This window comes from Pelophylax lessonae (assembly GCF_965119305.1).
Source record: "Pelophylax lessonae genome assembly, chromosome: 1".
Lineage (NCBI taxonomy): Eukaryota > Metazoa > Chordata > Amphibia > Anura > Ranidae > Pelophylax > Pelophylax lessonae.
In genome coordinates, this window is record NC_138768.1 from 28,015,079 (window position 1) to 28,087,167 (window position 72,089).

The window sequence follows — 72,089 nt, forward strand, 5'->3', positions numbered from 1 at the left end:
TGGAATACTGCCCTGTGGCCCAGTCTCTGAAGCAAGGGGATCATGCTCTGCTTCAGTATTAGGGATGATCGAACGGTTCGGGTCGACCATCGGTTCGACCCGAACATTGGGTGTTCGAAATCCTGCTGCAAAAAGTTCGGAATTTGGTCACCAGAACCGCCCAAAATGCAATGGGACAGGAAGTGGGCTTTAAAAGTTTCTGATTGGCCCAGAAACATCAGTAAAAGCCAATGAGGGGGAAGGAGTCTGCTAGGAATGTGATTGGAGTGACTATGGGGACCAGAGGCCAATCAGCAGTGAATACGCCACGCAGTATATAACATAGCCCTGCCTAACCTCTAGCACTGTGATACAGAGGCTTTGGAAGAGAGTGGAAGCATTTGTGTTTCTCCTGCTGATACGTGCTTGCTAGTCAGCTATTGTGCAAAATACATTTCAGCGATACACACATCTGCAACTTTGGGTCGCATAGCAGTGTGGGTTTTGCAGGTGAATTTCCCTGCACAGAGTAGCCAAAGCCTCAGTAACAACTATACATAAATTAAAATCCATCACAAAAAAAACTGATTATTTTTCTTAGAATTTCAGTAGCGCAGGGATGGTGTTACCCTCCTTTCATAAAGTGCAAATAAATAAAGTGCATAAATTGCATAAATAATCCAAAACATCCAACTAAGCAAGAACAGAGTCCTTCAAAAGTCTTTGATTAAGTCCACTGCAAAAGGCGTCACACACATCTGCTTTATTAGGAGCAAAAGAAAGGCGCGGTTAAGCAAAAAAGTTATTTTTGAAGGTTTGGCATGCTATAATTCTGGTTCTGGACATGCTACAGAGCCGAAACTTCACAGGTACACTTTTTAGACCACCCAGACACTAAATCCAAAGAAATCTCTTTTTTTTTTCCAATAATTTTTCAATAAATGGCTCTCTATCACCCTAGGCACTTTTTAGGGGTATTTATTAGGTTTTAGGGCTTCAAAATAGTGTTTTTTGATTCCCAAAGTTCGGGTCCCATTGATTTCCGAACCAAACTTTCGGGAAATTCGGGTGTTCTGGTCGAACCGAACTTTTCAAAAGTTCGATCATCCCTATTCAGTATGTCACAGTACATGTTGGCATTCATGGTCTCTCAATGAGCTGTAGCTCCCCAATGCCAGCAGCACTCATGCAGCCCCAGACCATGACACTCCCACCTCCATGATTGACTGTAGGCAAGACACACGTGTCTTTGTACTCCTCACTTGGTTGCCGCCACACACGCTTGACACCATCTGAACCAAATACGTTTATTTTGGTCTCATCAGACCACAGGACATGGTTCCAGTAATCCATGTCCTCAGTCTGCTTGTCTTCAGCAAACTGTTTGCAGGCTTTCTCGTGCATCATCTTTACAAGAGGCTTCCTTCTGGGATGACAGCCATGCAGACCAATTTGATGAAGTGTGCAGCATATGGTCTGAGCACTGACAGGCTGACCCCCCATCCCTTCAATCTCTGCAGCAATGCTGGCAGCAATCATACGTCTATTTCCCAAAGACAATCTCTGTATGTGATGCTGAGCACATGCACTCACCTTCTTTGGTCGGCCATGGAGAGGCCTGTTCTGAGTGGAACATATCCTGTTAAACCTCTGTATGGTCTTAGCCACCGTGCTGCAGCTCAGTGTCAGGATCTTGGCAATCTTCTTATAGCCTAGGCCATCCTTATGTAGAGCAACAATTTTTTTTTCTTCAGATCCTCAGAGAGTTCTTTGCCATGAGGGGCCATGTTGAACTTCCAGTGACCAGTATGAAAGAGTGAGAGCGATAACACCAAATTTAACACACCTGCTCGCCATGCACACCTGAGACCTTGTAACACTAACGGGTCACATGACACCGGGGAGGAAAATTGGCTAATTGGGCCCAATGTTCTCACTTTTGTTGCCATAAGTTTAGACAGTAATGGCTGTGTGTTGAGTTATTTTGAGGGGACAGCAAATGTTACACTGTTATACAAGCTGTACACTCACTACTTTACATTGTAGCAAAGTGTCATTTCTTCAGTGTTGTCACATGAAAAGCTAGAATAAAATATTTACAAAAATGTGAGCAGTGTACTCACTTTTTTAAGATACTGTATTTTTAAAGTTTGACAAGTGAATTTTTTAAAAAAAGTTACAAACGTGGGTCTGTATGCAAGTTGTTAAACAATGCATTTGACAATGGACCAAAATTTGCCCAATATTCTTTGAGCAACTTTCACCCTATAAGATAATCAGAAATCATTGACATCTGCCCAACATTCGCCTGATGAGAATTCGATTTCCTGACATCTCTTCTTCAAGTTACCTTCCCTTCACTGTTGCTCGACATTGCCTAGGCAAGTTTGAAAATAAAAATTGTCAGGTTGAGTTGTCAAATATTTGCATTTCCTTTACTAAAAGGGGGTTGCTGAACCAAATATTAGCAGTGATTTCATAAGGAACATGGAGGAGACACAATTATTTGCTGCATTTCAGCCCTGTATCTGCTGGTTCAATTTTTTTAATTAATTATACACATAATAAAATTTAAAATTTTGTCTGGGAAAAAAACCCTATACAATATATAATGTATGTTCTGAATGCAGTGGTGCAACAATAGGATTAGTGGCAGAGAAAGCTATACAAATCAACTTATAAATAGTTTTTTCCAAAAAAAAAAAAGCCTTACAGTGTAAATCCTTCACCAAACACGTTAGATATGTCAATCATGATGAACAATGGCTGCCAACCTGTTGGAAAAAAGGAAACAAGCCCTGACACGTCCATTCCCAATTATTGCTCATTGCAAATGAAAGCTTTCAGTCCCTTACCTGAATGTAATTAACCAGTTCCCGTCCAGCTTGAAGCAAAATGTGGGCCTGGGTAAATGTCATATGATGTCCTCCCCGATCTGTTTCTGGCTGTGTACATCAGACTCAGCTGATGACTGATGAGTGTACAGACTCGCTGCCGGTACCATGTGATCACTGTGACCAATCACAGGAGATCATGTAACAACTGTAAACAAAGGATGGCATCCTTTCATGCAATCTATTGCTTGACTGTAATCAGGGCACTGATGATCAATGCCCTGATTACCTGTTCTGGTCACCCTTTCAAGGAGGAGCCGCTAATCGGCTCACCTTGCCTCACACTCTGGCAGTTAAAGGTGAGGAGGACCAATAAATGGCACTTCCGCATTTACATGTGACCGACTGTGATTGGACACAGCCTATCACAATAAAAGTGTACAAAGTGAATATAGACACTACATGAGTTCCTTTTATTAAATGTAGATCCATCTTACGCAGCCCACTGCCCCGCCGGACCGGTATAATAGTAATGTTTGGGATCTGGGGCCCCCTTGTTAAAGGGGGCTTGCAAATATGTTAAGCCCCTCATCCACAGACCGCCACAACCACTGACCAGAGTTGTGGGGGAAGAGGCCCTTGTTCCCATCAGCATAGGAATAAGGTGCTTTTGGGGTGGTAGAACCCCCATGGCCCAAAGCACCCCCCATGTTGAGGGCATTTGGCCTGGTATGGTTCAGGGGGGGGGCACTCGCTTATCCCTCCCCCCCTTTCCTGCCCTCCCGGCTGCGTGCTCAGATAAGGGACTGGTATGGATTTTTTTTGTTGGGGGGGGCCACAGTGTTTTTTAAAATATGTTGACGTGGAGTTCCCCTTATAATCCATACCAGATCCAAAGGGCCTGATAGGGATTGGGGGGACCCCATGCAGTTTTTTTTTTTCTATTGCCAGCATTCTTGTGTTTACATTTCAATTGTCACTGGGGAAGCCCGCTGACAGTTGAGGAGTTGTCATTTGATAAGGATGCAGTGGCCCGGCTTCCCGGCCCACTGCTTAACATCCAGCTATTCTTCACACACAATTTGAATCAGTTCATCATTTTTTGACCAAGTCAAATTCAAATTGCTCCTAAGCTGCATTTTTTTCAAGAGTCCTTAACAGATGATGACTCATCAGCCGTCAGCGCCCTTCCCCACTGACAGCTGAAATGTAAACAAAATAATGCCTAAAAAAACAGCATGGGGTTCCACCCATTCCATACCAGGCCCTAGTATCGATTTTAAGGGGAACCCCACGCCAGAATGATGCCAAGCTATATAACCCACATCCACGGCATAAACCTGCAAATTTTAGAATGGACAGAGAAAAGACCATAAGAAACTTCCTTTCTCAAAGCAAACTACCCACATTACCAAAAGACGATATTGAGAACCTAGAACAATAAATCACGGCTGACTAACTCTCCTTCACCATTAAGGAAGTAAAATCAGGTAAAGCCCAGGCCCGGGATGGCTTTACATCACAATATTATAAAACATTTGCCTCCCTAAACACAAACCATAAGTGTCGGTTCACACTATGGCGATCCAACTTCGGGGGCAACCTGTGAAGTTGCGTGCATAATGGCAGTGAATGCAAGTCGCTCCGATGTCGCCCCGAAGTAGTACAGGAACTATTTTCTAAGTCGGAGTGACTTGAGTCGCTCCTATTAGAACGGTTCCTGTAGCACAGAATGGACCGTGACTTGTCTGGCTTACCAGTCGCCTGAGAAGTCGCGGTAGTGTGAATCGGGACTAAACACAAAACATTTATTATTTAACTTTCAATTCGCTAACAAAAAATAAGGATATTGCAAGCTCTTTCCTCATGGCTTATATAACAGTAATACCAAAACCATACAAGGATCACACAGAATTCTCCAACTATAGACCCATATCCCTTCTAAACCTAGATCCAAAACTGTTAGCAAAAATCTATGCCAACAGATTGAGGCCACTACTCATTAAACTAATAGGCCCCGAAAAGGTGGGATTTATGCCAGGCCGTGAAGCCAGCAATAACATCATTAAAGCCTTAAATTTAATTTGCATATCCATGCATCAAAAATTAAAGGCCTTCTACTTTCCACTGATGCAGAAAAGGCCTTTGATAGAGTCACCTGGGATTTTATGGTTACCACCTGCTCATTCATTGGCATGGGAAACAATATGTAGGCAAGGATTGAATCCCTCTATCACAACCCACACGCTATAATTAAAGTTAATAACGACTTTTCAGACCCAATAAATATTTGTAAAAGCACAAGACAGACTGTCGCCTATCCCCTCTCCTTTTCATTCTAAAGGCCCGTACACACGTACCGATCGTCGGCATACAAACGTCGGCGGACGAAAGATCTGCCGATTGTAGGCTTGTTAGTATGGTGCCTCCGACAGCCGTCAGCGCACATTCTGCCGACAAGAGTCTGTCTTGCAAGCATTAAAATTTTTGTATGCCGACACCAGAGCGGCCGATTGTTCGCCAGTCAGTACAGAATTCGGACGACAGACCGCAGATTTGCAAGACTGGGCATGCTCAGAAAAGAAAAAACACAGGGAAAGTTAACCATCACATGACATCACTTCTGCAGTCGGCTGTAGTCGGCGGACAAAATTCTTGTGCAGTCTTTGCACTTTTCAACAGACACCGACAGCCCAGGGACAAAAGACGGCCGATCGTTCGCTGACGATCGGTACATGTGTACGGGCCTTTACTCTATAGCTGGTAATTAGGACAAGTAATCTCCAAAGCGCGATGTATGGCTTTCAATTAGGAAAAAAGGAATATAAATCCTAAAGCCTACACTAATGACCTCTTACTATTTATTTGACAACCACATATTTCAATACCAAATCTTATCCAAACTTTCCACATTTTTGGCTATATATCAAATTTCAAAATACATTTTAACAAATCGGAAGCCCACAACTTAACTCTTACAAATGAACAATTACAATACACACAAATTAATTGCCCATTCAGATAGGAACAAAAGGCCCTAAAATATTTAGGTATTAAGCTAACCCCAGATTTAAACTGTCTTTGATTTTAATTTTAAGCCCGTAATGATCGATATACAAAATGATTTGAAAAGATGAAATTCTAAAGTTCTCCTGGCTTTCACCATTTTGAAAATGGCGATCCTACCAAGGTTACTATATTTCTTTCATGCACTTCCTATCACAATTCCCACAACCTTCTTTAAACGTCTATCTAGTTTACAATGTAACTTAGTATGGGCCAATAAAAAACCCAGGATTAACCCCAATTTACTCACCCACCCTAAAGCTAAGGGAGGAATGGGATTACCGGATTTTAAAAAATATTATTTTGCTACCCATCTTATCAAAGTTATAGATTGGCATTGTCACGCTAACAATAATGATTGGGTAAACTTAGAATATTCAGGCTCTCCCTACCCACTTCAGTTCTTACCATGGACCTTACCCTCAAACCTCCCAGGAACAGTCAAACAATACCCCGTAATTAAGACCACACTCAATATTTTTCCCAAATTAAAAACTACTCATAAAATTTCTACTGTACCTGGCCCCCTTTCACATATTGCAAACAACCCAGACTTCCCTCCGGGCATACAGAACAAAGCAATCCCCACATAGACTGATATATACCTCTTCTTCCCCTTCATTGCTTCCACAAGGGTAAATTAAAATAATTTGAAATCCTAAAAAGGGAACATGAAGAAATCACTCTTAATTACTGGCTTTATGTACAACTACATTATTTCCATCAAAATAACTAATACAAGGAGTCTTTTTTAGGACCTCTTACACCTCTAGAATCCATCTGCTATAACAAATCTCATATTAGTAAAATTACATCTTTATCATAGTCATGGTTTGCACAGGATAGGGACGAATCAAGTGACAAACATAAACAGGCTTGGAAATAAGAATTAAATACACAAATAACAGACTCCCAATGGAAAAAAGCCTGTGTTTTTGCTCACAAGTGTTCCTTAACCACTTCTCCCTGGGTGGACGTCATATGATGTCCGTAAACTTTGCGGGGGTATACCTGGATGATGCCTCTAGTTAGAGGCATCATCCCGGTACCGTGGTTTAGAGCCGACGGTTGGCTTTCCGCGGTAGCCGCTCGATCGTTACCCGGGGGGGCGGGAGGGGACGTCCCCCCCTCCCGCCGCCTTCCGCGGCTTTTACCGGGGCTCCCGTCCCACTGGGAGCCCCGAGCACCCAGCCGGCGCATTCGCCGGCTGGATGGAGTCCCGATCAATGCCGGAAACGGCTTCGATCGGGTCTCCGATGACGTAACCCGAAGGCGGCGTCCATGACGTCACTTCCGGGTTAGTGTGCTGCAAAAGGCGGCAAATTTGAAAAACGGCTGTATGCAAAAACGCAGTTTTCGGCGTTTTGCATACATGGAAGTGCAGTGGAGGGGTTTGGGGTCTTTTAGACCCTCGATCCCTCCATAAAGTGTACCTGTCACTGCATATTGCTGTCACAAGGGATGTTTACATTGCTTGTGACAGCAATAAAAGTGATCAGATTTTTTTTTTTTTAAAAAAACTGTAATAAAGTTAAAAAAATAAATAAAATAAATGTGAAAAAAAATAAAAATTTAGCCGCCCCCGTCACCGTTAGCTCGCGCACAAAAAAAACGTATACGGAAGTCGAGCCGCAAATGAAATCGCTGTTCAAACCACACATGTGAGGTATTGCCGCGATCGCCAGAGCGTGAGCAATAATTTAAAAAAAAGAGCTACTCTCTAACTCTAAAATGGTAACCGTTAAATAAATTTAAAGCATCGCCTATTGAGATCTCTATTGACCGTAGTTTGTCGCCATCCCACGGGGGGCGCAATTTTAAACCGTAACATGTTGGGTATCTATTTACTCGGCGTGACATCATCTTTCACAATATACAAAAAAAATGGGCTAACTTTACTGTTTAGTATTTTTTAAATGCAGTGAAATGTGATTTTTCTAAATTTTTCCCAAAAAAATGGCGTTTTAAAGACCGCTGCGCAAATACCGCGTGACAAAAAATATTGCAATGACCGCCATTTTATTCTTCAGAGTCTTTGATAAAAAAAAAAAATATATATATAATGTTTGGGGGTTCTAAGTAGTTTTCTAGGAAAAAATACTGATTTTAACTTGTAAACAAAAAGTGTCTGAAATAGGCCTAGTGGGTAAGCGGTTAAGCAAATGAATGCAAGTAATCTCATGCAAAATTCTTGTGCAATGGTACCCTACGCCATGTAAAATCAAAAGTTGGTCCCCTTCAGCTTCTGATATATGCTGGCACTGCCATTCAGAGAAAGACACCGCCTTACGTATGTGGTGGACATGCCCTCCAATCTCTAAATTTTGGCACCAGGTCAAAGATGGATTATTCACTGAAACAAAAATTTAACTGAACCCAGCTTCTTGCCTATTACATATAAAGTCTTGTCCATATAAAAAAAAATACAAAACTCACTAACAAGACATTTGCTAAATGCAGCAAAAGGCTTAATGCCCACTCACTGGAAATCTTCATACACCCTGACTATCAAAGACTGGTCAACAAAGGTTAATATTATATACAACATGAAAAAAACACTGGCTATGCAAAAATAATCCACCACTCGATTCCGTAAGACTTGTAGAGATTGGTATTTATTCTCCCCGCTCTGAGGAATATAAAGAACTCACAGGTTGATGATCCATCTTAACCTCCATGACGGTATGATTGTTTCAGATTTTAGGTGCTGAAAGCGGTACCATTATTTTGCATGTAATTCTTAACCACTTAAGCCCCGGAGGATTTGGCTGCTAAACGACCAGAGGGTATTTTGCGATTCGGCACTGCGTGACTTTAACGGACAATTGCACGGTCGTGCGACGCTGTACCTAAACGAATTTGGCGTCCTTTTTTTCCCACAAACAGAGCTTTCTTTTGGCGGTATTTGATCACCTGTGCGATTTTTTGATCACGCGCTATAAACAAAAAAAGAGCGTAAATTTTGCAAAAATAGCAATATTTTTCCCTTTTTTTTATATGAAATTCCCCCAAAAAAAAATGTAAAAATCAAAATTTTTTAATATTTTCGGCCAATTTGTTTTATGCTACCTATGTTTGGTAAAAAAAATCGCAAAAAGCGTATTTTGATTGGTTTGCGCAAAAGTTATTGCGTTTACTAACAAAGGGAAAGATTTTTGTCATTTTTGTTGTTTTTTTTTTTAACGCGTAATGGCGGCGATCTGCGATTTTTTTTGCGGTACTGCGACATTGCGGCGGAAAGATCGGACCCTTGACTGACATTTTTGACACTTTTGGGGTTACCAGTGACATTTCTACAGTAATCAGTGCTATATATATGCACTGTTACTGTAAAAATACACTGGTAGTGAAGGGGTTAACTTTATTTGAGAGGGAGGGGCTGTGTGTGTCCCTAGGGGCGTGATTCTAACTGTGATTGGCTGTGGCTTCAACTGTATGCAGAGTGATCAATGGATCTACATAGTAGATCCATGTGATCAGCTCTCATACAGAGAGGAGAATGACAGGCAGCTTGTTTACACAAGCTGCCTGACTTTCTCCCTCTCCCCCGCCGATCGCAGAGTGGCCGGCGGCGATCGGGTCCGCCGGTCACACGCGCGGGGGGGTCCGTGACCACGCGGGAGCGGGAGCGCGCCTCCGGCGGCACGCACTCGCTCCCTAAACCCTCACAGGCGAGCGACGTAGACCTACGTCACTTTGCCTGTGAGGGGCTGACCGCCGCCGTAGATAGTCGTGCGGCGGTCGGCAAGTGGTTAAAGATGAGCAGCCCAAACCAACTATTTACATATGATTTTTTTTTTACTGTGCGTTCTTCTTTATAACATCTCGGGTATGATAAAGTTTGAAACACAAAATCATAAATTATAATATAATAAATATCTATAAAAAAGTTAAAGTATATATATATATATATTTACATGTATACATATATTATATATATAATGTACATATATATACATATATATATATATATATATGTGTGTATATATATATATATATATAGTACAGTAAAACTGCAGGCAAGGGCACTGGGGGGCAAACTAATGTCAATGTATTTTATTTAGTAATGTAATCCAATAGGATTACAATATATCAGTGTGTTTGTGTGTTTTACTTTTCAAATTTGCCGCTGGTTCCACCCCCCTGCAACGTGACGCTCACAGGAAACGGAAGTCGGGGCACAGAGCATCAGACAGAAGATCCGGACGCCGTATGCTGCAGGAAAACAATGCGGGATCCCGGGGACAAGGTAAGTAACCTCTTCCAGTATCCAGCGATGCTCCCTGGCGGTACCCCGAGTGTGGCTCGGGGTTACCGCTAATGGCACTGAAATTCCACCCTGAGCCACACTCGGGAATACCGCCAAGGAGGTTAAAGGTCATATGCACAAAACAATACCAACACAACACATCTTCTGAGCTTACTAAAAACATCTTTGTTTCAGCTGCTTTGGTGTTAATGAATGTAACAACAGGTGCACTAGAAGAGAAACAATGAGACAACCTCCAAAACAGGAATGGTTTTACAGGTGGAGGCCACTGAAATTTTGTTTACCCTTCTCATCTTTTCCTACTGATTTTCAATTGTTTTGCATTTGGCTATGATCAGTGTCACTACTGGTAGTATGAGGCAACACCTGGACTCTATAGAGGTTGCACAGGCAGTCAAACTCCTCCAGGATGGCACATCAATACGTGCCATTGTCGGAAGGTTTGCTGTGTCTCCCTGCACAGTCTCAAGAGCATGGAGGAGATTCCAGGAGACCGGAAATTATTCTAGAGGAGCCGGGCAGGGCCATAGAAGGCCCTTAACCCATCAACAGGACTGGTATCTGCTCCTTTGTGTAAGGAGAAACAGGATAAGTGCTCCCGGAGCCCTAAAAAATGACCTTCAGTGGGCCACTTGTGTGAATGTCTCTAACCAAACAATCAGAAACAGACTTCATGAGGGTGGCCTGAGGTCCTGACGTCCTCTAGTGGGCCCTGTGCTCACTGCCCGGCACTGTGGAGCTTGATTGGCATTTGTTATTGAACACCAGAACTGGCAGGTCCACCACTGGCACCCAGTGCTTTTCACAGATGAGTGCAGGTTCACCCTGAGCACATGTGACAGATGTGAAAGGGCCTATAGAAGCCATGGAGAATGTAATGCTGCTTGTAACATTGTTCAGCATGACCAGTTTGGTGGTGGGTCAGTGATGGTCTGGGGAAGCATATCCATGGAGGGACACACAGAACTCTACAGGCTAGACAATGGCACCCTGACTGCCATTAGGTATCAGAATGAAATCCTTGGACCCATTGTCAGACTCTACACTGGTGCAATGGGTCCTGGGTTCCTCCTGGTGCATGACAATGCCTGTCCTAATGAGGCGAGAGTATGCAGTATGTTCCTGGATCATGAAGGAATTGATACCATTGAATGGCCCCAATGCTCGCCTGACCTAAATACAATAGAACACTTCTGGAACATTATGTTTCAGTCCATTCAACACCGCCAGGTTACCCCTCAGTCTGTTCAGGAGCTCAGTGATGCCCTGTTCCAGATCTGGAAGGAAATACCCCAGGACACCATCCGTTGTCTCATTAGGAGCATGCCCCGATGTTGTCAGGCATGCATACAAGCATGTGGGGGGCCATACAAACTACTGAGTACCATTTTAAATTGCTGCAATGAAATTTCAGCAAAGCAGACTAGCCTGCTGCATCATTTTTTCACTTAGATTATTGGGGTGTCTTTGAATTCAGCCGTCTGTAGGTTGATAATTTTTATTTCCATCAAACGATGTGGCATCCTTTTATTCCTAACACATTACCCATTCCATATCAGTATAGATCTCCAGCATGAGATTTTTATCCATTGAGATCTGATGTGTTTTCAAAGTGATCCTTTAATTTTTTTGAGCTGTGTATAAGAAGTCACCCAGCTCTACACCATTACTACATCAACATTTCCTTCTATTTTTATATGCTCATATTATTGTGAATTCATGCCCAGAAAAGCAACTCTTCAGCTATATGTTCAGGACTATGACATCAGAAGGGGACGGTGCCACCGGGTGACATAGCTGGGTGGCCCTGCCTCCTTCTAACATCACGTGATTGACAATGGATTTACATCGAGGGACACTATTTTTAAATTTTTCTTTTTTTGTTAAAGGACTTGTCAAAAACTGTTTCTTTTGGTTATTACTCTTTGACACTTTTTTGGTGAATACCCGATACCCATTCACATAGGGGGGGGGGATCTGGGGGCCACCATGTTAAAGAGGGCTTTCAGATTCCAATAAGCCTCCCGCCCGCAGACCCAGACAACTACAGGCCAGGGTTATCAGGAAGAGGCCCTTGTCCCAATCAACATGGGGACAAGGTGCTTTGAGGTGGGGCCCCCTCTGCCCCAAAGCACCCCCCCCCATATTGAGGGCATGTGACCTGGTATGGATCAGGAGGGGGGTGCTGGCTCGTCCCCTCCCCTTTCCTGACCTGCTGGCTGCATGCTCAGATAAGGGGCTGGTATGGATTTTGGGGGGACTCTACGCCGTTTTTATTTTAAATTTTTCAATAGCAAGGTCCCGGCAATTGTAACCATGAGCCATTTTAAATGGGATTAGACTCTTTTTTTTCTTTCGAAATTAAATTTTTGCTGTAGCATGTTTTATGTATGCTACAGATGCAGCACATTAAAGGTACCCCCCAGGCACTATATTTCAAGGAATTTTTTATTTTTATTGTTGCACTTTAAGCATAATTAAATCACTGCTCCTGAAATTTTATATATATATATATATATATATATATATATATATATATATATATATATATATATATTGTGGGGATTTGCTCTGGTAGGTAGGATTTGCGGGTGCAGTATAGAGGCAAAACAGATGGTTCTTCAAAGTAAATCAGGAGTGTTTTATTTACACTTCAGGAACACAAAAGTAACAGTCTTTCTTGGTGTTTACTCACACCCAACAAAAAGGAAAACTGACAGTCTTTTAAGGCAGGTTTAAGCACAGCAACAAGTCCATTCACCTGTGTCTCTTTGGTGCTGTTCACACACAGCAATGGGTCAGTTCATCTGCTTGTAAGCTTTCCAGCCTCAACACTCACTTCCACAGCCTTCTGGTGCCTGGAGACAAATCTCAAACACCTGTTAGGCTGTCTGCCTTATAAACCCCAGGCAAGACCTGGCCTGGAGCGTGGGGAGCAGCCACCCACCCATACCTTAACTGCTCCCAATAAGAGCCGGCCCGGATTCGGCTTTGCAGCCACACTAAAATAGAAAAATGTCAAACAGCACTAGCTGCTGCTGACACAGAATTACCGGCTCTTATCTCACCGAGGCCAGGAATCTCGGTGACACGTATCTTCCGTCGACCACGGATCCATGTGCCCTGCCACATACCTCCCCCCTTTGTTCAACCCTCAGGGGGTGAACACATGTCATACAGTGTGCGCGAGACAGGGCATCCGCATTTCCCTGTAGGCGGCCTGCCCTGTGTTCCACTGAGAACTTGAAGTTCTGAAGGGACAGGAACCATCTGGTGACCCGAGCATTTCTCTCCTTGGCCTGGCTCATCCATTGGAGAGGGGAATGGTCGGTCACCAGACGAAATTTCCTCCCCAACAGATAATAGCGAAGAGACTCGAGTGCCCATTTGATAGCCAGACACTCTCTCTCCACTATACTGTATCGGGTCTCTGCTGGGGTGAGCTTCCGGCTGAGGTACACGACAGGATGCTCCTCCCCATTGACCTCCTGTGATAGTACAGCCCCTAGACCTACTTCCGAAGCATCGGTCTGTACTATAAATCCCTTCTTGAAGTCTGGGGTGACCAAGACTGGGGACCCACATAGTGCCGACTTCAAAGCGGAAAAGGCCTCTTCCGCCTTATCATTCCAGTGAACCATGACGGACTTTCGTCCTTTTAGTAGCCCTGTCAGTGGAGCAGCTAAGGTGGCAAAATGGGGAATGAACCTCATATAATATCCCAGCATTCCCAGGAATGATCTGACCTGCTTAGTGGTGACTGGTCGGGGCCAACTACGTATGGCTTCTATTTCGTTTATTTGGGGTTTGATGACTCCTCGCCCAACCACATACCCCAGGTATTTAGTCTCTTCTAATCCTATTGAACACTTTTTTGGATTAGCGGTCAGCCCGGCCTTCCTAAGGGCATCCACTACCGCCTGCACTTTGGGCAGATGACTTTCCCAATCCCGGCTGTGGATGACGACATCGTCCAGGTAAGCTGAGGCGTACTGACGATGAGGTCGCAACACTATGTCCATTAGTCTTTGGAAGGTGGCAGGGGCGCCATGCAGGCCAAAGGGTAACACCTTATAATGATATAGGCCCTGAGGAGTAACAAAAGCCGTTTTTTCCTTGGCAGACTCCGTTAAGGGTACTTGCCAGTACCCTTTGGTGAGGTCTAGCACTGAAAAATATCGGGCTTGGCCTAATTTCTCAATCAGCTCGTCTACTCGGGGCATAGGGTACGCGTCAAACTTGGAGACCTCGTTTAGCTTACGAAAATCGTTGCAGAACCGCAACGTCCCGTCTGGTTTGGGTACTAAGACTATAGGACTGGCCCATTCACTTTTAGACTCTTCAATAACATCGAGTTTTAACATGAGTTGTACTTCTTCCTCAATACAATGTCGCCGAGCCTCGGGTACCCGATATGGCTTTACCCGGACCTTGACCCGGGGCTCAGTGACGATATCATGTAGAATTAGAGACGTACGTCCAGGGAGGTCAGAGAACACATCTGTGTTCCTACTAATGAACTCCCTGACTTCCTGGACCTGTTTGGAGGACAGGCTATCTGCAGCTTTTACCGAGGTTACTGCTTCACAGGCTTCAAGAGGAGGGGCTGGACCCTTTTCACCTAGAAACCCTGGCTGGGGGCTGTCGTTCTCAGACAAGTCCCTATCTTTCCACGGCTTTAGTAAATTTACGTGGTACACCTGCTCCGGCTTCCGCCGCCCTGGCTGGTGTACTTTGTAATTTACTTCTCCTATCTTTTCGAGCACCTCATAGGGACCTTGCAACCTAGCTAGGAACTTGCTATCTACTGTTGGTACTAGTACCACTACCTGATCACCCGGGTTAAAGTTCCGGACCCTAGCCTGTCGATTGTAGATCCTACTCTGGGCTCGTTGGGCTGCCTCCATGTGTTCCCGGACCAAGGGCATCACCTTTTCCATCCGTTCCTGCATCTGGGTGACATAGTCAACAACACTTTTGTAGGGGGTGGGTTGTTGTTCCCAAGCCTCTTTGTCTATATCCAACAACCCGCGAGGATGCCTACCATATAACAGTTCGAAGGGCGAGAACCCCGTGGAAGCCTGAGGTACTTCTCGCACTGCAAACATCAGATAGGGTAGAAGCAGGTCCCAGTCCTTACCATCCCTGGAAACTACTCTTTTTAACATGTTTTTTAATGTTTGGTTAAATCTCTCGACCAGGCCATCCGTCTGGGGATGGTAGACGGATGTACGTAATTGTTTTATGTGGAGCAGCTTACAGAGTTCTCTCATAACCTTGGACATAAACGGTGTCCCTTGGTCAGTCAGGAGCTCTTTAGGCAGTCCCACCCGGGAAAACATTTCCATTAACTCCTTAGCTATAAGTTTGGCGGATGTATGTCGCAGGGGTATAGCCTCCGGGTAGCGAGTGGCGTAGTCAAGGATGACTAGAATATGTTGGTGACCCCTGGCAGATTTTGGAACAGGGCCGATTAGATCCATAGCGATTCGTTCAAATGGGACCTCAATTATCGGGAGAGGTATCAGGGGACTACGGAAATGGGGCTGGGGGCTAGTTATCTGACAGACTGGACATGACTTACAATACTCTTCCACTTCTCTGAACACACCGGGCCAATAAAACCTCTGTAGTATGCGGTCCTGTGTTTTCTGCCACCCCAAGTGTCCCCCAAGAACACGTTGGTGGGCAAGCTCCATAACAAGCTTGCGGTACGCTGTGGGCACCACCAACTGTTCAACCAGTTCACCCCGGATCTGATTCACTCGATATAACATTGAACAATAAAACGTGGAAACATCAATTCAGCCCTAGGGTTTTTTGGTTTACCATTAATGATTACAACATTTTCCCAGGCCCTGCTTAGGGACGTATCCCGGTGTTGTGCGGTCCCAAAATTTTCCTTGGAGACATTGAGGTCTGCCAACTCAGGGCCGGATGGCAAGTCCTCCACGTCTCCCACCATTACATTTAGTGGGGTGGTGTCCCCCTCTATCACAGAAGCTGTGGTCACCCCTACCGAGGGCCCTTCGGACTCAGGCTCCCAGGGCTCTGGCCTCACACTGGAACCAGGCCATTCTGCTAGGGTTGTCCCTGTCTCAGGCTTGTCAGACCCTTTAACCGTAGGCCACAGTGCCGGAAAACCTGGAAAGTCCCTTCCGATTATTAGTTCATGTGGCAACTTGGTAGCGACAGCCACCTCATGGGTCCATTTGCCGGCCGCTGTAGACAAAGTTACCAGCATGTGACGGAATCCGGACACCACCGACTGGGTATCTCTGCCAGTAACCTGCTTCCTAAGCTCTGGAACACGGGATCCGTGATTCTGGCTATAGTTACCCCAAGAACTAGACAGTACAAGTTTTGGAGTGAAACCAGAATGAACTGTTTATTAAAACCAACTCACAGACTTTTATACATTGGAGAAGTATGTCATTGGCCAGTCAAATATTTACACAAAATATCACACAATAGCTACGATAACGAGGTAGGGCTGACCATGATATCATTAACATACCAATTAACTGAGCACTTAAATCAGCCTAGGCGGAATGCACAGAATGCTAGCAGGCAAACAATATATGACACAATTAAACACCTGAACATTCAGGAATCTCATTCCAGGCCAGACACACCGGCATCGAGATCCCAAAGAACAATAGACAGCATTAAAGTGTGACACATCCCCATAGCAGACAATGGGCTGCTGTGTGAAAGACAGATGGCTTGAGTTGATGAGACTACCAAAAAGAATTGCTCCACACAGACAGTGGCCAGGAGTCTAGCTTCCTAATTCTGTGACAATACTTCCCCCCTGTTCCATAGTCCGGCAGACCCAGCTAGATCCAATACGGGTCAGCTTGGGGATGTCCGGGAGCCATACTACAATCACAGTCCAGTTTGCAGAGAAAGTCCATCTGCATTGCCATTTTGTCGTCCCGGCCTGTACTGTAGTTTTTGGTCACCCTGTGCCCCTTATAGACACAGGGTGATTTACACATAAGAAGGACTGGGGATGCTGGACAAGGAGTCTCCCACCCTCCCTAAAGCAGTTGGGGTTTCACAAGCCCCCCAACCAAAGTGACTCACGTCACATATCTCCCCTTTCGGCAGGAGACTAACACAGAAGGAGACCCCAAACGGGTTGACTTTGAAGTTAGTCCGTAGTTCCAGTCCCCCAATGTCTGTACCCACACAGCACCCCAAACAAATTGTCCGGAACAGATCATTACTCACCCAGCCAACCTCTGCCTCTCTTGTAGAACACAACCCCTGCTGTGGAGAAGTGTGGACTGGTCCTTCTCCCTGGAGTCCATTTAGCCGCTGGAGAGAAGACAGGGTGACTGGGATCACTCCATCATGCTATTGGGGATCTGGGCCGACTGCCCAGTATCCCTGGGGTATGCAGGTGGAGACTGTAGTCTCATATACTTTTTCTCTATGAAAATCCACCAGTGATTGCACAACAAGGCTGACATCCTCCTGTCCCAATGCCAGACCTTTTTCTGGGGTTGTGTAAGTGGGAACCAAAGTCTCATCCACTACCACAGGGAATCCATCTTCTATTAGTTGGGGGCAGAGGCCAGCAGTAGGGATGATCGAACTTTTGAAAAGTTCGGTTCGACCAGAACACCCGAACTTCACGAAAGTTCGGTTCGGATTTCAGAACCCCATTGAAATCAATGGGACCCGAACTTCTGTAATCAAAAAACACCATTTTTAAGCCCTAAAACCCAATAAATGCCCCTAAAAAGTGCCTAGGGTTCTGGGTCATGCCCCAGGGACTATTAATCACACAAAAAAAAGTTCTTAAAAATTGTCATTTTTGATAAAAAAAGCCAATTATTGAAAAATTAAAAAAAAAAAAAAAAGAGATTTTTTTGATTTTTACTTTGGATTTAGTATCTGGGGGGTCTAAAAGGTGTGCATGTGAAGTTTCAGCTCTGTAGCATGTCCAGAACCATGAAAAAAAAAAGATAATTTTTCAGTAGAACAGGGATGTGGTTCGGGAGCCTCCTTTAACTTTAACACCTATATGATCTTTTTTTCTGGTTCTGGACATGCTACAGAGCTGAAACTTCACAGGTACACCTTTTAGACCCCCCAGACACAAAATCACACAAAAAAAGTTCTTAAAAATTGTCATTTTTGATAAAAAAGCCAATTATTGAAAAATTAAAAAAAAAAAAAAAAAAGAGATTTTTTGATTTTTACTTTGGATTTAGTATCTGGGGGGGTCTAAAAGGTGTGCATGTGAAGTTTCAGGTCTGTAGCATGTCCAGAACCCCCCAAAAATTAGCATTTTCTTATAATTTTTATTAGAACAGGAATACGGCTTCTCTACGGCGCTTTTTCTTGCATTTATCGGGCATTTTTGGAGGCAGGCATGACTTTTTTTGGATTTAGTGTCTGGGGGGTCTAAAAAGTGTACCTGTGAAGTTTCAGCTCTGTAGCATGTCCAGAACCAGAAAAAAAGATAATTTTTCAGTAGAGCAGGGATGGTGGGACCCCTCTTTTACACTTATATGATCTTTTTTTGGGGTTCTGGACATGCTACAGAGCTGAAACTTCACAGGTACACCTTTTAGACCCCCCAGACACAAAATCACACAAAAAAAGTTCTTAAAAATTGTCATTTTTGATAAAAAGCCAATTATTGAAAAATTAAAAAAAAAAAAAAAAAAAAAAAAAAAAAAGAGATTTTTTGATTTTTACTTTGGATTTAGTATCTGGGGGGTCTAAAAGGTGTGCATGTGAAGTTTCAGGTCTGTAGCATGTCCAGAACCAGAAAAAAAAAGATCGTTTGTATTAGAAAACTTTAAGCACAGGAATATGGCTTCTCTGCTGTAACACCTTGCCGGTTTAATAGCAGGCATTTTTTTGGGTTCTTTGCAGTCAGGAAAAACATCTGAACTTGTGTATAGTAGTACTGTGCACAAGTTCTGATGTTTTGCCTGCCTCCAAAATTCCCCAAAAAATGCCAGCAAAAACACACCTGGGCATTTTTTTTTTTGACGCTAGCGTTTTTTTTTGGCATTTTTTGGGGTTCTTTTGAGGCAGGCAAAACATCTGAACATGTGTATAGGGGGGATATATAGACATATATGTCTGAATATATACCCCTAGACATATATAGGTGTGATAGTAGCAGAAATAAATGCTTGCACTAATGAAATCATTTACAGTAATATATTTCTGCTACTATCACACCTATATATGTCTCGGGGTATATATTCAGACATATATGCCTATATATACACCCTATACACATGTTCAGATGTTTTGCCTGCCTCAAAAGAACCCCAAAAAATGCCAAAAAAAACGCTAGCGTCAAAAAAAAAATGCCCAGGTGTGTTTTTGCTGGCATTTTTTGGGGATTTTGGAGGCAGGCAAAACATCAGAACTTGTGCACAGTACCACTATACACAAGTTCAGATGTTTTTCCTGACTGCAAAGAACCCAAAAAAATGCCTGCTATTAAACCGGCAAGGTGTTACAGCAGAGAAGCCATATTCCTGTGCTTAAAGTTTTCTAATACAAACGATCTTTTTTTTCTGGTTCTGGACATGCTACAGAGCTGAAACTTCACATGCACACCTTTTAGACCCCCCAGATACTAAATCCAAAGTAAAAATCAAAAAATCTCTTTTTTTTTTTTTTTAATTTTTCAATAATTGGCTTTTTTATCAAAAATGACAATTTTTAAGAACTTTTTTTGTGTGATTTTGTGTCTGGGGGGTCTAAAAGGTGTACCTGTGAAGTTTCAGCTCTGTAGCATGTCCAGAACCCCAAAAAAAGATCATATAACTGTAAAAGAGGGGTCCCACCATCCCTGCTCTACTGAAAAATTATCTTTTTTTCTGGTTCTGGACATGCTACAGAGCTGAAACTTCACAGGTACACTTTTTAGACCCCCCAGACACTAAATCCAAAAAAAGTCATGCCTGCCTCCAAAAATGCCCGATAAATGCAAGAAAAAGCGCCGTAGAGAAGCCGTATTCCTGTTCTAATAAAAATTATAAGAAAATGCTAATTTTTGGGGGGTTCTGGACATGCTACAGAGCTGAAACTTCACATGTACACTTTTTAGACCCCCCAGATACTAAATCCAAAGTAAAAATCAAAAAATCTCTTTTTTTTTTTTTTTTTTTTTTTAATTTTTCAATAATTGGCTTTTTTATCAAAAATGACAATTTTTAAGAACTTTTTTTTGTGTGATTTTGTGTCTGGGGGGTCTAAAAGGTGTACCTGTGAAGTTTCAGCTCTGTAGCATGTCCAGAACCATAAAAAAAAAGATTGTTTGTATTAGAAAACTTTCAGGACAGGTAGTTGGCTTCTCTGCTGTAACACCTTGCCGGTTTAATAGCAGGCATTTTTTGGGTTCTTTGCAGTCAGGAAAAACATCTGAACTTGTGTATAGTGGTACTGTGCACAAGTTCTGATGTTTTGCCTGCCTCCAAAACCCCCCAAAAAATGCCAGCAAAAACACACCTGGGCATTTTTTTTTTGACGCTAGCGTTTTTTTTGGCATTTTTTGGGGTTCTTTTGAGGCAGGCAAAACATCTGAACTTGTGTATAGTGGTACTGTGCACAAGTTCTGATGTTTTGCCTGCCTCCAAAACCCCCCAAAAAATGCCAGCAAAAACACACCTGGGCATTTTTTTTTTTGACGCTAGCTTTTTTTTGGCATTTTTTGGGGTTCTTTTGAGGCAGGCAAAACATCTGAACTTGTGTATAGTGGTACTGTGCACAAGTTCTGATGTTTTGCCTGCCTCCAAAACCCCCCAAAAAATGCCAGCAAAAACACACCTGGGCATTTTTTTTTTTGACACTAGCGTTTTTTTGGCATTTTTTGGGGTTCTTTTGAGGCAGGCAAAACATCTGAACATGTGTATAGGGGGTATATATAGGCATATATGTCTGAATATATACCCCTAGACATATATAGGTGTGATAGTAGCAGAAATATATTACTGTAAATGATTTCATTAGCGCAAGCATTTATTTCTGCTACTATCACACCTATATATGTCTAGGGGTATATATACAGACATATATGTCTATATATACCCCCTATACACATATTCAGATGTCATGTCTGACATCAAACATGTCCTCAAAAAAGCACTGGCAGTGGCAGTCCCTGCAGCATTAAAAAATGCTTGCTGGTGAGAAGCCACATTCCTGTCCCGAAGCAGAGAAATGATCATTTCTCTATAGCGGTCACCCTGCTATGGAAGGGTTTTGTCACCCTTCCATAGCAGTCACTGTCAGTTAACCCTACACTACACTACGGTCCCCTGACACTTAACACTTTCCCTACAGAAACTAAATTTTTGAAGCTAACTTAAGTGTAAAGGAGCTCTCTAACTACACTACATATCCCTTTCCTCACACTAAAAATAGCTAAATGACACTTTTAAAGTAAAATTAACAGAACTGCTTCCACTCTCTTCCATGTCCAGTATAACAATGCTGGGAATATGGCGGGGGCGATCTTATATACTGGGGGGCGTATTCACTAATGATTGGTCTAGGGACCCCCTAGTCACTCCAATCACATTCCTAGCATTCTTCTGCCCCCTCAATTGGCTTTTGCTAATGGTTCTGGTCCAATCACGGGCTTTTAAAGCCCATTTCCTGAAGCATTGCATTTTGGGCGGTTCTGGTTGCCGAATTCCGAACTTTTTGGGCAAAAAGTTCTAAATTCGGCCGAACCTCGAACACCCAATGTTCGGGCCGAACCGATGGTGGACCCGAACCGTTCGATCATCCCTAGCCAGCAGCGCTCTGCTCTGTTGCCAGCCCTTCTGCTGGGTTGGGGTTGGCGAATACTACCCCCAGAACCTGGTTGGGGGTCTGCTGTAGAGAGGAGGGATCACTTACCTCCTCCTCCTTGTATTCCTGCGGGGTAGGTGGGGGATCTGGACCGGCCGTCCAGCATCCCTGTAGGTCTGGTGCAGAGACCGCGGTCCCATCTGCACCATTGGGGTCAGGTCTGTTGTCTCCCTGTGGTTGGGGAGAAGGATTAGTTGTCTCCTGTCCCTGGAAGGTACACTGCTGTAGCTGGGGACCTTGGCCGGCTGCCCAGCCTCCCTGTAGGGCCGGTAGAGAGACCTCGGTCCCATCTCCACCAGCCATCGGTGGGTCTTCACAGTACCCCCAGTCTGTACTGTCTCCCCAACCAAGGAGAGACTGTTGTGGGCAGAGGCCAGTAGCGTTCTGCCCAGCTTCCAGCTTTTCCACTGTGAAGTAAATTGAAACATCGGTGACCTTGCACACATCCTTCAGGGCCACCGATTGTTGTATACAGGGGTCCACAGCGCCATGCTCTGAAGTGAGCTGTTCTGCAGGAGTCTCACCGGGTTGTTCCTCCTCAATAGAAAAGTCTATTAAATCCCCAGTCTCTGGTGGTGTCTGGGGATCGAGGTTCACCATCTCCTTTCTGTGGAATCCAGAAGATGTTACTGGTGCTGGGCAGAGGCTAGCAGAGCTCTGCCCTGTTGTCAGCACTTTAGCTTTGGGAACAGCAATCTCCGGAGTTTCCACTGCCGACTCATAGGCATGCTGCTGAACGTGTCCTAGCAGTTTCCTGTATGCCCTTTCCAGATGCTGTTCTTTCCTTAGCAAGTGTTCTAGATCAGGTTCAAGCTCTGAGACCCCTGTGAGACGGAGCATAGCCTCTCTGTATTCTTGCAGGTTCTCAAGGGTAGGTTCCCCTTCATCCCCAAACACAAAGACATCTGTAAGGCTCTCCCACAGCAATCCAGGGCCACCAAAGTCATATCCCTCCGGAGAGCATTCTGATGTCTCTCCTAAATATTTCTGCTCTGCGTGCCATTGCAGAGCCCGATATTGATTGTCCAGCTCTATCTCCTGCTGGACCAGCCTGTCCAACTCGGATACCCATTGCTCCTGGGGCCGCTCTCCCAGGAATGCCATCCGCAACTTCCGTTGATCACTGGCCTGTTCCCCTGGGGTTGGAAAGCACTTTCCCTGGTATATACCAGCAAGCTGGAGGGCTCCAAGCCAGAGCCCCACCCGAATCTGCTGCCTGAGCTCCAGGTATTGATCCGCAGATATTGTCCTGGGGTATACAGAAAGGGAAATCCGCAGCACCCCCTCGAACTCTGATGCCAGGTCCATATCTCCGTTGTAGCCACCAAAGTCTGCTATCCCGATCTTGGATCCCGGTGGAGGTTTGGATGTCCCAGACTGCAGGAAGCATCCCACCGCTTGCCACCAATGTGACGGAATCCGGACACCACCGACTGGGTATCTCCGCCAGTAACCTGCTTCCTAAGCTCTGGAACACGGGATCCGTGATTCTGGCTATAGTTACCCCAAGAACTAGACAGTACAAGTTTTGGAGTGAAACCAGAATGAACTGTTTATTAAAACCAACTCACAGACTTTTATACATTGGAGAAGTATGTCATTGGCCAGTCAAATATTTACACAAAATATCACACAATAGCTACGATAACGAGGTAGGGCTGACCATGATATCATTAACATACCAATTAACTGAGCACTTAAATCAGCCTAGGCGGAATGCACAGAATGCTAGCAGGCAAACAATATATGACACAATTAAACACCTGAACATTCAGGAATCTCATTCCAGGCCAGACACACCGGCATCGAGATCCCAAAGAACAATAGACAGCATTAAAGTGTGACACATCCCCATAGCAGACAATGGGCTGCTGTGTGAAAGACAGATGGCTGGAGTTGATGAGACTACAAAAAGAATTGCTCCACACAGACAGTGGCCAGGAGTCTAGCTTCCTAATTCTGTGACAATACTTCCCCCCTGTTCCATAGTCCGGCAGACCCAGCTAGATCCAATACGGGTCAGCTTGGGGATGTCCGGGAGCCATACTACAATCACAGTCCAGTTTGCAGAGAAAGTCCATCTGCATTGCCATTTTGTCGTCCCGGCCTGTACTGTAGTTTTTGGTCACCCTGTGCCCCTTATAGACACAGGGTGACTTACACATAAGAAGGACTGGGGATGCTGGACAAGGAGTCTCCCACCCTCCCTAAAGCAATTGGGGTTTCACAAGCCCCCCAACCAAAGTGACTCACGTCACACCAGCGCTGTGGGATAGTCCTTTAAGTCTCCATGAATACATACGACCCTGACTCTGCGGCCGGTATATTCAGCAGGCCGTATTAACGCCGTTCTCACCAGGGACACCAGACTTCCTGAGTCCAGCAGAGCCACCGCAAAAGTGTCTCCCACTTCCACCTGACACAGATGGTTACTGTCTATCACCTCACCAGTGCCTGTGGCGCATAGCTTTCGTGCATACAACGAGTGGCGGTGTCCATAGTTAGTCTCCATAGGCTCGTCCTGTTGGGGACACTCAGCCCTCACGTGACCTGGCTCCTGACACCACCAGCAGACTATTGGGGTCGGGCGTACAGGAAGTACGTCTTGAGTGTGTCTCATTGCCACCAAGCGTTGGGTCTGTGGCGGAGATTTCCGGGGTTTGACTGGCCCCCTCCCCCCTGTACATCCCTGCAAGTTCTTGGTGGCCTCATAGCGCTCCACCAGGTCAACCATATCCAGAGCATTGTCAGGAGAAGCCTGGCCGATCCAGTGCTGGAGGGGATAAGGCAAGGCCCTCCAAAACATGTCAGCCAATAAGCGGTCCAGCATATCAGTGGGCTTTAACAGATCAGGCTGCAGCCATTTTTGCAGTCTGTGCAGTAAATCGTAATATTGTGGCCTGGCCGGTTTGGCCGCTTTGTAGCCCCACTGATGCACTCGCTGAGCGCGGACTAAGACATTTACGCCCAGTCTCGCCAGGATCTCACCTTTTATGGTCAGGTAGTCGGCAGCTTGGTCATCTGTCAAATCGAAAAACACCTGCTGGGGTCCGGATGCCAGGAACGGAGCGACCACCTCAGCCCACTGGTCACGGGGTAGCTTCTCCCGGACCGCCACTTTTTCAAATATGGCGAGGTACGTCTCGACGTCATCCGTGGGAGCCATCTTGGGTATCGCTGCACGGACCGCTTTCCGGGCATCATGCACTCCCCGAGACACCCCAGACTTTTCCAACGCCAACACATGTTGCAGCAGCCGTTGATTAGTCTCCTGCTGTGCACACATAGCCTCCTCATGTCTTTTCTGCTGTTGCAGGTTAGTCTCCCGCTGTAGCTCTATGGCCTGCTGTTGTCCTAAACTGGCCTGGGTAAGCTGCCTTATCAATTCCTCCATCTTTTCCTGTGGCTGCAGCTTAGCAGGCTTAATATACGACATGTACAGTCACATTCAGCAGAACAAAAATATTTTGGCGTCTTACGCCAGCCTCACTGCGCATGCCTGCGTCCTCCACCAAATGTGGGGATTTGCTCTGGTAGGTAGGATTTGCGGGTGCAGTATAGAGGCAAAACAGATGGTTCTTCAAAGTAAATTAGGAGTGTTTTATTTACACTTCAGGAACACAAAAGTAACAGTCTTTCTTGGTGTTTACTCACACCCAACAAAAAGGAAAACTGACAGTCTTAAAGGCAGGTTTAAGCACAGCAACAAGTCCATTCACCTGTGTCTCTTTGGTGCTGTTCACACACAGCAATGGGTCAGTTCATCTGCTTGTAAGCTTTCCAGCCTCAACACTCACTTCCACAGCCTTCTGGTGCCTGGAGACAAATCTCAAACACCTGTTAGGCTGTCTGCCTTATAAACCCCAGGTAAGACCTGGCCTGGAGCGTGGGGAGCAGCCACCCACCCATACCTTAACTGCTCCCAATAAGAGCCGGCCCGGATTCGGCTTTGCAGCCACACTAAAATAGAAAAATGTCAAACAGCACTAGCTGCTGCTGACACAGAATTACCGGCTCTTATCTCACCGAGGCCAGGAACCTCGGTGACACGTATCTTCCGTCGACCACGGATCCATGTGCCCTGCCACAATATATATATATATATATATTTTTTTTATTATTGTTACTTGTCCCCCAGGGCAGTACCCAGAACCCCATACCCCTTTTATGGCCAATTATTTGTATATAAGCCTTCAAAATGGGCACTATTGATTTTTCCTGTTTGGCTCCCATAGACTTCAGTGGGGTTGGCCATTCAGGTTAGAACGTATCCCCTGTTCGGGAGTTCTGCTGCAAATTGAAAAAGGGGTGCTTAACCCATCCCTAATCAGGACACTAACCTCCATTCCTTTCAAACAATATGTTCCAAGTTTCCAATCCTTCATACTAACTTTTACAAATATTTCTGCCTGAGATACTAAAACCGGGTTAAAAACACCCCTTTGTTGGATTTAGTAAGGTTCTATCTTCAGCCCGGTGCATACCAAAAGGGAATCTCATATTTTCAGGAGGTTGAATAACCCCCAACTCTCAGGGCAAATCTCCACTTATGACCTATTTGGAGGATCTCCTACACTTTACAATTTCCCAAAAACAATGGAACTCAGTGCTGCAGGGCACATTAGGATTCTCTAAATGTATATCTCACTGGAAAACTGTCCAGAAAGTTGTGCATAAAATGTACCTTACCCTGGTTAACCACTTAAGCCCCGGAAGATTTTACCCCCTTCCTGACCAGGGGGTATTTTGCGATTCGGCACTGCGTGCCTTTAACGGACAATTGCGCTGTCGTGCGACGTTATACCTAAACGAATTTCACGTCCTTTTTTTCCCACAAACAGAGCTTTCTTTTGGTGGTATTTGATCACCTGTGCGATTTTTTGATCACGCGCTATAAACAAAAAAAGAGCGACAATTTTGCAAAAATAGCAATATTTTTCACATTTTTTTATATGAAATTCCCCCCCAAAAAAATGTAAAAATCAAAATTTTTTAACATTTTCAGCCAATTTGTTTTATGCTACCTATGTTTGGTAAAAAAAATCACAAAAAGCGTTTTTCGATTGGTTTGCGCAAAAGTTATCGCGTTTACTAACAAAGGGAAAGATTTTTGTCATTTTTGTTGTTTGTTTTTTTAACGCGTAATGGCGGCGATCTGCGATTTTTTTTGCGGTACTGCAACATTGCGGCGGACAGATCGGACCCCTGACTGACATTTGTGACACTTTTGGGGTTACCAGTGACATTACTACAGTAATCAGTGCTATACATATGCACTGTTACTGTAAAAATACACTGGTAGTGAAGGGGTTAACTTTATTCGGGAGGGAGGGGCTGTGTGTGTCCCTAGGGGCGTGCTTTCTACTGTGATTGGCTATGGCTTGAGCTGTAAGGACACTGATCAACGGATCTACATAGTAGATCCGTGTGATCAGTGTCTTTACACCGAGGAGAATGACAGGTGGCTTGTTTACACAAGCTGCCTGACTTTCTCCCTCTCCCCCGCTGATCGCAGAGTGGCCGGCGGACATCGAGTCCGCCGGTCACACGCGCGGGGGGGTCCGTGATCACGCGGGAGCAGGAGCGCGCCTCCGGGGGCGCGCGCTCGCTCCCTAGACCCTCACAAGCAAGCGACGTAGACTTACGTCAGTTTGCCTGTGAGGGGCTGACCGCCGCCGTAGATAGTCAAGGCAAGTGGTTAAGCTAGCTCATATCTATCCTACTCATTCTTCTCAGCTCCTCACCATCACATGTGCATGACTGCCTCCCCTACCCACAACAGTATCTGCTCAATGATGTCTTGTCACCTTACAATAGCAAACCCTTTTTATTATTATTTACAACACATAGCTATTTTCAGGGCTTTTTTTTCTCATACAATAGGTGCAGGAATTCACCACAGGACCTCCATAACCCTCCTCCCACACCCCCACCCCAAACCGCATCAAATAGTGGGTGTGGTCAAACATCACTAACAGTGAGGAGGGTCTTAAAGGGGCATTAAATACCAGGAGTGCATAGTACAGTACATAGTAGGTAGAGAGTGCAGAGTTCAGGGTATGCTGCACACAGAATGCAGAAATTAGCCTTCTTCCACAGCTGCTTACCTCTGCATCCCCCATCCCCATCTCACTTTCACCCCTTTTCTTCTCTAGTACCTCCCCATGCACTGTTGGTTGCTCACTTGCACAAAGGTCTTCCAGTGGGGGTGTCGGCATCCACAATGCACTCAGGGTACCTGCATCTGCCTTGTCCCTATTCCACACTTAGCTGGAGCGGCTCAGGAGACAAGCTGTCATTTATAGACACGGAAGCCAAACCTCTGTGTTTACAAGTGATAGTGGTGAGATGGGAGTAATAAGCCTGAGCCAGAGGTGGTGGAACTGAGTTCCACCAAGTTCCAGCTGAAGAAAAAAGCCTGGCTATTTTACTCATACATCCATGATTATGTAGTCCAGTGTTTCCCAACTCCGGTGTAACGTTAAAAAACCATACCCCGTGGAGAAACCATACCCTCGTCACTTCCGGGCTGAAACAGCTGAGCAGCGCAGCAGTGCGCATGCTCAGAGCCCCGGATACGTGATTGAACATTAAAGAATTAGACAAGTGCGCATGCTCGGTGGGCATGAAATTCTCACGGCACTGTGTCTAATGTAAAACTTGCGGCGCTTACATTAAAACAGCTCATCTGAAACGTAAATCATCTCCGCTCTTCGCCCTGTAACTGCCCTCATCTCCGGTAATAAATATAAAAGCGGCGGCGGGTGTATGAGATGTAAATGTGACGGCGATCGCGGCTCCGTGATCCGCTTTTATATTTATTACCGGAGATGAGGGCAGTGACAGGGCGAAGAGCGGAGATGATTTACGTTTCAGAGGAGCTGTTTTAATGTAAGCGCCGCAAGTTTAACTACCGTGAGAAATCCATACCCTCCGTAGCGGAACCGGAAGTGACGAGGGTATGGTTTTCTCACGGGTATGGATTTTTCACGGAACACCGGTCCTCAGGTCACACTAACAGGCCAGGTTTGCAAGAAAAATGAAATACATCACAGGTGATATCATTTGCTGCTCAGTGATTGCAGTATTCTAGTCTGCATCTCCCCAAGGTAATACTTAAAATCTGGCCTGTTAATGTGCCCTGAGGACCAGAGTTGAGAAACACTGATGTAGTCCATACTGGAAAGCAATGTTCTAATTACATTGAATGGATAATTGTTTAATAACATACTCCTTATATTGCCGTTTCTCTCATGAACAACTTTGTCTTGATGGTGCTTCTTGAACCACTGTTGTTTGCTATCCTAGTTTACCTTTGTAATTTTTAAACCCTCTGAAAAGAAGGTAATGTTATTAAAAAAAAAAAAAAATTAAAGTTAAAATTAAGCTTCTCACCTCCCAGTGCTAAGCCCATCCTTTGTCATTCAAATGTGAAAAGCCAGAGCCTCCAATGCCCACTTAAGTGTTGACATTTGATGACATTGATGGGGCTTAATATTAGGAGAGGTTGGGTTTAATTTTGACTTGAGAAGAAATCTGATATTTACATACAGCCTGTATTCAATTCAATAGATTTCAATAGATTTCAATAGATTTTTAGGAGACATGAGGATTTATTGAAGATTAACACAGGTGTTTGCAAGAAGCATCAAAAGGTACAGCATTGCTACTACTTAACACCTTAGGACAAATCAGGTACATTTAAAAATCCAGATATCCTTCAGCCACAAACTATGCTGCTGTATATTAGTCAACCTAACTTTTCTTTACATGATTGTTAAAAAAAAAGAGATACTATGATTTGACTTTGTCAAAAAAATGTTTTCTGGAATTTTTCTCAGGTTTTCTGATTATTATGTAACATTTAGGAAAAAATATACATCCTAATATTCCAGCACTGGAGGCCAATATGGCGAATATCTCCACAGCCACCATGTATTTCCCTCTGGTGCTCAGATAGGCCGGGATCATGGCAATCCAGACACTGCAGAACACCAGCATGCTGAAGGTGATGTACTTGGCTTCATTAAAACTGTCAGGTAATGTCCTCACCATGAAAGCCAGAACAAAACTCACAGCTGCCAGAAATCCCAAATAACCCAACATAGAGTAGAACCCGATAACTGACCCTTCATTACACTGAATGATGATCTTTCCGGGATAGGAGTGCATGTCAAACTCTTGGTAGGGAGGAGACATTGACAGCCAAATAACACAGATCAGAACTTGGACAGAGGAGCAGATTATGACAACAGAGTCAGAAATCTTCTCTTTCACCCACTTCCTCCAGTAGCTGCCGGGTTTGATTGCTTTGAAGGCAATGAAGACTGTGATCGTTTTGGCCAGAACAGAAGAGACAGCGATGGAGAAGAAGATTCCAAATGACATTTGTCTCAGCATGCAGGTTCTATCCACAGGACGTCCAAGGAATAAGAAGACACAGAGGAAGCTCAGCAAGATGGAGGTCAGGAGGATGAAGCTCACATTCCGGTTATTGGCTTTCACAATTGGAGTGTCCCGAAATGCAATAAACAATGACAGTATATAGAGAGTTAAAGCAGAGCATAATATGGCAATAATTTCAAAGGCCTGGGTCATGATGTCCTTCTCATAAGACAGATAGTCATATATTTTGAGGATACATTTCACTTTTCTTTCATCTGGCCAATGGTCATGAGGACATTTGTGGCAGAAGTCGCTGTCTTCAGGAAGAAAACAGCAGATGTTACAACATTTAATAATGATTAAATTACCCAAAATAATCAATTACATTACACATATTAGACCTTTCTTTCCTAAAGTGGTTTTAAAAGTAGAAGGTTTTTTACCCTAATGCATTCTCTGCAAAAAGGTAAAAAAAACCTTCTGCAAGCCGCCCCCCCCAGTCCCGCCTAAAAACGCACTGGAGCCTGATCTCAATCCAGAGATGTTCACGAGAGTAGAGGCTCTCTCTCTCCTCATAGACTCAGACATGGAAGTGGGAGCTTATGGCTTCTGCTGCTGTCAGTGACAGCCAGTGAGGATGGAGCAGGGTATGGCTAGCCAGAGCTAGGTCGGGAGCGGGCACACATGAGTGCCTCCATAGCAGGATGATAGCTATGGGGGGCAATCAGCAGGGGTGAGGGACCAGGAGCTTTGGCGGGGAACCAGAGAAGAGGAGGATCAGGACTACTCTGTGCAAAACCACAGAGCAGGTAAGTATAACATGTTTGGAATGATCATGTTTTTTTAAAAAAAAGTGAACCTTTAGAATGACTTTAAAGTAGATTTAAAGCGGAGTTCCGGCCACGAAAAAGTTTTTTCAATAAAAATATCCCCGGGACAGTCAGGGCTAGTACATTCCACAATGGATAGCCTCTGTACTGTCCCGGGTCGCACTTACCTTTTAGAAGAAATACTTACCTTGAAAATGTCTTGTCCAGCGCTGCCATCTCAGGTGTGGGCAGCTGAAGCCAGCGCGTCCTCTTCTGCGTCCTCTTCCGTGTCCTTTTCTCCCAGAATGCGCCTGCACCGGCCCTGATCATCACTTCCGGTGCGGGCGCATCATCCCTCCACAGTTTCTGGGCATGCCCAGAAGCTGTTTAGAAGGGAATGATGCGCCCGCACCGGAAGTGACGAGCGGGGCCGGTGAAGGCGCATTGATTCCTGGGAGCGATGACGTTCAGCTCCCAGGAATCAATGCAAAGAGGAAGTGACGGTGCGGGCTGCGGCCGCAGAGGGAGGAAGTGGAAGAAAGGTGAGTATATTTTTCTTCAATAACAAGGTAAGTAAACAAAAAAAAAAAAAATTGTAACTATCCATTTATTTTTCAGGTGACGAAAAGCAAGCGGATGGCCCAAAATTGACTATGTCGATTTTGTGGCCGGAACTCCTCTTTAACTAAACGACACTGGTTTGCTAATGCATTGTGCATTAGGAACGAGGTTTGGGGGTGTGTGGTTAATCTCTGGGATTCAGGAACTTTCTTTGCAAAGAATGGCCTGGTCGTTAAGGGGGGTAAAACCTTCCGGAGCTGAAGGGGTTAAATTAGGAGTTAATAGGAAAATAAATCCGCGCTGTGGATAAACTAACCTGGCTGCAGCCTACCTTCTATATATAACCCCACTAGGGAGGTATATAGAGTGTAATGGAGAAGAGAATAAAGGTATATGGCGCTGCCTAGATGTAAAAGATGTATACAAAATATCTAATGATAATATCGCATCAATAAAAAATGAACAATAAATATTAGATATTAAAGTGCAAAAAAAGGTGTAATAGTGAAATATATAAATCCGTCACTTGAACATAAATGGTATCCAAAAAACCAGAAGTGACACAATGTGACACAAGTGATCATTCAGTATATTCAGGTAGTCAGCTGACCTCATTCTTTGGGCACATGCAATATCTATCCAATAGGATAGTTACTGCATGCTTAAGTGGGGTACACACTAGTAGAAAATCTGCCGAAAATTCCCGTCCGAGGTAAAATCGTACGATTTTCGGCTAGTGTGTACGCAACTTTCAGCAGCCGATGCCGACATTTTCTAATAATATTTTTTATTGAAAAAATTTTCAACATACAAGGATTATAAGAGAAAAAATGTAAAGCAAACTGTAGCCATAGAAACAGGTTACATAATGAACAATAGCAAATAAGAAGAAATGAGGGGAAGGGAAGGGGATGGAGGGGGTGGGGGGAGAATAGGGAGGGGGGGGGAGGAAAGGGGATTGTTCCGACTGCGAGGAAGTCATAGGCACTCAAAACATACAAAAAGTACACGTCAACATCAAAGAACTACATATTTTAGCGCATTACGTCAACAGTAATCAGGACAGAACCAGAGAACCAGTGGAACCTAGTCAACTAGAGATAAGTGAGAGAGGAATAGAGGAAGAAGCCAACATCCCCGTAGCTCCCACTGGGAACATAATTGCCACAGGGGTGCCGCTCCTCCCCCCACTCTCCCACCTACAACATCAGGTTATCAGGAAGAGTATTTCCAGCCTACCCATGCAGACCTAAATTTCGGGTACAATAGGGAGTTAAAAGCTAAGGACTTTTCCATAGTATAGTTGTCATTAACTGTCCTAACCACATCCAAGAAGCCAGGGATATCAAAAGTGTGCCACCGGCGTAAGATCAACACTCTGGAGGCTAGGAGAATATGCAGAACCATTTGTCTATATTGAGCCGGGTATTCATCCAAGCCCAAGTTCAGCAGGGCCAACTCCTTCTTTGGGGGACTTAAAATACCCGTATATTCAGCTATAATGATGCCGACATTTTCAACGAAAAAAAACGGAGGGACATACACCAAAATTTTTATCGTCCGTCCCCAGACTACCAATTTTCGTTTAATGTGTATGCAGTACGTCCACGAAAAAATCGGATAAGAAAGACCGCGCATGATCTGAAGTTGCTGACGACCCGGAAGTCTAGGAACAAATGAATCGGACAATAAATTTTGTGAACATTATGCACTGTCAACTAAAAACGGTTATGACTGCTGAGCATGAGAGAAAAAAATTGGAGGATATTTTCATCAAGTGTGTACGAGCCTTAAGTTTAGTTGGTTGCTTAGTTAATTCCAGGTGCCGACTTTTTATTTAGCCAGGCAGTGTATACAATTTTAGTGGTTGAATACTTATGTGTTGGAATTTATTACCTGTTTCATTGGAGATTTCCCCTCCAGAGCACGGCATACAGTCATAGCAGCAGGCATGGATTCCTCCAGTTGGAACTTTCCTGGATCCCGGAAGACACGGCTCATTGCACCGAGCTTGGGGAAACTGAAAGGAACGTATTTTCAGATGGGACATGATTATGCCTAAAAGCTTTTACATAACTCAAAAAGTAAAGTACCTAACTGACCCTATGCTCTTCCCTATGGATTTTGTCAGCTTTTTCTATCATCTCCCTACAGCAGCTTCAATACATTGACACTGATTTACTAAAGGCAAAAAGGCTGTTCACTTTGCAAATACGAGAAAAAAACATATACATGTAAGCGCTAGAGTCCATCCACATAAATAATAATATGGAATGTCCATGAACAGTCCAATAATTAAGACAATCCAATAGATAAGGTATCCAACTGCACCAAGCAGCTATTCTCAGGAGTGAGGAAAAAACTCTGTAACAGATACAAGAAGAACAGAACAGCGCTCTAAGTGCACTAAGGTATATAAAAACAAATGTAGCAACTCACAGGAAGCCAAGATACAGAGAGGCTGTTGTAACATTAATAATGCAAGACTCCTCCAGGTGGTGCCGTCCATCCACATTTAGAGCAGAACCAAAGAAATCTGTCACAGGAGGGAAGGTCCCGGCTATCTCCTGTGATAGTCCAGGTCCCCAACGGAGCTGTAATGTGGAAGTAGAGTGGAACAACTTCGGCGGCATCACCCGGAAGCTGATGGGCACATGACGTGTTTCTGAGCATGCGCCAAGTTCCAAACGGACAAGCACGCTCTTTCCTCGGGTTCGTCATGTGGATGGACGGCACCACCTGGAGGAGTCTTGCATTATTAATGTTACAACAGCCTCTCTATATCTTAACTTCCTGTGAGTTGTTACATTTGGTTTTTATACACCTTAAGCACTTAAGCCCCGGAATATTTTACCCCCTTCCTGACCAGGCCCTATTTTGCGATTCGGCACTGCATGACTTTAACAGTCAATTGCGCGGTTGTGCGACGCTGTACCCAAATTAATTCGACGCCCTTTTTTTCCCACAAACAGAGCTTTCTTTTGGTGGTATTTGATCACCTGTGCGATTTTTTGATCATGCGCTATAAACAAAAAAGAGCGTCAATTTTGCAAAAATAACAATATTTTTTCACATTTTTTATATGAAATCCCCCACCCAAAAAAAAAAAAATGTAAAAATCAAAATGTTTTAACATTTTAGGCCAATTTCTGCTACATATGTTTGGTAAAAAAAAAATCACAATAAGCGTATTTTGGTTGGTTTGCGCGAAAGTTATTGCGTTTACTGACTACGGGAAAGATTTTTGTCATTTTTATTTATTTATTTTTTTTAATGAGTAATGGCGGCGATCTGCGATTTTTTTTGCGGGACTGCGACATTGCGGTGGACAGATCGGACCCTTGACTGACGTTTTTGACACTTTTGGGGGGACCAATGACATTACTACAGTAATCAGTGCTAAAAATATGCACTGTTACTGTAAAAATGACACTGGCAGGGAAGGGGTTAACTTTATTGGAGTAGGAGGGGTTAAGTGTGTCCCTAGGGGCGTGTTTCTAACTGTGAAGGGATGTGGCTGTTTGTGTAACAGCAGAGAAATATGATCCTGCATAGCAGGACTGTATGATCTCTGCACTTACACAGGGGAGAATGACAGGCGGCTTTGTTTACATTAGCTGCCTGCCTTTCTCCCTCTCCACCCGACGGTTGCGATTGACCGGCGGACATTGGGTCCGCCGGTCACACGTGCGGGGGGGGTCCGTAAACGAGTGGGGGCGGGAGCGTGCCTCTGGCGGCGCGTGATCGCCCCCTAGAGGCTCACTGGCGGGCGACGTAGACCTACGTTGCTTTGCCTGTGAGGGGCTGATTGCCGCAGTAAATATACTGACGGCAGTCGGCAAGTGGTTAATAAATCTGTCTGCACTTAGAGCGCTGTTCTTTTCTTCTTATAACTTTGCAAATACAGCTCTGCTGACTTCCAATATAAAAACAGAAAGAAGGCGACTCTAAGTGCAGTAGATCAGGGTTTAATACAACAAGAATGTTTAAAAACACTCACAAGAATCAAGAGATAAATCGGCTCATCAGTTTCCAAAAGACATGGGGGGGGGGTTTATGGTGCGATACTTTGTCCCCTTAACCAGCAGTGTGGGGTGGAATGTGCAGAATGCAAGAAGGAGCCACCATGCTGTGGGAAGCAGCATGGACTGCAAGCTTCCAGAAGTGACGTCAAGGGAGCGGTGACGCATTTCAGAGCATGCGCAATAGCTCCTTCATCACAACCATGGCCTCTCATATGGAAAGCTGCTGAAATGCATACCAGGTTCTCTGTCCATTGATTTCCTGCCAGTCATTGACTTTTTTTGGATTTCATCATTCAGCTAATTTGCCTAGAGCGCCCTATATACCATTTTTTGATGATCTACTGACTTCCATCATCCAAACGTGCAAAAAAAAAAGTATTTTTAAAAAAAAATGCAATTGCACATAATAGGGTGTTTTTTGTAAAGTGCAATTTCACCGCATTCAATAAGCTCTGAGATAAATTCCCTTGCAGAGAGTGACTTGCAAAGCGAACAGCATATTTGCCTTTGGCAAATTAACCCCTGTGACTGTTCTGAATACTCCCTTTTATAGTATGAGAGTTGGTTCATCCAAAAGCCCCCTTATTGGTCCTTCTAAGCCCATTGGCTATGGTCTGAAGGCTACGCAAAGCATTAGGTCTTCAAAAAATGTACCCTGGGAAATTCATACAAAGATTTGTCAGGATTGCAGATTTAGAACTAACAAGATTCACCACAAAACTGTGTTGTGACAAATTTGAACCTCATCTCTAATGCAATTAAACTTAATTTTGCATGAATGCATTTCCTTTTTCAAAGGAACCTGTCAGGAAAGTTGTTACTAGGGAAGAGTGCAAGCTTTGGTCTAAACACCAAGTTCCCACCACAGTTGGCTGTTTGGTTGTTTGGATGAACACCTAAACATGTATCCATTCTGCGGGAGCCTAACATCTTATAAAATAGTGGTTTTACCTCCGCAGGCACCGATGAGTCTTTAACAACCAGTGACATTACTGGCCGCATTCACTTACATGGCTGGGAATCCCAGGCTATATAAACAAAGAGGAGGGACCTCCCCCAGCAAAGCATCTTGTCCCCATGTTGATAAAGACCAGGGTCTCTTCCCCATAACCCTGGGCCAGTGGTTGTGGAAGTCTGAGGGTGGGCGGGTTATCAGAATCTGGAAGTCACCTTTACAAGTAAGGGGACACCCAGATGCTTCCCCCCATGTGGATGTGTGTAATAAGTCCTCTACTTATTCACGGTGTTTGCACAGCAATTTTTGCATATGCGTTTTTTTTTTTAAACTGTTTTATGTGTTTTTTAAAAAAAATACAAAACAGTAGAGTTAGTGTATTTATTTTGTATAATGTGAAAGATGATGTTATGCTGAGTAAATAGATACCTAATATGTCACGCTTGCGCACACTCGTGGAATGGCGCCAAACTTTGGTACTTAAAAATCTCCATTGGCAATGCTTTCAATTTTTTTTACAGATTACCAGTTTAGAGTTAAAGAGGGGGTCTTGGGTTAGAATCGTTGCTCTCTCTCTAACATTCGTGGTGATACCTGCCATGTATGGATTGAATGCCGTTTACATATGTGGCCACGACGAACATATGCGCTCGCTTCTGCTCGCTTCTGCTCGCTTCTGCGTATGTAAACATCCCTTGACAGGTCCTCTTTATGGAGCGATCTGGGGTCAATAAGACCTCAGATCTCTCCTACAGGCTAGAAAGCCTGAAATAAAAAAAAGAAAACAATCTCGGCTATCCAGCCGAGATCACAGCAGTATTGACAATTGCCAAGCCGGACGTGACGCCATAACGTCACGCCCGGGCCTGTGAGATTCATAGAGACTGTCAGGTACCATCTGGTCCTCAGTGTTCCCTATGGTGTACTTCCACCGCTGGCGGATTCCTTCTCCGACTTGTTGGTCGCACAAGCGAGCTGGTAGAAGCACCGGAGGGCGGCAGGAGGACGTCCCCTCCCGCCACCAGTAAGAGCGATCAACAGGTGCACTAGATCAGCAACAATGAGATGACCTCCAAAACATAATGGTTTTACAGGTGGAGGCCACTGAAATTGTTTTTCCTTACTCATCTTTTCTGACTGTTTTTCATTGGTTTTACATTTGGCTAAGGTCAGTGTCACTACTGGTAGCATGAGGCGATACCTGGACCCTATAAAGGTTGCACAGGCAGTCCATCTCCTCCAGGATGGCACATCAATACGTGCCATTGCCAGAAGGTTTGTTGTGTTTCCCAGGAGACAGGCAGTTACTCTAGAAGAGCTGGACAGGGCCATAGAAGGTCCATGATACATCAGTAGGACCGGGATATGCTCCTTTGTTCAAGAAGGAACAGAATGAGCACTGCCAGAGTCTTACAAAATGACCTCCAGCAGGCCACTGATGTGAATGTCTCTGAACAAACAATCAGAACCATACTTCAAGAGGGTGGCGTGGGGGGGCCAACGTCCTCTAGTGGGCCCTGTTCTCACTGCCTGGCACCATGGAGCTCGATTGGCATTTGCCATTGAACACCAGAATTGACAGGTACACCACTGGCAGCCTGTGCTTTTCATAGATGATAGCAGGTTCGCCCTGAGCACATGTGACAGATCTGTAAGGGTCTGGAGAAGCTGTGTAGAACATTATGCTGCCTGTAACATCATTCAGTATCACCGGTTTGGTGGTGGATCAGTGATGGTCTGATAAGGCATATCCATGGAAGGACGTACAGACCTATACAGACTACATAATGGCACCCTGGCTGTCAATAGGTATCTGGATGAAGTCCTTGGACCCATTCGCCGATCTTACACTGGTGCACAGGGTCCTGGGTTCCTCCTAGTGCCTGACAATGCCCGGCCTCATGTGGTGAGAGTATGCAGCCAGTTCCAAGAGGGTGAAGGAATTGATACCATTGAATGGCCCCCACGCTCGCCTGACCTAAATCAAATAGAACACTTCTGGGACATTATGTTTCGGTCCATCCGATGCCGCCAGGTTGCACTTCAGTCTGTTCAGGAGCTCAGTAATGCCCTGATCCAGATCTGGGAGGAAATACCCCAGGACACCATCCCTCGTCTCATTAGGAGCATGCCGCGATGTTGTCAGGTATGTGGGGGCCATATAAACTACTGAGTTGCTGCAATGAAATTTCAGCAAAATGGACTAACCTGCTGCATTTTTTTTTCCACTTTGATTTTTGGGGTGTCTTTGAATTCAGCCCTCTGTAGGGTGATAATTTTTATTTACAAAGAAAATAATGATGTGTCATCCTTTCATTCCTAACTAGGGTTGAGCGGACACCTAGATGTCCGTGTTCGACGGGTTCGGCCGAACTTTAAAAAAAAGTCCGGGTCCGTGTCCCGGACTTTTACCGAACTTTTCCCGGACACCGAACCCCATTGAAGTCAATGGGGACCCGAACTTTAAGGCACTAAAATGGCTCTAAAACACCAAAGGAAAGGGCTAGAGTGCTGCAAATGGCAGCAAAACGTAATTAAGAGCATGGCAAGTGCTCTGCAAACAAATGTGGATAGGGAAATAACTTAAAACAACAAAAAAAAACAGAAAAATAAAACAATGTTCTTCTTCATCTCTGAAGGACGAGGCCCATATGGAGTAGGAGGGAGGTTGAGGTGGTGGTGGATGTGGCGGTGACATAGGCGTGCGCACAGGGTGTGCTGGGTGTGCCTGGGCACACCCTAATCACCTAGGGCACATAGCATTGCCAGTGAGGAGATGGGAAAGATCTCCCTGGGACCTGCTCTGCTCTATTTCTCCTTGCCTACAGGTACATGGCCCCGATACATTACTCTCCCTGCTGGCAAACACATGCATGTGTATTTCAACTTTGGGGTGCACACCTTAATGCAATAGGCTGCGCACACCTATGGGCGGTGTAGGTGGAAGCGGCGGTGGAGGAGGACCAGGGCCGGATTAACAGCATCATGGGCTTGGTGCTGAGGATTTTGAAGGGCCTTAGGGCCGTGCCTTGCCATGCACCCAGAGGAGGAAGGGTGCAGCCATGCATGCCTAATTCAACATGGGATGCTGTCTCTGAAGCCCATAAACACATCCATGCATCGCCAACTGTCCCTCCTTGTCCGGCCTTCACGCTGTGTGGGGAGGTTCTGAGGGTGCTGCCTGGGGAAGCGAGCATAGAAGCCAGACTTCTGTGTTTACAAGTGACAGAAGAGCGGTAACAGTGAATATGGCCAACCCGGGGCCTATATAAAAGGTAGGGGCCTGGAGCTGCAGCTCCAATAGCCCCTACATTAATCTGGCCCTGAGGAGGAGGACGAGGTAGCCAACACTGCTTCTTTTCACAAATTTTAAATGAGGGTACACCCCAAAAGAGTGAGAAAGAGCAAAAATGGAACAATGGGTGGGTAAGGTCGGTATCCATTGCTATTCTGCACAAGGTACGGAAAAGTCCCGTGGGATCCATGCCTGGTTCATTTTAATGAACGTGAGCTTGTCCACATTGTCTCTGGACAGGCGGCTGCGCTTGTCTGTTATAACGCCCCCAGCCGTGCTAAATACCCGTTCAGATAATACACTGGCTGCAGGGCACGCCAGCACCTCCAAGGCGTAAAGGGCAAGCTCAGGCCATGTGCCCAATTTGGAGACCCAGAAGTTGAAGGGGGCAGACCCGTCATTCACTACATGTAGGCGTGTGCACACATACTGCTCCACCATGTTGGTAAAATGCTGCCTCCTGCTAAGACGTTCCATCTGAGCTGCTGGTGCTGCTGTTTGTTGTGGCGTGCTGACAAAGCTTTTCCACATTTCGGCCATGCTAACCCTGCCTTCTGAGGTGCTGGCGGTGCCCTGGTTGCGTTGGCGACCTCCTCCTCCTCCTCCTCTGCCTTGTGCTTCCACTGTGGCCCCGCTGTCAGATGGGAATGCCAGCAGCATGGCGTCTACCAGCGTGCGCTTGTACTCGCGCATCTTGCGATCGCGCTCCAGTGAGTGAATTAAGGACGGTACGTTGTCCTTGTAACGGGGATCCAGCAGCGTGGCCACCCAGTAATCAGCACAAGTTAGAATGTGGGCAACTCGGCGGTCGTTGTGGAGACACTGCAGCATGTAATCGCTCATGTGTGCCAGGCTGCCCAGAGGCAACGAAAGGCTGTCCTCTGTGGGAGGTGTATGGTCCGTGTCCTCTGTATCCCCCCAGCCACGCACCAGTGATGGCCATGAGCTGGCCTGGGTGCCACCCTGCTGTGAACATGGTTCCATCTCCTCCTCCAGCTCCTCCTCCTCCTCCTCATCCTCCTCATCCTCCAGAACTGTGCCCCTGCTGGACAATTGCGTCCCTGGCGTTTGCGTGTGCAGGAACCCACCCTCGGAGCCCCTTGCGAATGACTGCCCTGAAAGCCTTGGAAATGTTACCTCTTCATCCTCCTCCTCCTCCTCATCCTGTGCCACATCCTCTTCCATCATCGCCCGAATTGTTTTTTCAAGGAGGCATAGAAGTGGGATAGTTAAGCTGAGAACGGCGTCATTGCCACTGGCCATGTTGGTGGAGTACTCAAAACAGCGCAACAAGGCACAATATATGCAAATGTCAAATATGCAAACTATGCCGCAATTTAATGTTTTTTACACCAAAAGGGTGTGTATTGAATAGCGGAATAGGATAAAAAACTGTGTATCTCACACGTACAAACACAGACTAGGCCCGATTAAATTTTTTCCTACCCTAAAGGGAGGATGAGGAAGAGGAGTATGGAACATGCAGCACCCTCAAATCTTCAGAAGTATGAGATGAACCCCAAAAACTTGGAAAGGTGGATCTCACACGTACCGACACAGACTATCCCGCAATTCAATTGATCCTCAAAGGTTTTTATTGAATAGCGGAATAGGAAATATGATCAAAAAAAGTGTATGTATCTCGCACGTACACAACCACACTAGGCCCCAATTACTATTGTTTGTACCCCTAAAAGGCTAGATGAGGAGTAGGGGGGGTATGGAACAGGCAGCACCCTCAAACCTTCAGAAGTATGAGATGAACCCCAACAACTTGGAAAGGTGGATCTCTCTCACACGTACCGACACAGACTATCCCGCAATTCAATTGATCCTCAAAGGTTTTTATTGAATAGCGGAATAGGAAATATGATCAAAAAAAGTGTATGTATCTCGCACGTACACAACCACACTAGGCCCCAATTACTATTGTTTGTACCCCTAAAAGGCTAGATGAGGAGTAGGGGGGGTATGGAACAGGCAGCACCCTCAAACCTTCAGAAGTATGAGATGAACCTCAACAACTTGGAAAGGTGGATCTCTCTCACACGTACCAACACAGACTATCCCCCAATTTAACTGATCCCCAAAGGTTTTTGATTAAATAGCGGAATAGAAAATATGATCCCAAAAAAGTGTATGTATATCACACGTACACAACCACACTAGGCCCCAATTACTATTGTTTGTACCCCTAAAAGGCTAGGAGTAGGGGGAGTATGGAACAGGCAGCACCCTCAAACCTTCAGAAGTATGAGATGAACCCCAACAACTTGGAAAGGTGGATCTCTCTCACACGTACCAACACAGACTATCCCCCAATTTAACTGATCCCCAAAGGTTTTTGATTAAATAGCGGAATAGAAAATATGATCCCAAAAAAGTGTATGTATATCACACGTACACAACCACACTAGGCCCCAATTACTATTGTTTGTACCCCTAAAAGGCTAGGAGTAGGGGGAGTATGGAACAGGCAGCACCCTCAAACCTTCAGAAGTATGAGATGAACCCCAACAACTTGGAAAGGTGGATCTCTCTCACACGTACCAACACAGACTATCCCCCAATTTAACTGATCCCCAAAGGTTTTTGATTAAATAGCGGAATAGAAAATATGATCCCAAAAAAGTGTATGTATATCACACGTACACAACCACACTAGGCCCCAATTACTATTGTTTGTACCCCTAAAAGGCTAGGAGTAGGGGGAGTATGGAACAGGCAGCACCCTCAAACCTTCAGAAGTATGAGATGAACCCCAACAACTTGGAAAGGTGGATCTCTCTCACACGTACCAACACAGACTATCCCCCAATTTAACTGATCCCCAAAGGTTTTTGATTAAATAGCGGAATAGAAAATATGATCCCAAAAAAGTGTATGTATATCACACGTACACAACCACACTAGGCCCCAATTACTATTGTTTGTACCCCTAAAAGGCTAGGAGTAGGGGGAGTATGGAACAGGCAGCACCCTCAAACCTTCAGAAGTATGAGATGAACCCCAACAACTTGGAAAGGTGGATCTCTCTCACACGTACCAACACAGACTATCCCCCAATTTAACTGATCCCCAAAGGTTTTTGATTAAATAGCGGAATAGAAAATATGATCCCAAAAAAGTGTATGTATATCACACGTACACAACCACACTAGGCCCCAATTACTATTGTTTGTACCCCTAAAAGGCTAGGAGTAGGGGGAGTATGGAACAGGCAGCACCCTCAAACCTTCAGAAGTATGAGATGAACCTCAACAACTTGGAAAGGTGGATCTCTCTCACACGTACCAACACAGACTATCCCCCAATTTAACTGATCCCCAAAGGTTTTTGATTAAATAGCGGAATAGAAAATATGATCCCAAAAAAGTGTATGTATATCACACGTACACAACCACACTAGGCCCCAATTACTATTGTTTGTACCCCTAAAAGGCTAGGAGTAGGGGGAGTATGGAACAGGCAGCACCCTCAAACCTTCAGAAGTATGAGATGAACCCCAACAACTTGGAAAGGTGGATCTCTCTCACACGTACCAACACAGACTATCCCCCAATTTAACTGATCCCCAAAGGTTTTTGATTAAATAGCGGAATAGAAAATATGATCCCAAAAAAGTGTATGTATATCACACGTACACAACCACACTAGGCCCCAATTACTATTGTTTGTACCCCTAAAAGGCTAGGAGTAGGGGGAGTATGGAACAGGCAGCACCCTCAAACCTTCAGAAGTATGAGATGAACCCCAACAACTTGGAAAGGTGGATCTCTCTCACACGTACCAACACAGACTATCCCCCAATTTAACTGATCCCCAAAGGTTTTTGATTAAATAGCGGAATAGAAAATATGATCCCAAAAAAGTGTATGTATATCACACGTACACAACCACACTAGGCCCCAATTACTATTGTTTGTACCCCTAAAAGGCTAGGAGTAGGGGGAGTATGGAACAGGCAGCACCCTCAAACCTTCAGAAGTATGAGATGAACCCCAACAACTTGGAAAGGTGGATCTCTCTCACACGTACCAACACAGACTATCCCCCAATTTAACTGATCCCCAAAGGTTTTTGATTAAATAGCGGAATAGAAAATATGATCCCAAAAAAGTGTATGTATATCACACGTACACAACCACACTAGGCCCCAATTACTATTGTTTGTACCCCTAAAAGGCTAGATGAGGAGTAGGGGGAGTATGGAACAGGCAGCACCCTCAAACCTTCAGTATGAGATTGTGTTCACTGTACCCCACAAAGATTGAGTTCACTGCACCCCACAATGATTGTGTTCACTGCACCCCACAAAGATTGTGTTCACTGCACCTCACAAAGATTGTGTTCACTGTACCCCCCAAAGATTGTGTTCACTGCACCCCACAAAGATTCTGTTCACTGTACCCCACAAAGATTGTGTTCACTGCACCCCAAAAAGATTGTGTTCACTGCACCCCAAAAAGGATGTTGTTCACTGCACCCCAAAAAGGATGTTGTTCACTCCACCCCAAAAAGATTGTGTTCACTGCACCCCACAAAGATTGTGTTCACTGCACCCCAAAAAGATTGTGTTCACTGCACCCCAAAAATGATTTTGTTCACTGCACCCCAAAAAGGATTTTGTTCACTGCACCCCAAAAAGGATGTTGTTCACTCCACCCCAAAAAGATTGTGTTCACTGCACCCCAAAAAGATTGTGTTCACTGCACCCCACAAAGGATTTTGTTCACTGCACCCCAAAAAGATTGTGTTCACTGCACCCCAAAAAGGATGTTGTTCACTGCACCCCAAAAAGGATTTTGTTCACTGCACCCCAAAAAGATTGTGTTCACTGCACCCCACAAAGGATTTTGTTCACTGCACCCCACAAAGATTGTGTTCACTGCACACCAAAAAGGATTGTGTTCACTGCACCCCAAAAAGATTTTGTTCACTGCACCCCAAAAAGATTGTGTTCACTGCAGCCCAAAAAGATTGTGTTCACTGCAGCCCAAAAAGATTGTGTTCACTGCAGCCCAAAAAGATTGTGTTCACTGCAGCTCACACACAGAAAAATGGATGTGGATCACTGACACCTGCCTATCTCCAATCCCACACCACACAGCAATATCGATTGTAGTTTGTAGAACACAGTTTCCCTAAAATTCAGCAGACTCTGTCCCTAACAGGATTGAGAAGAGATCGTAGATCAGGATTGAGTGCAGACCCCACCCCCCACACAGCAATATCGATTGTAGTTTGTAGAAGACACTGACCCTATATAATTCAGCAGACTCTATCCCTAAAATGCCTACAACTCGCCCTGCCTAAACACTCCGACCTGTCCCTCAATTCTATCCGGACACAAATGGTTTTTTCCTGCCTATCTTTCCCTAATCAGCAGCCAGCACGTTGATGTGTGCTCTGTCCCTGAATCTAAGCAGCATAATGACGCCGCTGCGGCTGCCTCGAACTTATAAAGACTTGGTCACATGCTTCAGACGGCCAATCACAGCTACTGAGACATTTGCAGGCATGGCTGGGATGGCTTAAGGCACACCAGTTAAACGATTGTTGATTGGCTGTTGAAAGCCCGCCATGAAAAGAGCGCCAAAGCATGCAAAACCCGGAAATAAAACGACCGAACACGGATTTTTACCCGAACATACAGTAAAGTGTCCGTGTCCGTGTTCGGGTACAAAAAATCCAATTATTCGGTACGAACACGAATAATACAGTCCGTGTTCGCTCAACACTATTCCTAACACATTACCCAGTCCATATCTGCATGATCCGGTGTGTTTTCAAAGCGTTCTTTTTAATTTTTTTGAGCAGTGTATATGGGATGAAGATCCAAAATGCATCAAAGAGAAACAATGGAACACTCTTACTCTGTTTTGTTTCCATAGGAGCTGTGCTTTGAATTGTTCTGTCATCATAAATGAAAAAGCGTGCACAACGTCGAACATGTCCGGTGATCCATCATAGACTAAAATTCCTATTTTAATCACAGGGGATGATTCTCCTCCCTTATTAAAGGAGACCTTCTCACTGCAGGGGCTGGTGTAGTGAACTGTCCGGATGTATCTATGCAACTTTGAAAGGAAAAATACATTTATTACAATATATTGTTCCTAATTTCATCAGATCAAGTTTTCATAGTCCCTAATAGTGATGAACCGAACACCCCCCAGTTCGGATCGCACCAGAACACCACGAACAGAGGAAAAGTTTGTTCGAACAAACTCCATTGAAGTCTATGGGAGTCGAACTTCAAAAATCAAAAGTCCTCATTTTAAAGGCTTAAATGCAACTTATTGCCCAACTAAAGTGTATGGGGGTCCGGGTCCTGACCTGGGGAACATGTAGCAATGCAATTTTTTTTTTTTTTTTTAAACGATCATTTTTAAAAGGAGCAGTGATTTACTGATTTTAATGATGCTTAAAGTGAAACTATAACATTTAAAAATGTGTTTAAATATCATGCCTGGGGGTCCCCTTAATGTGCCTGTAAAGTAGTGCATCTGTACGATGTATGTAGCAAGTGCTGTATCTTTGATTGGCCGACAAGGCCCAGGCCTAGGGCGGCACTTTGCAGGGGGCAGAAAAAAAGCTGCAACCCACACAAAAAAAACAGCCTCCTCCTGGCTCCCTCACAAAAAGGGTCCTCTCGGCTTGTGCTACACTTTTAGTACAGTGCCAGTCTTATGGGGTGAATTGGGCCGGAGGGCAGGATCCAGGAGGCAAATCAGTCTGGCACCCCTATAAAGCAGTCACACTGCTACCTGCCGGTATGATAATACCAGCTGGTGAGGACATTCGGACAGACTGCAGGCTGCCAACCACATGTAATACAACTGGCCCGACAGCCAACAATGCTAATAAGTGGGGCACTGCAGCCTAATGCTCCGCCTACCCTCCTCTGTCCCCAGGTATGGCAGGCATCATGTCAATAATTTTATTTAATTTCTTTAAACATCCTTGTCCTTGAGCGAGCATACTGAATTGCATCATATACAATTAAGACATTTAATTGTATATGATGGCAATAATATTTTGGACCTGCTCACCTCATATGTGCTATCGCAATATGTCACTGGGTTAGGAAGATTACTCCTTTCTTTTAGGACATTTGGACTTGTGTTTGCTGCTACTGATTATTTCACTTATTTATATAATGACTATGGACTTCATATTTATTATACAAATAAGTGACATAATCCTATGATTACAATTTGTGGCAGCAAACACAAGTCCACATTTATTAAAAGAAAGGAGCAATCTTACTAATCCCGTAACATGGGGCTGTACTAATGGGCACTGATAAGGCTGCACTGAACGGCACTAATGAGGCAGCAATGATAAGGCAGCACCGATATGCTACACTGATGGGCGCTGATGAGGCTGCACTGATGGGCACGAGGCGGCACTGATAAGCGGCACTGATGTGGCTGCACTGGTATGCTGCCCTGATGGGCACTGATATGTATAACTGATGGGCACACTGATGGCCACTGATGAGGCTGCACTGATGGCCTCTGATGAGATGGCACTGATAAGCTTTACTGTTAAGGCAGCATTGATGGGCACTGTTATGATGCACTGGTGGCCACTGATGGGGCTGTAATGATGGCCTCTGATGAGAACGCACTGATATGCTGCACTGATGAGGCTGCACTGATGGGCAGTAATGAGGCTGCACTGATGGGCATTAATGAGGCTGCACTGATGGGCGCTAATGAGGCTGAACTTATGGGCACTGATAGACTGTGGTTGTGGCCTGTGGTTTACAGATGAGAGGGTGGGCCATAAACAGGAAGGGGTGTTGCCTTTACAGGAAGGGGTGGGTCATATTTAAATTAGGGGGTGCCCAAGTTTAGTCAGGCCTAGGGCAGCACAAAACCTAAATACACCTCTGTATGTAGCCTGCTACAGCAATACTGACATTTCTTAAGGAAAAAATGTCATATACAAATATACATACAAATTTCAAATCGCATGTACTTGTCACACGGATGCAGAAAAATTGGGCCTTTGGTGTTGGTGGTGCCTGAACACCGTAACCCCTCGCAGTTACTCTTGCTGGGAGCAGGAACGGGCCCTGCTGGTAAAAATTCCATATGAATTTGAAATTGCATGAACTTGTCATAGAGGTGCATAAAAATTGGGCCTTGGTTGTTGGTGGTGCCTGAACACCGCAACCCCTCGCAGTTACTCTTGCTGGTCACAGGCACAGGCCCTGCCATTAGAAATTAGAGCATAGGGGGAGGGGCAGCAGCGCTATCCCATGGTACATAGTCTACAATGTAACTCAGGCAGGCTTGATGAAAAAACCTTGAAAAGTTTATTTATAAAAAAATATATAGTGATGATTAAAACATAATATAATGTGTTCCAAACCAGATCTGTGGGCGTTGCTGGGGGTCAAAGGATGACCGGAACTGTGTAGATGATCACAACAGGGAACCAGGCAGCAGGGAGAAGGCCAGACCAGCCGGTAGGGTGGCCTGGCTTCCTCCCACCCGATAGTGTGGCTGCTTGCACCGGAGCAGTGTAGACGTGTCACGGAGCCGCCACCCGGAGGTATCCACAGCGGAGGCCGCTACCCGGAAGTGATGTCAGCAAGCGTCGGGACCTGGCCTGGAAAGCATCAGGGTTGCCGTGACGACATGTTTCGCACTTCTGTGCTTTGTCAAAGTCACGGGGGGAACAGCAACCTGAACATTTAAGGTTGAAGAGGGGACGGACACCCATTGTCTCGATATCATCATTAACCCCTCAACATCCACTCTTATGAAAATTATAAAAAGGAACATAGATAAATGCAATTGCTACTGCATAAACAGTTGGTAATGATAAAGGACATATGCATTCAGTACTGGTACAAACATAAAACTGCAAATATGAGAAGAAATAGTGAGAAACGCATAAAAAAACGCATAATAAAAATAAATAAATAAATAAAAATGCAAATAAAAATAAAAACTGGATGTAAGATTAATAATAATAATAATAATAATAATAAATAAAAAAATGTATAAAAAAAAAAAATATATATATATATATATATATATATATATATATATATATACAAATTTAAATATCCAAAAATTCTCCCTCCTACATAAGAGGGAGAATCTCTCATTGTCAGTCAAGGTGCCTTTAGGGATGGATTCTATAGCCATCACCTCAAGTGCCTTAAGATCTTTTTTGTGGACTTGTAGGAAGTGGTGGGGGGGCGCTATGTTTATCGCACCCTTTGTGGATTAACCTCCGGTGTTCACCTATCCGGGTTTGCATGGTTCTTATAGTCCATCCTACATATAATTAATTACATGGGCGCTTCAAAAAGTACACCACATAGTCAGTGGAGCACGTGATGAACCGCTTGATCTGGTATTCCCTGCCTGACCCATCGCAGATCATGGTCCGTCCATGTTTGATGAACTGGCATGTTAGACAGCCACTCTTCGTACATTGGAACACACCCCTGTTCGATTGTCGAAGAATGTTCTAATGTCCGATAGGGGGCCAGTCATTGTACTCTTGAGTTTGCTTGGTGCCAGAATGTTTTTTACCGCTCTGGCCCTGCGAAAGGTGATCTGAGGTGTAGGTGGTAAAAGGGGAGCCAATCTCTGATCTAATTTGAGAATGTTAAAGTGTTTCTTTATAATTTTACAAATTAAAGAGAATTGGTCATTGAAGGTTGTGATAAACCTAACGCCAATGGTGTTCTTATTTGGCGCTACAGATCCCTTGGGACCGCTGGAAACAATCTGTTCGTCAAACGCCTTCTTAACCAACCCAGGTGGATACCCTTTCTCTAGGAATTTTTGAGACATATGAACTCCCTTGGAGAGGTACTTACTATCTTTAGAACAGTTTCTCCTCAGCATGTTAAACTGGCTTCTCTGAATTTTTTTTTTTTTTCCCAACAAGTTGGCTTCTCTGAATTTTATTCTTCCATGATGGGTGGTGACAGCTGGAATAATGGAGGTAAGAATTACCTCCCACCGACTTCACATGATTCTTACTGATGATGTTGCCATCCTCATGCGATAAGACCAGATCAAGGAACACCAGCTCATCTGCATCCAGAACATGGGTAAAAGCCAAACCCATATTGTTGTTATTGCAATGGGCCACAAAGGAGGAGAAGACATTTGGGCCCCCATCTCAAATGAGCAGGACATCATCTATGTATCTGCCATAGTACAAGAGATGTCGAGCAAAGGGTTTGTTGGCCCAGATGTACAACTCCTCCCAGTGGCCCATGGTCAGGTTAGCATAACAGGGGGCAAAATTAGCAATTGTTATGAAGGTTTTGAAGTGCCCATGTAATTTATTATATGTAGGACGGACTATAAGAACCAATGCAAACCCGGATAGGGGAACACCGGAGGTTAATCCATAAAGGGTGCGATAAACATAGCATCCTTCGCCACTTCCTACAAGTCCACTAAAAAGATCTTAAGGCACTTGAGGTAATGGCTATAGAATCCATCCCTAAAGGCACCTTGACTGACAATGAGAGATTCTCCCTCTTATGTAAGAGGGAGACTTTTTGGATATTTAAATTTGGGTCCTTGGCCCTGGGGGGCTTGAATGAGGAGTTGGAGGTACACACAATAGTCTAATCAGTCTGTGCATTTTTTTTTAAATGTATATATACATATATTTTTTATATATTTTTTATTTATTATTATCATTATCCTTACATCCAGTTATTTTTATTTTTATTTGCATTTTTTTTTATTTATTAATTTATTTATTTTTTATGCGTTTTTATTATGCATTTTTATGCGTTTTTCACCATTTCTTCTCATATTTGCAGTTTCATGTTTGTACCAGTACTGAATGCATATGTCCACCATCATTACCAACTGTTTATGCAGTAGCAATTGCTTTTATCTATGTTCCTTTTTATAATTTTCATAAGAGTGGATGTTGAGGGTTTTTTTTATGTGTTTTTCACTATTGTTTCTCATATTTACAGTTTTATGTTTGTAACAGTACTGAATGTATATGTCCACCATCATTACCAACTGTTTATGCAGTAGAAATTGCTTTTATCTATGTCCCTTTAATAATTTTCATAAGAGTGGATGTTGAGGGGTTAATGATGATATCGAGACACTGTTGCTGTTCCCCCGTGACTTTGACAAAGCACAGCAGCTCGAAACATGTTGTCACGGCAACCCTGATGCTTTCCAGGCCAGGTCCCGACGCTTGCTGATGTCACTTCTGGGTAGCGGCCTCCGCTGTGGATACCTCCGGGTGACGGCTCCGCGGCACGTCTACACTGCTCTGGTGCGAGCAGCCACACTATCGGGTGGGAGGAAGCCAGGCCACCCTACCGGCTGGTCTAGTCTGCTTTTGGCACAAAAGATCCTTCTCCCTCCTGCCTGGTTCCCTGTTGTGATCATCTACACAGTTCCGGCTCACCCAGCGGCTTGGTCATCCTGTGACCCCCAGCAACACCACAGATCTGGTTTGGAACACATTCTATTATGTTTTAATCATCACTATATATTTTTTATAAATAAACTTTTCAAGGTTTTTTATCAAGCCTGCCTGAGTTGCATTGTAGACTATGTACCGTGGGATAGTACTGCTGCCCCTCCCCCCATGCACTGACTTATGCTGAATCAGCATTAATTAGCAGCAGCACCACACTGTAATTTGACTTTATTCATTCCTGAGAGTGAGAGATATCACAGTTAGCGCCGGAAGTCCCTTTGTTGTTCCATTAGAAATTAGATACTACATTGAAATCCCATGAACTTGTCATACAGATGCAGAAAAATTGGACTTTTGGTGTTGGTGGTGCCTAAACACCGTAACCCCTCACATTTATTCTTGCTGGGTGCAGGTAAGGGCCCTGCTGGTAAAAATTCCATACAAATTTAAAATGGCATGTACTTGTCATACTGGTGCCTTTGATGTTGGTGGTGCCTGAACACCGTTACCCCTCACAGGTACTCTTGCTGGGTGCAGGGCACAGGGAAAGGGCCTGCTGTTAAAAATGACATAGGAAATTTAAATTGTACTCACCTGTCATACAAGTGCAGACAAATTAGGCCTTGGGTGTTGGTGGGGACCTAAACCAAACACATTATTGGAAACTAGCAGAATCAAGGTTGAGGAATAGGATAGGCAGCATATGCAGTCTTCAAGGGATGGAAGACCCATAGCAAATTCAATCAGTTACATCAGCATCAGGGGCTTGATAGCTGCTGTTGATCCAGGACTGATTTTTTTTCATAAAAGTCAGCTGGTCAACAGAGTCTGTGAATAGACACACTCTTTTTGGAAGGAGTTTAAGCATGCATGGGATAGGCATAAGGCTATCCTTCATACAAGATAGGGCCAGGGACTATTCATAGGATTCAGATATATTGGGCAGACTAGATGGGCCAAATGGTTCTTATCTGTCGACACATTCTATGTTTCTATGTTCTATTATGTGCTGCTGTTTACTAAAGCTCCCTTTGTTCCTTCTCCCTGCTTTGCAGAGAGAATAAATAAAGAGATTGTTCCTTCTGTACAGAGCCCTGTGTTGTTTGTCAACACAGGCCTCTTGGCTGTGATTGGACACAGCCAATCAGCAGGTCCTAGCCATGAATCATTGTTTCTTAACAATGATTGAAAAACCCCTGTTCTTAACTCATATTTTTAGACAGGTCAATTTGTTTTTTTGCTGACTGGTTGGTAAGTTTGAGCTTGGAAATCTTTCTAATTGCATTTGACTCCCATCTGAGGTCCCCCATCATGACAGAGATTTCCCTCTCCCATCAGAGGTCCCCCATCACATCAGATGTTTCTCCCTCCCATTAGAAGTCCCCCATCGCATCATAGGTTTTCCTCTCCCATCAGAGGTCGCCATCACATCCGAGGTTTCCCCCACCCATCAGAGATCCCCCATCACATCAGAGGTTTCCCCCTCCCATCAGAGATCCCCCATCACATCAGAGGTTTCCCCCTCCCATCAGAGAACCCCCATCACATCAGAGGTTTCCACCTCCCATCAGAGGTCCCCCATCACATCAGAGGTTTCCCCCTCCCATCAGAGGTCCCCATCACATCAGGGCCCCCTATCACCTCAGAATCTCCCCTTCACATCAGAGGCACCTCATCATATCAGAGGTCCCCCTAATATATCAGGCTCCCCTCTTCATATCAGAGGTCTCCTATACATGAGAGCCCCCTGATTCTGAACAAACTGGATCCTGTACTTGTGGTACCAAGGGGCAACCCAGGTGACACCCTGGTTGAAAAACACTGCATTACAAACACAGCATGTGGAACAATCTAATATATTAGGAAACTTACTTTTTGCTTTAATCCATACTTTTCAGATTTATCTTTACTTAGTTTCATATTGTTTAGAGCATGTGCCAGAGCGTATATCGCAGTGTAGGTGAAATATAATTTGGAATTAAACACATTTTTTAAAAGAGCTGCAATAGTTTCTTTTCCAGTGCAGTTATTATTAAAGAAAAAATATGATTTGAAGAAGTTATTTTTAAATGTGTTAGAAGAAGGACAATTAAAACCAAGCCAAATTTCTTCTAGCAATGGATCGGCTGGTCGCTTGGACGGATGTGCATTATCCATATAATCATCTAATCCAGGAATGTAGCGGGGAGGATATAATGGTATTATGCTACAGTTAAATGTTTTTCTTAGTTTGAGGTCTGAAAATGAAATGAAATCCAATGACTCACTGAAGATTAATGTGATATTTTGTATGAGTGTCTCACATTCCTTACAACTGAGGATGTGTCCAGTTGAAAAATAGTCGCATACAACAACAATATTAGTAGTTGACTTGTTAATAATCATCATTCTCTGTATGTTAACTTCATAGTCATCAGTAAGTTTAATGACAAACTCCATACAGATCCCGTGACTGGTCATCTCTTTTCTCAGTTTCTGAAATTTAATTTCTCCGGTGATGTCACCTGATATGATGACTCCTATCCAATTCCATCCAAAATATTTCAAGATCTTTATAACCATTTCAAACCAAGCCCAGCTAGTGGGAATGGTGTGGTAAAGGTTTGGGAATTTACGTCTATCACCGAGGAGAGGATCACTAACTCGATGATTCATCTGAAGAAGTACAACACAAGAGGCTAATGTCATCATTTTCTGTTTGTTCTTTTAAGGTAAAGGTGCTTTCACTAGTCAGGACAGAATTTCATGCTCAGTGCTGTTGTCTTTTAACCCATTTACTCAATTTTAATACAATAGTAAGAGCTTTTTTTCTCAGAGAACAGGTGCAGGAACTCCTTCCTTCTGAGTGAACCATTGACTCCGCCCTCTACCCACCTCAGAGCACCGTTCCTTTGTTTCACCACTTACCCACTTCCCAGTACCACCCCTTTTAGAGAATACAGAACCAAGTATCATTTTGTGGTGCTAAGTATTTTATATGAAATGTGTTCATGATAATAAGAAAGGCAGTACAGTATCTTACAAAAGTAAGTACACCCCTCACATTTTTGTAAATATTTTTTTAAATCTTTTCATGTGACAACACTGAAGAAATGACACTTTGCTACAATGTAAAGTAGTGAGTGTACAGCTTGTATAACAGTGTCAATTTTCTGTCCCCTCAAAATAACTCAACACACAGCCATTAATGTCTAAACCGTTGGCAACAAAAGGGAGTACATCCCTAAGTAAGAATGTCCAAATTGGGCCCAATTAGCCATTTCCCTCCACAGTGTCATGTGACTCATTAGTGTTACAAAGTCTCAGGTGTGAATGGGGAGCAGGTCTGTTAAATTTGGTGTTATCGCTTTGACGCTCTCATACTGGTCACTGCAAGTTCGACATGGCACCTCCATGGCAAAGAACTCTCTGAGGATCTGAAAAAAAGAATTGTTGCTCTGCGTAAAGATGGCCTAGGCTATAGGAAGATTGCCTAGTCCCTGAAACTGAGGGACAGCATGGTGGCCAAGACCATGCAGCAGATTAACAGGACAGGTTCCACTCAGAACAGGCCTCTCCATGGTCCACCAAAGGAGTTGAGTGCACGTGCTCAACGCCATATCTAGAGGTTGTCTTTTGGAAATAGACGTATGAGTACTGCTAGCATTGCTGCAGAGGTTGAATGGGGTGGGGGGTCAGCCTATCAGTGCTCAGACCATATGCCACACACTGCAAAAAAATGGTCTGCATGGCTGTCATCCCAGAAGGAAGCCTCTTCTAAATATGATGCACAAGAAAGCCCACAAACAGTTTGCTGAAGACAAGCAGACTAAGGACATGGATTACTGGAACCATGCCCTGTGGTCTGATGAGACCAAGATAACCTTTATTGGTTCAGATGATGTCAAGCATGTGTGGTGGCAACCAGGTGAGGAGTACACAGACACGTGTGTCTTGCCTACAGTCAAGCATGGTTGGAGTGTCATGTTCTGGGGCTGCATGAGTGCTGCTGGCAGTTGGAAGCTACAGTTCATTGAGGGAACCATGAATTCCAACATGTACTGTGACATACTGAAGAAGAGCCTGATCCCCTCCCTTCGGAGACTGAGCCGCAGGGCAGTATTCCAACATGATAACGACCCCAAACACACCTCCAAGACAACCACTGCCTTGCTAAAGAAGCTGAGGGTAAAGTTGATGGACTGGCCAAGCATGCCTTCAGACCTAAACCCTATTGAGAATCTGTGGGGCATCCTCAAATGGAAGGTGGAGGAGCGCAAGGTCTCTAACATCCACCAGCTCTGTGATGTCATCATGAAGGAGTGGAAGAGGACTCCAGTGGCAACCTGTAAAGCTCTGGTGAACTCCATGCCCAAGAGGGTTAAGGCAGTGCTGGAAAATAATGGTGGCCAAACAAAATATTGACACTTTGGGCCCAATTTGGACATTTTCACTTAGGGGTGTACTCACTTTTGTTGCCAGCGGTTTAGACATTAATGGCTGTGTGTTGTTATTTTGAGGGGACAACAAATTTACACTGTTATACAAGCTGTACACTCACTACTTTACATTGTAGCAAAGTGTAATTTCTTCAGTGTTGTCACATAAAAAAATATAATAAAATATTTTCAAAAATGTGAGGGGTGTACTCACTTTTGTGAGATACTGTAAAATAGATCAAGCCACAATGGACACCCCAGCGACAATAGATCCACCCCAGCAACAATGAGGTTCCAACAGCCAGCAACAATATCCATAGCAACAACTTGACAATATAGCTGTCAGAATGTTTATACTGTTCGGATAAACAGTGTCTATTTATGTAAATAAGAAAAGATCTGTAAGTAAGGAGATTCTCAACTTATTTCCATAAATCAACAAAAATATGAGATCGTTTTAAGTGGCACTAACCTGAAGATAAGAAGAATACAATTTTGTGCAAATATATATATATTTATTAAATACTTCAGTACAAAATAAATGTCAAAAATATAATTGGTGACAATAAAATGTATCACACAGATAATGTGGGAAATATAATCAAAGAATAATATTTCAGAATAGCAAGGTAACCAAAACCAATGACTTCTAGAATATGATTAATAGCCTACCAAGAGGACACAAAAGATGGCAACCAATCTAACAGATTTGACACGTGACTTCTCTCAGCCAACAGATGTTCATAATTTCAATGTTTTAAAGAAATGCATGGACAAAATTTGTTGCACCATACATGAAGACTTGTTAAAAGTCCAGATAGTTTTGGTAAAATAAACTTCTATTAAGTTAATCTATTATTAAGAATACATCATAACTGAACCATTTACTAAAGCCAAAATTAGCTTAAAATTCCAAGATAAGAAAAATAAACCAATCATACTGCAGTTGGAATGGTCTAAATTCAAATCCTGATGCTATAAGTTTAAATGTGAGAATGGATCAGTCAGGTATATGAGGCAAATTAATTGCCTGTAGGTAAAATATAAATATATACTGTACCAAACAAACTTCTATTTCTGTTGCCTGGGATGTCACGCCTGTAGCTTCAGCTTCAAATATCACCCATCAATGTCCCAGAACCTCCTTCAAAGCATCTCACTCCTTTCTGGATCCGTTCAATTCTACCCCCGTCTGTAACCGACATGAAACTTTTGTCCTATGGGAAATGTAGGCAGGGAACTTGTCTTCCATATAAAAAATACCTCAAAAAGGGGCTTATTTGCTAAGTTTCTATAACTCGGACACAACTTTGAACAATCACCAGGGGACACTGTTGGATTATGATCAAATTTGGGACATTGAATTTAATTCCATTATTTTCCCAAAGATAACCTTTTGACCTTAGTCTAGAAAAAAAAACGTAATCTTGTGTGGGATACCATCATGCCACCATCCTGTCAAGAATAGTGTCTGGTGTGTAGGATTTATATAACCAAGACAAAACGTAAAACAAACCCTCTAGGGAATGTTTATATAAGTGAATAAGTGAAGCAACTTAAGTGGAATTAAGACTTGGCTTTTTACACACAAAAACAAAACAATAGTATACAACGCATTCCTAGAAAAAAAAAAAAAAAAATATATATATATATATATATATATATATATATGCTTCACATAATATAATGGCATAATAATAATAATGTTGCTAAAACAATCACTATAATTAATAATAAGGTTTCCTCAAGAATATTTTTAATGAGCCCTAAAAAGAAATATACTGAACATTGTCCATTGTGAAACACAGATAAGGCTTCAAATATCACCCTCATTAGTATCTGGCGTCATTCTGGCTGGACTCTATCTGGTGAGATGTCAGCAGGGCCCCATTATTTATGGCTTAAAGGAAAAGAAATATTTTGCTGAGACTTCAAGATTGTCTGTAAAGACATCTTGCTTAAAGAAAATTAACTTTCATTCACCCCATGACAAAATGGCTGCTAGGCTGCCCAGAATGAATTACTATATGTATAAAATAATATGTATGGGCTTTATATGACTCCATTTTATTCCCCCCATATTCCTGACATAGCGTACTCTAAGTGCTTGGCTCAGCCAGAAAACAGTCCAGGGGTTTTGGTTTTTGTTGTTTTATTTGAGAACTGGGATGGGAGAAGGGATGAGTGGGATACTCCAGCTGTATAACTATGCACAAATGCAGCTCCACTGTCAGCTTTACAGGATCCTCTGCAGTTCAGCTCCACACTTGGCTCACTAGGCCTACCACCTAATACCACTTTCCTCAGATCAGCAGGAGGAGAGGCAAGCCATCACCCTCCTCATGGGACTCTGCAACCTGCCAATATATCCCCCTGAGGAAGACACGTGATCCCTGTGTCGTCACGTGTAGGGGAGGGGCAAGGACGGATGGAGCGATACACTATTGTCTAGGTGAGGCTGTCAGCTATCGGCGCACGCTGTGGAGACCGGCGGTGCTGTGCAGTCTCTCCCACTATACCACCACGATTTCCACCATTTACTTGATGCTATTGTCCAAGTGCATGTGTTGCACCTACAAATGTGAGTGAGATTTATCCATCTTTATTTAATAAAAAGCTGATTGTTTAAGGATTTCATACACTATTGCAAGTCTTTTTGTTTGCATATATACTGCATTGATTGACGCTGCAACTCCTGTGAATGAGAGGAGCCCTGAAGGATATGGATGGATGATCTTTTTGTGATAACAATCTATGTGCTCTTTTTAAGGATTTGAGGTGAGCACCCATTCACAAGGGGGTGCACGGCTGGCTGTCCACTGTGACACTCTGGTCACTTCTCTCTAGGAGCACAGAACACTTTAGGATTACATTTTGGACTTTGTGTATTGGCTTTTTGCACTTTGCACACTGGACTTTTATATCTATATATTTTGTATTTTCTATTTTCTATGAGTATTATATTATATTTATCACTTTACTAGCACTAATGGCACTTTAATATTATGTCACATATAAATATTTTGGTTTTTAATAATTTAAGCACAAATTAATTAATTTAATAATTTTTTATTAGCGCAACACTATATATTTATTTCAAGCCATCACCCTCCTAATGGGACTCTGCAACCTGCCAAAGACACCCTGTCACATGTGTCCTTGGCTTTTATGAGCAATCCCAGGATGCACTGCAAGAGTGCCCTCCCACTGAGACTCCCACAAAAGCCAATGTGTCACTGGCTGGGTTTCCTCCACAGTCCAACAGGTTCCCCTATTGGATACAGTGGGGACACTCCCTCAGACCCAGTGAATCACACATGAGAACATTCAACAGGCAACCTATTAGATCAGGCTACCCTGATAAGCAGATAAAGCATAATATGCTTTAAACCTAGCACCTAACTAGGAGGGTGCTACACCATTATGCTGTACTTCACTGGTAAAAGTATGTAAACATAAAATTATACTGTTGTGGGAACTCAAGTGGGCACTGGTATTAGTAAAATAACCACTTGCCAGCCACCCGCCACTGATATACTGTGGCAGGCTGGCTCGGCTGCGCGAACCGACGTATGGGTATGTCAGTTCGTAGGAGTGCTCCTGGGGGCAAGCGCGTGCCTCCGACGGCACACATCCACCCCCACTAGGCAGCAGGGATGCTGACCCACGTGGCTGGTGGCCGCGATTGCCGCCGGACACCCGCAAACGCTCCCCGCTGAGAGAGAACACAGCAGATCGTTGTTCTCTCTGAAATGATCACAGAGGGCCTGTGTTCCTCCTATATAGGATCACAGGGCTCTGTGTTAATTTCACAATTCTCTCCTTCATACAGTTAGAAAACACCCCCTAGGCTCACACTTAACCCTTTGATCACCCCTGGGTTAACGCCTTCCCTGCCAGTGTCATTATTACTGTGACAGTGCATATTTTTAGCACTGATTACTGTAGTAATGTCACTGGTCCCCCCAAAAATGTCAGTTAGGGGTCCGATCTGTCCCCTGCAATGTTGCAGTCCCGCTAAAAATCGCTGATTGCTGCCATTACTAGTAAAAAAAAAATGACATAAATCTTTACCCTAGTTTGTAGACACGATAACTTCTGTGCTTATTGCGATTTTTTCTTTTTTACCAAAATTATGTAGCAGAATACAAATTGGTGAAAATTATGAAAAAAATGTATTTTTACATTTTTTTTTTATTGGGAATATTATATAGCCGAAAGAAAAATTATTATTATTTTTTTTTTTTTTTTTTTAGAATTGTAGCTCTTTTTTTGTTTATAGCAGAAAAAATAAAAATCATACAGGTGATCAAATACCACCAAAATAAATTATTCATGGCAAAAAAAGGACTTCAACTTTATTTTAGTACAGCATTGCATGACCGCGCAATTGTCCATTACAATTACGCAGCGCCGAATCACAAAAAATGACCTGGTCATTAAGGGGGAAAATTTTTCCGTCCAGAAGTGGTTAAGAAAGTAGCTTGGGCCTGCTTGACCCAAACAAACTATTATAAGTGGAATTAACTGTGAAAATGTTGATTAAACTCGCGCTTATGGCCCAAAATATATAAATGTGAATAAACAGGTAGGATAAATAAAAAATATAAAATAGTGAAAAAAATAAAAATGTGAAAAATATATAAAATTATATAAAAAAATTATATAAAAATTATATAAAAATATACAATGTGATGCAGCTGCTGTCGCACTAAGTAAAAACTTAGGGAAAATATGCTGTCAAAATTAAAACAGTGCTAGCATAAATACAATTGAATATTAAATTAATAAAATATAGTGCAAATAAATACTATAAATCATATGAGTGTATATACCAAGTAAAAAAAGTCCTTTCATTAGAGTGCACAGGAGCACTTTGGAATTTGATCACTCTAATGAAAGGACTATTATAATTGGTATATACACTCATATGATTTATACTATTTATTTGCACTATATTTTATTAATTTAATATTCAATTGTATTTATGCTAGCGCTGTTTTAATTTTGACAGCATATAAGTGAAATTAAACCCAAAGTTGGGCTTTATTTTACAAAGAGTTAATGCCATACTTCTGCCATGTTTTAAACTACGTTTCTTTTCCATTTGGTTTTTACAGCCACTGCCAGCAGTGACTGCTCATATTCAACTGATAGCTAGTATGCCTTAAAGTGGTTCATGGACAACTTGCCATAATTAATGGAACCATAAATTCTGCACTCTACCAGAAAATTCTAAAGGATAATGTCCTGACATTAGGTTGTGACCTCAAGCTCAAGAGCACTTGGGTTATACAGAAGGACAATGATCCAAAACACACCAGCAAGTCCACCTTAACCTCCTTAGCGGTAATCCCGAGCGTGACTCGGGGTTGGTTTTTCATATCAGGAGCGGTAACCCCGAGTCACGCTCGGGGTGGATTGCAGAGAGCGCAGCGGTGTTCTCTTACCTTATCCTGGCGATCCAGCGATGGTCTCTCATTGCTGTGACCGCCAGCCGAGAGTCCCACCGCTCCTCCGTCGGTCTCCGTCGCTCTGATCACTTCCTAGTTCCATTCCCTGCAGCAGCAATGCTGCATGGGAGCGGAACTAGGGAGGGAAATTCAAAAAAAAAAAAAAAAAACGTTGCACAAAACACATTTTATATTATATATATATATATATATATATATATATATATATATATATATATATATATATATATATATATATATATATATATATATATATATATATGCATATATATATATATATATGTATATATATATATATATATATATATATATATATATATAGATATATACACCGGTATATATATATATATATATTTATATATATATATATATATATATATATATACACCGGTATATATATATATATATATATATATATATATATATATATATGCATATATATATATATATATATATATGTATGCATATATATATATATATATATATATATATATATATATATATGCACACACACATATATCTATATATAATATATAATGCATGAATTATAATCTAATCAATAATATAATTTTATTATATATATTATATATTAAATAATAAAATAATATTATTGATTCGATTATAATTCACGTGTTTGTGTTTCAAATTTATCACATCTGGGATGTCTACTAGACTCTTGTTTTGGTCAGGTTTAAGTCAGTAATTACTAAGAATTGTAGGCCTATAATACATAACGCCAAATTTCCATGAAAAGAATTGTACCGCTTTTGGTATGTAATTCCTGACATAATCATACCGCCAGGGAGGTTAAGGTTTTGGAGTGGCCTAGTCAAAGTCTAAACTTCAATCTGATTGAGATGCTGTGGTATGATCTTAAACAGGCCGTTAATACTGGAAAACTCTCCAATGTGGATGAAGTAAGAAAATTCTGCAAAGAAGAGTGACCAAAATTCATCCACAGTGATGTAAATTGCGACAACAAATTACAATTTCAAAAATCTCACCATGCTTTTTACTAAATGCCTGAGACTGTCTACTTTCCAAAAAGGAGTCATTTGGGGGGTATTTGTACTGCCCTGGCATTTTAGGGCCTCAAGAAACGAGATCGGCCTTCAGTACATCAGAACTCATGAATTTTCAAATACAGTATATATATACCATAGTTTATAGACGCTATAACTTTCACAAAAAACAATTAATATACACTTATTGGGATTTTTTTTTAATCAAAGACATGTAGCAGAATATATTTTGACCTTAATTTATGATAAAAATTTGATTTTATTGGATAGGTTATATGACAGAAAGGAGAATACCTATCTATATGTATATATGTATATGTATATATGAGCGCACCGTTAGGGTTCTGGTGCATAAGTGTTTACTTATTGATATACGTCCTGTTTGTATTCCATGCATAGCAACCATATATGGAGTGCCAGTTCACACTCTTGTGGCTGCGGCGATCGCATGTAATATCGGAGCGCACTGCTCCTTCATTACATGCGATCGGGTGTGCGGTGTGAATTCAGCCATACACTTTGTATGGCTAAATTCGCACTGCACCCGCAGTAAAGTCGCACATGACCCTTTTTTTTAGCTGCATCAGGATCGGATCGCACAGTGGTTCACACTTGTGCGATCTGATCCTGTGCGACTGTAAAGATCGCACTGCGATATGCGATCAAACTGGGGGTGTCGTTAACATTTCATTGACACCCCCAGCGTATCGCATATGGCAGTGTGAACTGCCAGGGGTGCGTTTGCGATGCGAGAACAGGCTGTGAATTCGCAGCCTTCCCGCATCGCATAAGTGTGAACTGGCACTTACAGTATCTCACAAAAGTAGGTACACCCCTCACATTTTTGTAAATATTTTACTATACCTTTTCATGTGACAACACTGAAGAAATGACACTTTGCTACAATGTAAAGTAACATAGAAACATAGAAACATAGAATGTGTCGGCAGATAAGAACCATTTGGCCCATCTAGTCTGCCCAATATATCTGAATCCTATGAATAGTCCCTGGCCCTATCTTATATGAAGGATAGCCTTATGCCTATCCCATGCATGCTTAAACTCCTTCACTGTATTTGCAGCTACCACTTCTGCAGGAAGGTTATTCCATGCATCCACTACTCTCTCAGTAAAGTAATACTTCCTCATATTACTTTTAAACCTTTGCCCCTCTAATTTAAAACTGTGTCCTCTTGTGGTAGTTTTTCTTCTTTTAAATATGCTCTCCTCCTTTACCGAGTTGATTCCCTTTATGTATTTAAAAGTTTCTATCATATCCCCTCTGTCTCTTCTTTTTTCCAAGCTATACATGTTAAGGTCCTTTAACCTTTTCTGGTAAGTTTTTTCCTGCAATCCATGTACTAGTTTAGTAGCTCTTCTCTGAACTCTCTAGAGTATCTATATCCTTCTGGAGATATGGCCTCCAGTACTGCGCACAATACTCCAAGTGAGGTCTCACCAGTGTTCTGTACAGCGGCATAAGCACTTCTCTCTTTCTACTGCTTATACCTCTCCCTATACATCCAAGCATTCTGCTGGCATTTCGTGCTGCTCTATTACATTGTCTTCCCACCTTTAAGTCTTCTGAAATAATTACTCCTAAATCCCTTTCCTCAGATACTGAGGTCAGGACTGTGTCAAATATTCTATATTCTGCCCTTGGGTTTTTACGCCCCAGGTGCATTATCTTGCACTTATCCACATTAAATTTCAGATGCCAGAGTTCTGACCCTTCTTCTAGTTTTCCTAAATCCTTTTCCATTTGGCGTTTCCCTCCAGGAACATCAACCCTGTTACATATCTTTGTGTCATCAGCAAAAAGACAAACCTTACCATCGAGGCCTTTTGCAATATCACTTATGAAGATATTAAACAAAATTGGTCCCAGTACAGATCCCTGAGGTACCCCACTGGTAACATGACCTTGTTCTGAATGTTCTCCATTGACTACAACCCTCTGTTGTCTGTCACTCAGCCACTGCCTAATCCACTCAACAATATGGGAGTCCATGCTCAATGACTGCAGTTTATTGATAAGTCTTCTATGTGGGACAGTGTCAAAAGCCTTACTAAAATCTAGATATGCAATGTCTACTGCACCTCCACCGTCTATTATTTTAGTCACCCAGTCAAAAAAATCTAGTAGTGAGTGTACAGCTTGTATAACAGTGTAAATTTGCTGCCCCCTCAAGATAACTCAACACACAGCCATTAAAGTCTAAACCGCTGGCAACAAAAGTGAGTACACCCCTAAGTGACAATGCCCAATATTGGGCCCAAAGTGCCCCCTTAAACCTCTGCAGCAATGCTGGCAGCACTCATTCGTCTATTTCCCAAAGACAACCTCTGGAAATGACGCTGAGCATGGTCAACCATGGTGAGGCCTGTTCTGAATGGAACCTGTCCTGTTAAACAGCTGTATGGTGTTTGCCACCATGCTGCAGCTCAGTTTCAGGGTCTTGGCAATCTTCTTATAGCCTAGGTCATCTTTATGTAGAGCAACAATTCTTTTTTTTCAGATCCTCAGAGAGTTATTTTCCAAGAGGTGCCATGTTGAACTTCCAGTGACCAGTATGAGAGAGAGTGAGAGTGATATATGAGTGAGAGTGATATATATATATATATATATGTACGGTATATATATATATATATATATATATATATATATATATATACCGTACATATATATATATATTAAAAAAAAATGTTTCATTCATATCGCAAATTTTTTTAAAAAACCCAGTGGCGATCCAATATCACCAAAAGAAAGTGCTTTTTCTGTGAACAAAAATTATAAAAATGTAATTTGCATACAGTATTGCATGACCGGGCAATTTACAGTTAAAGTAGCGCATTGCTGAATAGCAAAAAATGCTCTGGGCATGAAGGGGATAAAACCTTCTGAGGCTCCAGTGCTTATTGCTCACCAGCATGGCTACATCTTACATACCTTTCTAGGATATAATGGTCATTAGGATTTTGGAAAGAGCATCTACCTGTGTGTACCGGTAAATGTTCAAGAGCTCAGCCACGGCCATGGTTGGTAGTAAATGGGTATCGCCCACAAAACCAGCAACTTCAGGGCTTCCTATACCACAGTAGTTTGGAGAGTGTCCTTTATAACCAGAAAGTATTTGTATAACGGAAGCTATTGCTTTGATAGGATACCCACAAGTGTCAAACAAGTGATAGCCCAGAGTAATGTTGGAAAGGAGATTGTGATCCTTGTTAATCTCGTCAATTGTAAACAAAAATGCCAACAAGTCTGCATACTCCATAAAATTAAGTCTGTGAAGGATTTAGGAAACAGAACATTTATTCTTACATAGGGACCTTGCACAAATTAAGCATTTTTTGTCTGATATTTGTAATAGGATTAGAAAGAGGAAGGAATCTTAGACACGTTTTGCAAGTCACCTACTCATGTTGCTAAATTTATTGTTACATTGGCAAAGTTGTCACATTCCTTTATTTAACCCCCTCGCAATTGCGCTATAGCCAAATGGCGGCTACAGTGCGGCTGCCGGGAAAATTAGTCATCAGGTACGGAAAGTGACAACAGTCACGATTCTGATGTCTCTTTCTGGCACATAACTTGTGGAATTTGAGAAGTATATCAAATGATTCTTCAGAATTTCCAACGAAGCGATGTGCCAGAAAGAGACATCAGAATCGTCACTGTTGTCACTTTCCGTACCTGATGACTAATTTTCCCAAGAATCGCTATCATTCAGTTCTTCAAGTAACTCCATTTTGCTGTCGCTGTTTTCCAGTTTATCTTAAAGCGCTTTTGCGCAAAAAGAACACTTTTTGGACGCCATGGTCGTTCTCTATTTTCCAGGCACAAAGAACTGGAAAAGCACAGGCAGGGCACTGGAAAAGTCACCAGGTGAAATCCTGTGGTGAAATGACATGATACAGTGTAATCTGTTAGAATCACAGCTTTCTATCATCTCATTTGTGTATTTACATTTTTTAAATTGCCGCCGGTTCCACTCCCCTGCATCGCAACATTCGCAGGGAAGGGAACCGGAAGATGGGTGACCGCATTGGCCAAACACATCGGGGAAGACAGCGTGGGAGGACGGCGGGGGAGGACAGGGGGGATCGCAGGGGAAGGTGAGTTTTAAAATATAAAACAACAGATTTCCATGCAAAACAATGTACCGCTTTTAGCACAGAAATCCTGACATAATCAGACCGCCAGGAAGTAGGGATGATCGAACGGTTGACTGTTCGAGGTTCGGCCAAATTTAGAACTTTTTGCTGAAAAAGTTCGGAATTCGGCAACCAGAACCGACCAAAATGCAATGGGACAGGAACTGGGCTTTAAAAGCCCGTGATTGGACCAGAACCATTAGCAAAAGCCAATTGAGGGGGCAGGAGAATGCTAGGAATGTGATTGGAGTGACTAGGGGGTCCATAGTCCAATCATTAGTGAATACGCCCCCCAGTATATAAGATAGCCCCCGCCAAATTCCTAGCATTGTAATACAGGGACATGGAAGAGAGTGGAAGCAGTTCTGTTAATTTTACTTTAAAAGTGTCATTTAGCATTTATTAGTGTGAGGAAAGCGATATCTAGTGTAGTTAGGGTGCTCTTTTACACTTTAGTTAGATGCAAAAATTTAGTTTCTGTAGGGAAAGTGTGAATTGTCAGGGTGACCGTAATGTAGTGTAGGGTGAACTGACTGCTATGGCAGGGTGACCAAACCCTTCCATATCAGGGTGACCGTAATGTAGTGTAGGGTGAACTGACACTGACTGCTATAGCAGGGTGACCAAACCCTTCCATTTCAGGGTGACCGCTATAGAGAAAAGCTAGTTTCTCTCAAGTCACTTTCGCTGCAGTAATATGGCTTCTCCCCTGTCAGCTTGCTTTTTGGCTGCAGGCGTCTATAGGGATTTTTTGAGCACATGACATCTGAACATGTGTATACGGGGTATATATACACACCCATGTATGTATATATACACATATACACACCCATGTATGTATATATATATGTATATATATACACCTGCACATATATAGGTGTGAAAGGAGCAGAAAACACTACTTGCGCTATGAAATGAAATAATTAACACTAATATAGTTACGCTCCTATCACACCTATATATGTCTAAGTGTAAAATACATATAAGTGTGTGTGTACATATATACCCCTATACAGAATTTCAGATGTTTTGCCTGCCTCCAAAGAACCCAAAAAAAAGCCCAAAAAAACGCTAGCGTCAAAAAAAAAACCGCCCAGGTGTGTTGTTGCAGGCATTTTTTGGGGTTTTTGGAAGCAGGCAAAACATCTAAACTTGTGTATAGTGGTATATATACACACATACTTATATGTATTTTACACTTACACATATAAAGGTGTTATAGGAGCGGAGCCATATTAGTGTAAATGATTTCATTAGCGCAAGCATATATTTCTGCTACTATCACACCTATATATGTCTAGGTGTATATATACATATAAGTATGTGTGTATATATACCCGTATACACAAGTTCAGATGTTTTGCCTGCCTCAAAAGACCCCAAAAAATGCCCAAAAAATGTGAGTGACCTAATTACAAACAATCTTTTTTTTATGGTTCTGGACATGCTACAGAGCTAAAACTTCACAGGTACACTTTTTAGACCCCCAGATACTAAATCCAAAGAAATTTTGTTTTTTTTTTTCAATAATTGGCTCTCTATCAAAAATGACAATTTTTAAGAACTTTTTTTTGTGTGATTAATAGTCCCTGGGGTATGACCCAGAACCCTAGGCACTTTTTAGGGGAATTTATTTGGTTTTAGGGCTTCACAATGGTGATTTTGATTACCAAAGTTCGGGTTCTGAAATCCAGGCCGAACTTTCGGGAAGTTCGGATGTTCTGGCCGAACCAAACTTTTGAAAAGTTCGATCATCCCTACCAGGGAGGTTAAAAACCGTAATTCCTGTAGCACTGGTCCTCATCTCCAAACTTCTCCAGGAGCCGGAGAGGGTCATATGCTAGCTTTTTTACAGCCCTGGGGACATCATTCCCCCCATTGACAGCAACAGTGTGCCATAGTTCCTGCCACTGACACCAATAATGGAGGGGCATTATTCCTCTCACTAACACCAATGATGGGGCACTGTTCCTGCCAATGACACTTATGATGGGAAGCTATTCCTCCTACTGACACAAATGATAGGAAGCTATTACTCCCACTGACACCAATGATAGGAAGCTATTACTCCTACTGACACAAATGATATGAAGATATTACTCCCACTGACACCAATGATAGGAAGATATTACTCCCACTAACACCATTGATAGGAAGCTATTCCTCCCACTGACACAATTTATAGGAAGCTATTACTCCCACTGACTCCAATGATAGTAAGCTATTACTCCCACTGACACCATTGATAGGAATCTATTACCGCAAATAAATAAAACACTAAAATAAAAAATAATAAAATACATAAAAAACCGCAATACACGGCCGGTGAAGCGCACGCTGCTGGAGCAGCGAACCACCGTGCCGTGGTCTATTTGTTTGAATATCAGCTATTTTTGTAAGTAAGTTTCTTTGACGAATAAAAGTTTTATGAATGTACTTCACTATGGAGGGCCTTTTATTTCTATGAGGTGACTCGGAAGTGAAGAAGGAATAACACACAGGATCTCTCCTATATAACCATGAATCCCAGGCTAACAGAAAGAGGCGGTGACTAGAGTATAGGATTTCCAGTATATGCTCATATACCAACGAGTTGTGGTAAGTAGATGACCACAGGGGGAGTACCCCAATTCGTGTGTAGTAGAGAAGCACAGAAGCACTTTTTCTGTACCTGATGGACACCACTTTATGGACTCTTTGATATTTACGAAAAGACTGAATATATTTTTTTGTATTTGCACATTATTTGCACAAACTTTGGCTTATTTTGCACAATTTATGCACAAGGTTTACAGGAATATTAATTTTATTGCAATATTTGCACATTAAACAAGAGAATTGAACCAAGGTTCAGAAGGTGGGACTTTAAATGAGGCTCTACCTAATGGGGGTTAGATACCTCCATCCCTATTCATGTTGAATATGAGGGGAATATCGTAACAAAAGAATAAATAAATATAATACATCAGGCAGTGGGCTTGTACGGAGATAACAACGTAAAAGCATAGTAATATAGCAGTAATTATTGTACATCAGTACATTGGAGCCCACTACCTACAAAAAGGTACAAAACTGGGGGGACGGTTAAAAAAAGGGGGGAAAATGGGACTTTAAGTGAAGTGTGAGGACATGCAGTTGGTAATAATTGTTTAAAGAACATTGGTAAAAAACAAAAACAGGTTTATTGTTACATATAAACTTGTATAGCATTGCATCAATTGCATAGTACATACATATAGTATTAGCAGATCATGGTGCAGTACAGAGCATAATATTGAAAACACATGATGTAATAGGCTTGTATATAGGTTCTTTGGCAGCTATGGGTACATATTGTAAAATCCAAATCGTAGTAACATAGATGCATCGGTAAAAGTCTCGACGCGTTTCGTGGACATAACCACTTTCTCAAGAGCAGGTGCATCATAAAATATATGCATATACAGCAGTAGAATCAGTATGCAAGACTAAGAGAACATCATGTAGCTTGGGTCAAGAAGGCAGCATATCCACACCGGGAGCTGAGGGAGCCCAGCCAGCAACCAACATAGGGCACACCGAGAGGACATTCATAAAGAGGAAGTGTAGCCAAGGTATTGACAGAGGGGCGGTATCATATTAGCAGTCACCAAAGTAATCTGTAGAAGTGAGTACAAAAATATATATAAGTATTCAGAAAAGTTTTGTACCTTTTTGTAGGTAGTGGGCTCCAATGTACTGATGTACAATAATTACTGCTATATTACTATGCTTTTACGTTGTTATCTCCGTACAAGCCCACTGCCTGATGTATTATATTTATTTATTCTTTTGTTACGATATTCCCCTCATATTCAACATGAATAGGGATGGAGGTATCTAACCCCCATTAGGTAGAGCCTCATTTAAAGTCCCACCTTCTGAACCTTGGTTCAATTCTCTTGTTTAATGATTTAGGGATGGAAGTGTGCGGCTGCAGCTTGGTTTTAATGTCAGGCGGTTTGCCTGCATTATATATTTTTTATTGGCTTTATTGCTGGTCCAATCAATATGTGTACAGTGACATGAGATTTTTTTGCTACATTTTGGTCCTATCAGATAGGCATTGTTCCTTGGCGGGAGCTGCGATGCGCTCTGGCGGCCCCCCTCCTCCCCCTCGCCCCGGTTTGGACGCGGGCGATGTGGGCGGTCTCATCACGGCGCATCGGCGTCACGCCATCACTGCCGCATGCGTGACGTCTATCGACGCCACCGCGCTCGGGAAGTGATTCCATCTCGCGCCCTTATATGGGGAGGATTGTTCGCCGCCTTCCGGGATGATGCCTCTTCCGGGAGGCGGCGACTTCCTTCCCACTCCAAGCGTGGACGTGACGCTGGGAGCTCCACCATGATCGACTCGGGTACTTGATTTGGACATTCTCCCTCCTTTTTGTTCACCAGCCTGTCTGGTTTCATCCTCACTATTGGGTCTCTTGGCAGTGGCACTCTTTCTATCTCAAAACCTATCGGTTCCTAGGGTACTCTACACCTATCTCCTCTATGTTCACTTTTTACCCATGCTTATCACCTTACCTCTCTGGCATAGGCCACTTACATCACCTTTTTGGTATATTACTTTTTTGTAATAATCTTTTTTGCCTATCATTCTTTAAGACCCACTACTACAGTGTCACCATTTTCTGAATACTTATATATATTTTTGTACTCACTTCTACAGATTACTTTGGTGACTGCTAATATGATACCGCCCCTCTGTCAATACCTTGGCTACACTTCCTCTTTATGAATGTCCTCTCGGTGTGCCCTATGTTGGTTGCTGGCTGGGCTCCCTCAGCTCCCGGTGTGGATATGCTGCCTTCTTGACCCAAGCTACATGATGTTCTCTTAGTCTTGCATACTGATTCTACTGCTGTATATGCATATATTTTATGATGCACCTGCTCTTGAGAAAGTGGTTATGTCCACGAAACGCGTCGAGACTTTTACCGATGCATCTATGTTACTACGATTTGGATTTTACAATATGTACCCATAGCTGCCAAAGAACCTATATACAAGCCTATTACATCATGTGTTTTCAATATTATGCTCTGTACTGCACCATGATCTGCTAATACTATATGTATGTACTATGCAATTGATGCAATGCTATACAAGTTTATATGTAACAATAAACCTGTTTTTGTTTTTTACCAATGTTCTTTAAACAATTATTACCAACTGCATGTCCTCACACTTCACTTAAAGTCCCATTTTCCCCCCTTTTTTTAACCGTCCCCCCAGTTTTGTACCTTTTTGTAGGTAGTGGGCTCCAATGTACTGATGTACAATAATTACTGCTATATTACTATGCTTTTACGTTGTTATCTCCGTACAAGCCCACTGCCTGATGTATTATATTTATTTATTCTTTTGTTACGATATTCCCCTCATATTCAATATTTGCACATTGCTATTTACTCGCACAAATTTCGGCATATTTTGCACAGTATATGCATTAAGTTGCACAGAGACACTATTTATTATTTAGAGCAGCGCTGCAATATTTGGTTTCTATCACTTTAAAGGCACTAGCA

General features: G+C 43.1%; 1 protein-coding gene across 1 annotated transcript; it reads right to left on the minus strand.

Annotated features, from left to right (window-relative positions):
- Nucleotides 1-29,781: 29,781 nt before the first annotated feature.
- LOC309566203 (vomeronasal type-2 receptor 26-like) lies at nt 29,782-30,501 on the minus strand (the record flags this gene model as incomplete). Its single annotated transcript, XM_082271302.1, has 1 exon — nt 29,782-30,501. Exon 1 carries the CDS (start codon nt 30,385-30,387, stop codon nt 29,782-29,784), a length of 606 nt encoding a protein of 201 aa, XP_082127428.1. The 5' UTR covers nt 30,388-30,501.
- Between the last annotated feature and the right edge of the window lie 41,588 nt (nt 30,502-72,089).